Source organism: Panicum virgatum, chromosome 4N (genome assembly GCF_016808335.1).
Source record: "Panicum virgatum strain AP13 chromosome 4N, P.virgatum_v5, whole genome shotgun sequence".
NCBI lineage: Eukaryota > Viridiplantae > Streptophyta > Magnoliopsida > Poales > Poaceae > Panicum > Panicum virgatum.
The window spans coordinates 36455-107026 of NC_053148.1; the positions used below are offsets into that span (position 1 = coordinate 36455).

Consider the following 70572-nt stretch of genomic DNA (forward strand, 5'->3'; position numbering starts at 1 on the left):
CCTATTGGCTTACCGCCTCCATGAAGTCCTCCCTGAGGACCGCAACGCAGCCCGCCGGATAGCCCGACGAGCCAAAACCTTCATAGTAATCGACGACGAGCTCTACAAACGCAGCCCCTCAGAGACTGGCATTCTCAGGAAATGCATCACCATTGCCTAGGGCAAGGAGCTCCTTCTCGAGATACACGCCGGGATCTGCGGATACCACGCTGCACCACGCTCCTTGGTCGGAAAGGCCTTCCGACAAGGATTTTATTGGCCAACAGCCCTGCGCAACGCGGAAGACATTGTCTGCACATGCAAAGGCTGCCAGTTCTACGCCAAACAAACCCACCTGCCGGCCCAAGCTCTTCAGACCATTCCCATAACATGGCCATTCGCCGTATGGGGTCTAGACATGGTGGGGCCACTCAAGAAGGCACTAGGAGGGTTCACCCACCTACTTGTCGCAATTGACAAGTTCACCAAATGGATAGAGGCAAAATCAATAACCACGATTGACTCCAAGGAAGTCGTCAAGTTCTTCCTGGACATCGTGTACAGATTCGGCGTGCCCAACTCCATCATCACCGACAACGAGACCAACTTCACAGGTCACTACTTCCAAGAATTCGCGAAAGGATACGAGATCCGAATTGACTGGGCATCGGTTGGACACCCGCGCAAAAACGGGCAAGTAGAAAGAGCTAACGGCCTAATCCTCCAAGGGCTCAAACCACGCATTTTTGACATGCTCAAAAAGTTTGTGGGTTGTTGGGTGGAAGAGCTACCAGCAATGCTCTGGAGCTTGCGATCCACACCTAACCGGTCCACAGGACTAACACTCTTCTTCCTAACATACGGCTCCGAGGCCGTCTTGCCTTCCGATCTGGACTACGGTGCACCAAGAGTCAAAGCCTTTGACCCGACAACGGCAGCGGAAGCCCAGAGGGATGCCATGGAAGTCTTGGAGGAAGCAAGTCTAGCTACGCTACACCGATCGGCCCGCTACTAGCAAATTTTACGCAGGTACCACGAGAGATGCATACGGGAGAGGACGCTACAGGTCGGAGATCTGGTTCTGCGACGGGTCGTCACGACGAAGGACAAGCACAAGCTCTCACCGCCATGGGAAGGACCTTACAGTATCGCAGAGGTGATGCGACCAGGCACCTACAAGCTAAAAGACTCGAACGGTAACATTCTGACCAACTCTTGGAATATAGAACAGTTAAGGTGTTTCTTCTCGTAAGAAGCACTAGTGGCTCAGTCCAAGTGCCCCGACCCGGCCACTTCCGGCTCGGAGCACTCGGGGGGGGGGGGTGCGACACCTGTCGATTTTTTCTCCCCGCACAACACAATGCACTCACCCGGCGACCTGACCGGCCACTCCCGACCCGGAATCACACGAGGGCCGGACACCTGCATTCCTTACATGCTCACAGCACACACGAGCTATCTGGTTTCTAGCACCCCCGACCCATACACATTTGGCTCGGAGCGCTCGGGGGCCAGACCATGGTCTTCGACCATCCTACTTTCCGTTATTTCCCGCCTCTACAGCCCCTTGCCCTGAGCACTCTCAGCCCAAGGCGCTCGGGGGCCTCACTGGGACGGACTGTGCAGCATGCGCACACCGGTCCATCCTATCACAACAACACACAACTCCTTCTACTGATTCGCGTGCTTTTCATTCTACTCAAACATCTTTTCCGAACTATCCAATCGATTGGATCCATGTAACGATCTATGGCGACCAGCAAATGATGCCTCTGGGCCAGCTCCCGGCTATACGTCGCAACCCACGATCAGCACGCAATTCCAAAAGAAAGGAATGCAGAGGACCAAAAACGGACACGAGCAAGCAGAAAAGCAAACAACATAACCTTTTCAGAAAAAATATAGAAGAATACTTTGACCACAAAGCGCAGTATGTTTTTTCCTCACCAGCAATTTTACATAAGACGAAAACTAATGCGTCGTTTATTTTTGCAACAATGGGTCCACACTCGAGGAAGGAACGGCAGACCCGCGGGTCGACGATGCGTCCGCCATGGCCCCAACACTCCCGCCGCTGACATCCAGTTCCTGCTCCATACGCCGGACTCTCCTCACCGCTGCGAAGGTCAGACCCCGCGCCACCTTTTCGGCGATGGGCTCCAACCTCCTGGCCACCACAAGGACGTCTTCGTACGGCTTCCCAGCGGAGAGATCAACTTCAAGACCCGCCAGATCTAACTCCGGATGCCGCAGCACCACTCACTCAACGCGATCGAAGCCCCGTGGTAAGCCACTATGGCCGTCAATGCAGCCAATTCCTTGGGAACCCGCCGAAGTTCGTCTTGCAGAGGACTCGAAGGTGGGGAGCCATGGACGCATGAGCAAACCTCTTGGGCCGACGACCGCAGTCGGTCAAACTCACGGCGCAGATCTTGGTGTCAAGTAGTCATTTCTGAAAGAAAACATCACTACACCATGAGATCACACTACAAACACAATCAGAAGAAAGGGACGCGAGGGAAATCACCATCCAGCGCCTTTTCCATCACCTGACGACCCATCTCCTGCTTCACCAAGTCGGCCTCTGCACGGACACGACGGGTCTGTTCCTCCTCCAGCCGAGCCTCCACGCCTGCGAGGTTGTGGTGATACTCTTGAGTATCCGAGGCACGCGCGGCCTCCACGGATCGCAGCCGCTCCGCGAGATCCCGGCGCGCCGCCTCGCCTACCATCTCGCGACCATATTCCTTCCGCAAGAAAGATGACTTCCTTTTCGAGATATTCTCCAACACTTGGAAAACAAAAGGAGGTCACAAGAAGACACCTACGGGCAGAAAAGAACAGACCCGACAAAAAGACCTTACCCCAACAGCAGGATGTAGGCTAGAGGTAACAAGCTTTTCAGCTCGCTCTACTTCCTTCAACACCAGGGCAGTGCAGCCTTTAGCGGAGGCAAGCACTTCCTGAGCCTCGAGGCCCTGCCGACCCACGTGTCGCCAGACCTTGTCCTCCCGAGAGTCGTTCAGCACGAACTGTGCGTCGCCGCCCTCGTCGCAAGATGGCCACTCCAGCGATCCTTCCGGCAGGCGGTAAGGAACCAATGTGCCCTCCACCGATGGTGATCCCTCCAACACAGCGGGCGACAGGGGAGAGCTCTCGGCAGGAACACCTGTGTCGTCCGCCGGAGGTGGCACGAACGCCGTCGCCACGCCGACTGGAGGAAGGATGGGACCTGGCATCGCCACCGTCACCATCTGCGACGAGGACGTCCCCAAGGGCACGCGCCCTCCCCGACACCTGGCGAGTAGAGTCGCCAGCGCAGGATGCTCAGTCCACTCCACCGGATCGGCCATCGGCTGGAAACCGATCGAGACCCTGCATCGCAAGAACGAGAAAGTGCGTCACCAAAAGGCCGCTCCTCCGGAAACACCAGAACAGGAACAACACTTATGTTATCGCCATCATCTTCGGAAACGAGGGCGCAGGCAGTTGGATGGGATGCCCCGGTCAGGAGTCATCAAGACCAAGTCCAGCGGCTCCACGATCATTAAAAAATCGCGGAGCCTCTCGGGGGCCTCTGACGGGGTTATAAACCCGGGATCCCTAGCGGGCCAGACTCGTACGATCGGAAGCCCGGCAGGCTCGCCAGGCCATAAAACACGACGACCCACTAACCGGCGCGGGAAGCTACCTTCGCTTCTAAGGGGACGATTCCAGGAGCCCGACCTCCCGGGACACATGGAAGCCCCCCGACCTAGCGCCCCAGGTCAGAGCCGTGCCGATGACCCAGGACGTGCGCTCCAAGAACGCCGCGCCTCGTGACAGGCATGCCGGCCAAGACAGGACACGTGCAGGCCCCAAGACGCCAGCTCTCCATATCTTGCGGCAAGAGGTTAGCCAGCATGACTCCCTGACAAGGGGACAGCGCCGCTCGCGCGGGCCCTGCGACACAACGGGAGGGGGCGTCCACAGACGCTGCCCCCCCCCCTCACCATAATGATGGTTGTCTCTGCGCACCATCTCATTACGCCAACGAGTGTGACCGGACGCCTCCGGCCAGACCTCGGTAAGACACCCCTCACCAGGAGCGCCGTCCGACTGACAAGAGCTACGCAGGGGAGGCGTGAGACAGCCCCGCGGACAAGGAACATAGGCTCCGGCAGACAAGACCGAAGAAGACCCCCGAGTGACCAACCAAGCGGCCGCGCCGCCCCGACTGAGCCAAAATGGGACAGTACCGGGGAACACGTCGCCCGAGAAGACTGCCAGGATCATCCCTTGCCCCGGAAGATAGCCAGGATCAAGCCTGCCCACTACAGACCGACCGAGTGGGCCCCGACGACTGACAAGGACGAATCGCACCCCGACGGTGCCAAGACACAGCGCTAGATAAATGTAAATGGGGGCCCAACCTTGGACTATAAAAAGGAAAGCCCCCCACGTAGGAAAGGGTTGAACTCCCACGGGTTCGACACTATTTGACTAGCTTGTAAGCTCCCCTCTGAACTTTGAGCACCCGGACTCGAGAGCAATAGAGCGAGAACACCACCCCCATACTGAATGTAGGACATTTCAGGTCCGAACCAGTCTAAATCCTCGAGTCTTTGCATGCTAGACCATATCCGATCAAGCGCACAATAAACAAGCAATCGAGTAGTTTTGTAGTCGCCCATTTCCCGCAGCAACACATATCTATATACAAGCGTTTGCTTTTGTATAATGTGTTTTAAAAGAAAACCAAAAAGAAGACCGTGGAAACAATCTCTGTTATTCATTTGATAATCTCGACCAACACTGCCAACATGTTTCCCCTCGAGTATTTATCTTCAAACAAAAGCATGTATACAGCATCTTTTGATATGCAACAAGAAGACAGCGAAATTCAAGCAAGCACGTATACACACACACAGACGGTGGTGAGTACAAAGCGAACAAAAATGGCAGAGTAGCTATCTATACATCATTATACATCATCGGCCGGTCCTCTTCTAACGGAAGTAGCCGTAGAGCTCGAGGAAGCAAATGCAGAGGTTCCAAGCGTTGGAGACACTGCCGGCGGCAGGGCCCGTCAGGGCCACCCTGAAGAATCGGAAGGGCAGCAGGGCCGGCGGGCCAACGATGGGCCACGACGCAAACTGCCCGGGGTGGCAAATGGTCGCATCACCGTCGTGGACGCGGAGGCTCGTCCAGTTCCGGCCGTCCATGGATCCCTGCGATGGAGACTCATCAGCCTCACTGTGTAGTTCAGCCTCTCCCCATTCAAAGATTCGGCAAGGAATATAATTGAAAGTACTGCAGGTACCTGAAGAACCCAGGACCTCATGAAGGTTGTGGAGCCATCCTGTCTCACCGTGTACCAGTTGCACATCAGCTGCACAACAATTCATCACTTCACTACTGTATGTCTTGTATCAGCAAGCAGGCCAACTGAGGCGCCAACAGATCCCAGAAGCAAACCTGGTGGTCCTGCCCGATGTCTACCATCCACCAAGAAAGCTTCTTTCCATCTTCAATACAAGGCCCAGCAACGCATGTCCCCTAGAATCGCAACATGCGTAGTGCTTAATATTGTTCCACCACCAGAAAAATGTGATCCGTTTATCAGCCATAATTCCCCATGCTATCATCATACCTGGTAAGTCTTTGAAACCAAAGCCTTTGGATCCGTGTGTCTGGAATTCGGGCTGCTTGCCACCACAGTGATATTCTAATTGCAGAAATAGATAGATAGATGCTCATCAGTGAATAATTAAACCAGGCTTGTTAGTTACTACACTGAATAGCCTCAAGCCCCCCCACCCACCCACCCATACCTTGGCTAATACAGGATTCATCCACTGATGTTTTCCAAATGATGTTCCGGCATAGTAGATAACACCATTGCTATCACCATCAGAGATATACTGGAGCTCTTTATAGCTTGAGCGCCTGTGCTGAAATCTCTCGCTGGAAGATATAGGTTTCACGTACAAATATCAGTCAGCCCGCAATACCGTCAATCCTTACTCCAGTCAGATCCAAGTCAACACATACTCACCATTCATATGATGTAGACGTCCATTGTCCAGCATGAGAGAACTCGATGGCTTCTGCAACCTGTGTTTCCAACAAGTAATCAGGTTGTATACTTCCAGTCCAGAAACATGCACAAACTGAAAAGATTAAACTCTGGAGCAAGAAACACTAACCAGCTGTCTGAATGCTTGAATGCGGTTCGCCAGATTACTTCTCTCCATCTGCAGAGAAGCAACAAGCGCTATAAGAATCCAAACAAATTATTCGGCACAAGCTTCAGGCATACAAAAAGCAACATGTACCCTCTTTAGCATTGGCAGCTGCATCAAAGGGAACCTCACGAACGGCAGTAAAGTTCCAACGGCGGAAAGCCTCTTTCCAAAGAGTTGCTCAGGTGTTGAAGTTCTCAAGAGCTTATCTACTGAAGTCCAGTAAAAAGTTTCACAAGTCCCCATGCACCATGTTAAGATGGCATCCAGAACCCTCTCTTCCGATGTTACCGTCATATCGCGATGCTGCAAAATTACTACTAGTATGACCAATGCCAAAAGAAATGCCTCACTACTAGTTTCAGTGTTTTAGTCTATTCAACACAAATGGTGTGAGTCCTCTTTGCAAGTGCAACTTCCCACGCTTAGGCTGTACTTCAGCACAGATTTATTTTTTATGTAAAATAATAACTGAAATGATAATATATAAACCAGAAAATCTTAACCATGTCCGAACCAAAAGAACTGGGGAGCAAATTTTACTTCTATTCCTATCCAAACTCATAGTTCCTCTTTCCCTGACGTTTAATTAATGTACAGGTTCATCAACAGAGTACGCATGAAGATATATACAATTATTAATAAGGAGATATCAGCATAATTAATTGGCAAGCCTTGCAACCAGAAAAGGTTACCAAGAGCTAAATTCAAAAACTAAGAAAGTCACATTTGATTGTCAGGAAAATGCAACAACAGAACTGATAAAGTGAAGGACTTCAGCGGATACAACTATAAACCACAAGTTTCTTTTCTCATAAAATTGCCAAGCTTATGCGAAGCGGCTCCTGGCAATCTACTATAGCTTCAGGATATTACACATGCCATTTAGCATTAGACCACTAACATCTTGATTATCTGGTAAGGCTGAATCGTGATAAACATCTTCATCTATGCTCCCAAGGACACCATTTATATTTAGTGACCGCAATAGGATGATGTACTAAAAACAGTTATATTACTTGCCTGAAGAATATCCTTAAAAGTTGCCTCATCTAACAACACAAAGTCCGTGCAAGCAGTTGTGCAATAATCAAAGTGTGTTGCAAAATTCCTCTTGCATACTTCTTCAAGCAGTTTACAAGATGGGATTGATGAAACTGCCTGTAAGACTGAACATACTGTGTCCTGCAATGAACTTTCAGGGGTCAGTCTACACTGAACCAGCTACAAGTTCACCCAAATTCGCAGAAGCCATTTCCCTTAAATTTGGAATAAAACTAGAAACTAGTCTTGTTGAATGAGCTTCTTCCAGTAGGACACGGGAACCCTGCATGTATAACGCATGTGGAATGTATTAATATCTCATATCCTTTATTTCTAAGACAAATGTCCCCACTACATATTGTCACAACTACCACATGCCACTGCAAGTTTTGAATAGACAAGATATAGCTTTTAGTAATTGCAAAAACGGACAATTGAATGCGTGCAGAATGAAGTGTCACAAGTGCCTTTTTTAAGAACACAGTTATACAAACTGGTGAAATGAATTACTCATCATAAGCAGTCTTTAGCTCCACTAAGTTGTACCAGCAAGTTTTCTTGTAGTTTCTATATGGAAGAAAACATAGGTACCTCTGAAAGGCACTCCATTATTTGTTTACAGCATTCAAACTGAAGGACAGTGATGGCAAACTGATCTGATAATAGAAGCAGCTGCACCAACACTGATGTAATATCCTGGGTATCCACCTTAAGCTCCCCATGGTACATAAATTGAAGGAGGAGAAAGAATGCTTCAGGAGGAACATCTTCGAAAAAGACATCGGAGGCACTACTTTCCTTCATCCCGTTTGTGAACATCTGCATGTTTGTGCTCATACTTTATTTATGCAACTATATGCATGATGCATAACACTTAATGACACCGAGATTTGACTCTGACGCAGGATGTAAAAAAGGAAAACGAGTGTACCTTGGCAAGCGGCATGCTCCAGAGGCTAAGGATAAGCTTGTGACCCTTGGTAACAAGACCATGTCCATTAACATATATATTTATATCACTATATTTGCCATTTGCAAGGAACTGTCCAATTTTCTGTGAATTAACTGGGCTTTTGAAAGGGGATGAACCAATTTTACGATCTTGAAATCCGCTACTTGATAATGTTAAGAGTTTACCAGACGCAGAAAATTTCTTATCCGCTTCCAAAGAGACAATGACTTCTTTGCAACACTTCACCAGTGGTTCGACTTTAAAATGCGAGCTCAACTCGAGCAGAGAGCTTAGTAGCCATTCAGCAATCTGAACAGACAACAAAATGAAGGCTTTTCAGTTTCCAGACTTGGTCGATTTTGAGAAAGAGCAGACATAACAAGTCAAAGCAGCTTACTACCTGTGTAGAACCTGTGTAGATATACTCAAGAAGGGAGTGGAGAACTGGGTAGGGTACTGATGGAAGTTCAATGGTAGCTCCATCCACTACTTCAAATGGAAAATCTCCAGAAGCACACAGGACAACTCTGTGTGCAGGAACAACCTTTCTTTCAGTGCCAACCACAAATATAGCATCAGAGAAGTCCCAACTCTCCAGAAAGTCTGCAAGTAGCCTTTGGTCAGAATCAGAATCATCTCTCGTGCCTCGTTTCCCAGAGCATAACCTTTGCTCAGAATGAACGTAGGCATGCTCCATCTGGCTCCAAAGTATGCTGTTCTGAGGAGCTGATGGGAGAATGCTTATGTTCCTGTACCCTACGTGCTTGTCCCAGCTGGATAGGCCGACGTACTGAACATTTGGGTTGGGATCGGGATCGAGCCACTGGAACAGGAGATAGCTGTTGGGATGCCTTCCTCGGCCGATGCTGATTAAGCCGTCGTAGATGCTGATCCAGTAGGCCTGGAAGGAGAAGGAGCAGCACAAGCCGAGGGCAGCTACATCAACAACAGTGCTTCCATCCACCTCGATCCTGAGCCGCTTGTTCCTGTGGCTGCCCAAGATGACAGTGTAGTGGCGGCTGCTGTCCATTTTGTAGTGGTAGTGCTGGCTCCCAGGCTGTTGGCGGAACACCAGGGTGACGTCGTTCTGCGCCGATGCCTCGAAGGCGACGCAGCCCCGGCCAGGCTCCCCGAAGCGAAGCTCCTCGCCCCAGGCGCACTCAAAGGGGGCAACCGTCAGGGGTCTCTTGGACTCCTCGACAAATCCCATTGCTACTGTCCGCGGCAGCTTATGAGCTGTGTGAATGGCTCCCAAGATGCTAAAATCAAAAGGAGGGAGCAGGGATTAACAGCAACTGAATGAGTAATTGGAGGACTCCCCTGGAGTAAACAAACATGAATGGCCGATTCGGATCCGATTAAGAAGCAAGGCGATACCTTTCCAGGCAAATCACTTACCAAGAAGATGAAAAGAAGGTCCAGTGCGGATGGGAGGACTGAGGAGTGAGGAGCGGGGCGCGGTGCGGCGCGGCGCAGTGACCTCGGAAGGTCAAAGGAGCTCGATTGCCGTTTGGTTGTTGGTTTAATTTGCAGCTGGAGCTCGATTGCCGGTCTGACTATCTATCAGTCCCCCTTCACTCCCTCTCAAAGTCTCAAGTCTCACCGGTGGACTGCTCAAAAATATATATATATATATATATATATATATATATATATATATATATATATATATATATATATATATATCACTCCCTCACCCATTGGGGACTACATAACCCTCAATCTATGAAACAGTCTATATCACCCCTAAACTTTCCAAAACCGGCCAAATTACCCCTAAAGTAGATTTGAAAAATCATAGTAAATAAAAAAAATCATAAATGGAAAATCCAATTGTGTTAGACTTCAAATGAGTAGATCTACACAATGAACATATAATATGATATGCTTTAGTACATTTTTTACAGCTATGAAGAAAAGTATATATCTAAAGGTACAACAAAAAATATATTAAAGCATATCATATTATATATTCATTGTATAGATCTACTCATTTGGAGTCTAACACAATTAGAGTTTCTATTTTATGATTTTTCTGTGATTTACTATAATTTTTCAAAAATACTTTAGTGGGTAATTTGACTGGTTTTGAAAAATTCATGGGGTAATATAGACCGTTTCATAAATTGAGGGTTATGTATTCCACGCTCCATAGGTGAGGGGATGATATAGACTTTTTTTCAAAAAAAATAGTCTCACCGGTGGAAGGTCTACTGTTTTGGGGAAAAAATAATACTTTCCTTAATTTAAAGGAGTGATGCTGGAAGATAAGAGCAACGAGACCTGTCGTGCTGCTGGAAGAATCCAACAACCAACGAATGGTGCTAGCCCGTTTAGTTCCAAAAACAAAAAAAATTGGATGTCAAATCGAGACTTTGACCAGATGTCGGGAGGGTTTTTCGGACACTAATTAAAAAATTAATTTTAAAACTCACTTGGAAACCGCGAGACGAATCTTTTGAGGTCTTTGACCGCATCATTAGCACATGCGGGGTTACTGTAGCACTTATGGCTAATCATGCACTAATTATGCTCGAAAGATTCGTCTCGTCGTGTACATCCTAACTGTGTAATTAGTTTTATTATTTAATTACATTTAGTGCTTCATACATGTGTTCAAAGGGGAGTTGAAAATTTTTGGCAACTAAACGGGCTCTTACTTCGTTTCTTCCCATTGGCAGCACGGGAGCATCCAAAATATCTGCACACACTACATTTTTTTGGTTTTGAAAGGCTACCGGCTATTTGCACAACAAGATTCATAGTTCTAAAAGGTATTAGGTAAAAATTAATCCATCCTTGTTCATGAGTCATGACCCGTTTTCCATACCTTCTTTTTAATATAGCCATTGCTGGTTCATTTAAAAAAAATAATTCAATTTTTCTATATTCTGCTGTGAAAGAAATTATTACTCGTACGTTGCAAGGAAGATAGCTCACCTGGCTTCTATGCCAAACTCCAGAATCGGAGTACCGTGTTCGAATCCCAGGTGGCGTATCTCGCTGAAAGTAAGATCGTCACCGGCCAGGCATATAGCGGAGAGAACCTAGCTCCCTTTAAGGACCCAGCCTCTGGCCTCCAAAAATGTTGCAAGGAAGATTGACAAGAGAAAGGAAAACAGTGCTCTCCTTCCTTTTCTATTACTCTTCCTCTTTCCCACCTCCTTTATTTTTATTTACATATTTTATTAGTTTGTTCAAAGTTAAATTTGGCTAGTTTTGACTAAGTCTATTGAAATTATAGCAACAACTATACACCCTGCATATGCCCTATCAACATATATTTATATTTTATAGTGGATTCATTAAATAAATTTAGTATTTTGTAAATATTACTTTTTTTATAAATTTGGTCCAAATTAGATAAATTTTAACTTAGAACAAATCTAATGTTACATTTAAATAAAAACAGAGGTGTACTTATCTTCTCTTCCTCCAACCTTCTTTTCAAAAAGAGATATTTGAAATGAGATAGATTCCTCTTATTTTGTTTTTCTATCAAACTTCCTAAGCTACTTTTGTGGATCCAAACGTCTTTGTTCTTTCTAAGCTTGCATATAAGAACGGAGCTCTAACGCGTTGCTCTTTTGCATTGTTTCTTTTAATATATAACCACTACTTGTTCCATAAAAAAGTCAGAATCATAATTCATTTTTGTTCTTCTAAATTCCGACAGGGAGGGAATTTGCCTATGATTTAATTTATCTTAAAGCTTTCCGTCTGAATATCTTTTATGCCACTTCTATCTTCTTAATTATTTTTCTACTCTCACAGTTGAGCATGCATGCCTAGTCAGGCAGCCTACCCTGCCCACAAGTGCTCACCCGCCCCCTGCCTCTGCCATACCTCCAGTCGCCATTTCTTCTAGGTGAGGAACAAGAATCAGATCATTCTTGGCATCTTGCCTTTTGGGATTTGGACTAGAAATTAAGCCTTGAGTATGGTAGAACATTGAATCTTTGCGCAAACATAATCTCACAGCAGAGTTCTACTCCTAGGTCCCAGCGTGCTGCAAAATCAACATCATCGCAATTGGCCCCCGCACGCTACATACTACCCAAGCGCCATCGCCACAGCTCAGTACAACAGAATGACCTGATCCCCATGGCATACTCCTGTTTATACATAGGTCGAGAACCAAACAGAATGCAACGTTGGTCATCCATTTTTCTTTTTCTTTTTTGTCCTCCATCTGCGGCTGCCAAAAGGTAGTCATGCTCCTAACCACCCTAAGAGGAATAATAATAATAATCCCTACACCAACATCCAAAGTACCAAAATTCCACCTTTCTATTCTTTACATCCAAGTACCAATGAGAAATAAAGCAAAAGCCTTCTCTTCGTTATGGCGAACAGGCTACAGTGCCGCACCGGCCTTTTGTTTCATGATGAATGTCCCCTACCAAGCATCGTTACCTTGCCCTGAAATAGAAACCACCTGCCAGTCAGTAAGGCATCCATCTATGTAACACCCAGAAATTGCAAGTGCCCAACTGAAAACATCTATCCGCAAAAAATTAGACAGCATTGAACATCTAATGGGAAGAAATGATGGTATGCAAATTTCAAAGTTCACTACAAAAAAAAAACCCTCCATGTTCCTCCCATCCATAAAAGAACTCCTACAAGTGAATGTGACATTGAAACTAACTTGTTCTCCAAGACACTGTTCACTGATGGAATTATCCATGTTCCTCCCATCCTTAAAAGAACTCCGACAAATGAATGTGACATTGAAACTATCGTTTACTGATGGAGTTATCCATGTTCCTCCCATCCATAAATGAACTCCTACAAGTGAATGTGACATTGAAACTAGTTCCAAGGCACTGTTTACTGATGGAATTAACTGAAGCAATACAAAGTCCCATGCTTGATAAAAAGCAAAGGAACCTACAAAAAAAAAGTAACACCTACAGATGCCTACAGACTTTAATCTTAAAGGAAAATAAATGGCACAACTGCTTGGTGGTTGAACAAGCAAGCTAAGGCTTTAATTCTATAATTTCTTTCTGAAATACAGAATTCTTAATATACTCCCTCCATTTTTATTTACATGTCGTATTAAGTTTGTCCTAAGTCAAATTTGACTAAATTTGACCAAGTCCATAGAAAAATATAGCAACAACTATACTATCCAACATATGCACTATCAACATATACTTCATGGTGGATTCAATGAAACAAATTTGGTAATGTGAATGTTATTGTTTCTTTCTACAAGTTTGGTCAAAGTTTGCCAAGTTTGGCTTAGAACAAACCTAATACGACATGTAAATAAAAACGGAGGGAGTAATGATGAAATTCTAATGTTCCTAAATTATATGGCCTCTTCCAGACTCAGATGATTCATGAAAAAATAACTATTACTCTTTAAAGTTGACTATCATTTTATAAGATAGCTGCCAACTGCCATGGTAAAACTGGTGCACAAGGTGAAGCACTACAATTAAATTATAACTAGGAAAAACAAGACCATAACATGATGCTAACGTTAAAAAAAGAAGAAGAGATAAAGCATCAATCAGAGTAATGCTCCGGAAACATAACAGGGGCCACTGGGCCAGGGTAAACTCAACCTTGAGAAATACCCACTTGGCAGGGTGTACAAATGGATAATACATAAAAGCTCAAGCCATCCATGTCAATTTGAGATGTACACTTCCTAAATGCCCAAGGGTAAGCACTTGGGTTTACCAATGGATATAATACATAAAAGCTCAAGCCATCCATGTCAGTTTGAGATGTACATTTTCTAAATGACTCCCACCTTTTGGTCTGCATTTAGCTTGGTGCACAAAGGAGATTATCATTCATTTTGACCTACTCCCTCCGTCCCAAATTATTAGTCGTTTTAGCTTTTTTATAGGTGCATAGTTTTTGTTATGCATCTAGACATATGTTATGCCTAGGTGCATAGCAAAATTAAGTATCTAGAAAAGCCAAAACAACTAATAATTTGGGACAGAGGGACTAGTTACAACATCAAGCCATACAGAATTACTAGACCAAAAGGAGGATATGTCTTCAGTATCTATGACATGACATCATACAACACTAACCTATGATATAAGTATAGTTGTCAATAAATTGCAGTCTAGTGCAGCTTACAGGGTGCAACTCCTTTCAAATCAAGCACTGCAATGCACTTCTTTTTAACAAAACTATATACCTCAATTGAGTATGAACATTGAATCAAACTAATTGAGGTAAAACAGAACATCCATAAACACTGGTAAACGAAAAGGAAAAAAAATTAAGCTGTCTAACTGCTTAGTAAACCATTTTCCCGACAGAGGGTCCATCGGCAGTTGTGTACTAGCCATCGGTTACTAAAACTGGTTCCATCCCATGTGCACTGGCCATCGGTTACTCCAGACTCCGACTACCATCCATGCTGTTACTCGCCAAATATAGAATGACGGGAGCAATTACCCACGCTTAAGTTTGGTAAAAATAAGAAAACAATGGCATAGAAAAACAGAGTGCAGTTACAAGTAATCACCAGTAATAACCGCTAAACATAATGAAACACAATAGTACATGTTGCTACCTGATTCCAGGACTAGGAATGGGGTAAAACCAATCATGTTACAGGAAGCAAGCAACAGACCTAATAGTAGTTACCTAGAAATGTAGGTTTACCTCTTTGTTTCGCACAACGGCTCTTTACCAGAAGACTATGAGGCCTCAGTCTAGATCATCATATCCGCTTTGAGTTTGAGGACCACCACCACTTGCATCATGGTCGTTATTGTTGGCACCAGAAGGAGGCACATCATCATTGGTAGGATGGCTGGACTCAGCCTGGGCAGCAGCACCGAAGGCAGCCCTGAGAGGCCAAGGCAGCGATATCCTGAACCTCCTCTCGGCCACCCTGGGGGAGGAGGCAGCGGGGGCGGGGGCGGGGGCGGGGGCGGGGGCGGACGACGCGCGCTGATGGTTGTAATCCGGGTCGTCTGTGGGCAGCTCGAAGCGGCAGACGGGGCAGGAGCTGTGGAGGTCGAGCCACGGGAGGATGCAGTCCTTGTGGAAGACGTGCTTGCACGGTAGTTGCTTGGCGGCGGACCCTAGGTGGAAGTCGTCCATGCAGACGGCGCACTGCGCGCCCCCGTCGGCCTGCATCATGTCGGCGGAGACGGCGACGTCGGGGAGCGCGGCGACGGCGGACTTGGCGGCGGGCGGTGTGCCGTAGCGGTTGGGGTCGTTCTCGGCGAGCTGCTGGATGAGCTGCTCGAGGCCCGAGGGGCCCATGAAGTAGTCCGCGAAGCTGACGCCCGGGGCGAGGAGGGGCGCGGCGCTCCCGCCCTCGAGGACGATCTGGATGGTGGCGCCGCCGGAGAGGAGGCCGCCGAAGTGGTCGTGAAGGAAGTTGGAGGGGTCGAAGAGGCCCGGGGCGGGCGACTCCGGGGAGGGCGGGCCGAAAAAGGCGGAGAGGTCGCCGGAGTGGCGGAGATCGAAGGAGGGCGGCGAGGGGAGGAAGGCCGCGGGGGCGGCGGGGCTGGCATCTGGGTGAAGCTCCTCGACGAAACCGCCGCCGCAGCGGGGGCAGAGGACGTCGTCGTCCGGGGAGGCGGGCGGCGAGATGGAGACGGTGCGGTCACACTGGTGGCAGTAGTAGCGCTGCGCCGCCGGGGAGGACGACGAGGACGACATGGATTTCCTTTAGGGTTTGGTATAGGTAGGATCCGATGGAATCCGATCGACGGGAACTAATCCAATCTCTCACCTTCGCAATCCCCTCCCTCGAGCTCTCTTATTGAATTTCTACAGCTACACTACTACAGTACTAATTTGGATTGGATTGGACGAGATGCTTGGGGAAAAATTGAAGAACACCCCCACCCCTAAATCGTCTTCTTTTTATTTGCTCACCATCACCACTTCATTACCGAGTCCTCGGATATTTTTATTTCGACGTCGTGCGTGCCTGCCTGCGGGCCCCGCCGTGGACTGGGCTACTCCGTCTACTCTCAAGCAAGTCTGGGTTCATCAGGAACTCTATTGAACCAATCGAAAGGCAATTTTTTTTCTTTTTGGAACGTTTTAAATTACCAGTAAAATGTCGCAAGTGTTTTAAATAATATTTTAAAAAATACTCACCCATCCTAAAATGTATAACACTTTAAAGTTTAAATTTTGTACTCAAATATAAGATATTCTAGATTGAGAGTGGATCAAACCATCTTAATTGTACATCGTTTTCGGATATTGCCTAATAGAAAGAGTACATGCAGCTATGTAGAGGGAGATGTATGGAAAAGAACATGGTACTTTAATTAGCACATATTTAATTACTCAAACACATTCCCAATGCTTAATAATTAGGGGTTGAAGAATTTTTTCTCCATCTCCATAATCTGTTGGAAACATTCTAAAATAACCTACATTTTAAGACGGAGGGAGTATATGCGACATTTAATTGAAAACTACTAATTGATAAAGTTTATAGTCGACATGTACACACAACATTTCATGAATTATAAATTTTTTATTTATTGACAAAACTTTTTTGAACCAAATTTCTTGACAATACTTGGGGTCTGTTTGGCAGAGCTCCGAACGGCTCTTGCTGGAGCCCTACAAAACACTCTAGAAGTGGAGCGTCTCCATATTGTAGCATGTGAGAAGATGGATGTCGGGTACCACAATTAAGGACACCCTAATCGGGGTACCAATACCGCTTTTAAAAAACACAAATACCTGATAAGACGGCTAAGCCCACGAAGGCCCACAGCCTGCTTCTTATTCAGAGGAAAGGGAAGGACTCAAAGAGGCCCAGCTTGCGGCCCATTCGCATCCCCCTCGAACCCGCGGAACGATCTCCGCCTCGCTCGAGGGTCCCTCTCAGGCCCGCTGGGCAATCTCCGCCTCGCTCGAGGGTAGCGGATCTACCCTCGAGCAGGTGACCAATCTCCGCCTCGCTCGAGGGTAGCGGATCTACCCTCGAGCAGGTGACCAATCTCCGCCTCGCTCGAGGCCACCCCTTGGCACAAGGGACAAACAGCCCCGCCGCCCGACCGCTCGCCGTACGAAGGCATTAAAAGCCAGCCACTCCACCACGGCTCAAAGGATGGGCGGTGTCAGGCCGCCACTCCCACAGTAGATGTGACCGGGGTCCCATCCGCTGACTCTGGTCACCGCTCCACCAAGACTGGTCACGGCTCCGGGCAGATCTCTCTGATCTAGGACTGGTCGCTCGCTCTCGGACTTCTCTCTTCCAAGAGAACGTTCCACGACTACTAAGTACTTATCTTAACCGACTCCACTTCTAGCAGAGACTTGGGAGCTTTCCTCCATCTCTCACCTCGCTTGTATCCCCTACTACAAGCACTCCGGGTGCAAGATAATACAGTGCCCTCGCACACCCCCTTTGCTGGACGTACGGCCCCGCGGCCGGAACCAGGATAAACCGTGCGTTACTGTGTTGCCTCTTGCATCATCATCTGGGACGAGGAAACACGCAGCATTTATTAGTTGGGATCCGGACCCCCGGGTCGGGACACCGACAGTTGGCGCGCCAGGTAGGGGAGTTGCGTGACATTTTTCTCTCTTTTTTCCCATTTGATCTCCAGGGATGGCGGGCAGATCCAACCCATACCCCATGGGCGTTTCGGATCCACTTCTAGCAGGACGCGTGATCTCGTTCGGGAGTCTCGAGTTCAGAGCAACCGTCAACGGTTACCTCATGCAGCTCCTCCCGCCCGGACGCAACCCCGTCACCCCGACTTCACCAGCCCGGCGCAACGGGCGCTCGGGCCAACGTTCGCAACGGGCACGGGTGGAACGGCGTCGCGCGGCACGCCACAACTCCCCCACGTGGGTCGAGGCTGGCATGTCGCAACTCAGTATCACGGCCAACGGGACACCGGGACAACCTCCGCGGACGAGGCCGAAGCGATGGAAGTCGACGAGGCCCCCACTTCGCGAGACTGGCGCGTCCAGTACCTTGACTGGATGATTCGAGGGATCTTACCCTCGAACCGTGCTCAGGCACGGCGCCTCGCCAGGAGGGCCAAGTCCTTCATTCTAATCGACGACGCACTATATAAGCGTAGTCCCTCGGGCATCATGCAGCGATGCATCCCCATCCCCGAGGGCAAGGAGCTGATCCGCGACGTCCATGCTGGCATCTGCGGCCATCACGCCGTGCCACGCACCCTCGTGGGTAATGCGTTCCGGCAAGGCTTTTACTGGCCCACCGCGGTCGCCGACGCCACTGACGTCGTGCGGACTTGTGAGGGTTGCCAGTTCTATGCTCGGAAAACACACCTCCCGGCCCATGCTCTACAGACCATCCCCATCACGTGGCCGTTTGCCGTGTGGGAACTAGATCTCGTTGGTCCGCTAAAGAAGGCGCCCGGGGGCTACACCCACTTGCTGGTGGCGGTCGACAAATTCTCCAAGTGGATCGAGGCTCGACCCATCGGCAAGATCAAATCCGAGCAAGCAGTTCTATTCTTCACCGACATCGTCTTCAGGTTCGGGGTCCCGAACTCGATCGTCACCGACAACGGCACCCAGTTCACAGGCAAGAAATTATTGGCGTTCTGCGACAGCTTCCACATACGTGTGGACTGATCGGCTGTGGCACACCCACAGACAAACGGGCAAGTGGAGCGCACCAATGGCATGATCCTCCAAGGACTAATGCCGAGGATCTTCAACAAGCTGAACATATTTGGTCGGAGGTGGCTCACAGAGCTATCCTCGGTCATCTGGAGCCTGAGGACGACCCCAAGCAGAGCCACGGGCTTTTCTCCGTTCTTCCTCGTCTACGGTGCCGAGGCCATCCTCCCCACTGACTTGGAGTACGGATCGCCGAGGCTCAAGGCATATCAAGAGCAATGAAACCAGCGAGCTCGCGAAGACTCGCTGGACCAAGTGGACGAGGCTCGAGACGTGGCGCTCCTCCACTCTGCGCACTACCAGCAGTCCTTACGAAGGTATCAAGCGCAGAGGGTCCGGCGCCGAGACCTCAACGAAGGGGACTTGGTGCTATGGCTTCGACAGGACAACAGGGGTCGCCACAAGCTCTCACCTCCATGGGAAGGACCGTACATAATCGCCAAGGTGCTCAAACTCAGCACGTACAAGTTGGCCAACGAAAAAGGCGAAGTCCTCACCAACGCTTGGAATATACAACAGCTACGTCGTTTCTATCCCTAGAATTTCAAGTTTTTTGTGCATTTCCTCATACTCGCATCTTCAATTTCCCGAAATAATAAAGTATGCTTTACTGGTTTATTTTTGGGAATCATCTGGGCCCTCGAAGGCTAGGATGCGCGCTAACACTGAGGTACGCCCGGCTTTACCCTCGGCAAAGCCGAGCCTCCCTCGGGGGCTACTACGGGGGGAACCCCCGAACGTCCCCAAAAAGTCTCCAATATTTTTTGAAATATTTCCATCTCAATCCTAAGCTTCTCGTTTCCTTGGAAAAATGGGCGCGAGGCGTAAGCAGCTACGGTACGGGGCCGGTCGAGTCGTGGGGCCGCCTACGCTTCCGGGATACGGCACCCCCCTCACCACCCTACACCTACGTTGCTTATGAACGCGAACCCCCTCGCAGACGTTTGTCCAAGTCGTATATAAGAACACGGAAATAAAGTAAAGAAACACAGGCTCGAACACGAGGCCTCGACGGGCCACACATTCAAATTATGAAATAAAATCTCTTATATTCATAGGATGTGATTACAAAGTGCGACTATGATATAAACACTAATCTATGTACATGGGCTTCGAGGCCCAGTTTTCCTACAGGCTACCATCCCCCCCTTGCGGGCCCTTAGGGGCGTCGAACTCGGCGATGGGAGGGATGTCCGCTTCGAGCTTCTCGGCAAGGACGATGGCGAATTCCTCCGTGGCTGCGTCGGCTTCATCCATGATGGCCGATGCGGCGTCCGCGTCAGCATCATCAGGAACGACGTACCCCGATGACACCCTCTGGAGATCCATGAGGTAATGCGTCGAGGCTATGGCGAGAGCCCGCAGGACACCGAGGTGGAAGGTACTCTTGGCGTGTTCGGCAATCCGGCCGCCTAGCGCGCGCAGGCGGCTGATCACCGAACTGCCCGAGATGGCACCCTCCCCCTCGAGCTCTTGACACACGCTCACGGTGGTTTGCTCCAGCTCAGCAAACTCCATCTGTGCCGCCGTGAGCGCGGTGTGGACTGCTTCCTTCGCCACGGTCTCGTCCGCCACCTTTTGCCTCAGCTCTGAGCAAAGGAAATCAACATCAGCTACGAAAAGAAGCAAATCAACGAAAAATCGAAGGTACTCACCCGTGAGGCTCTTTTGCGCTTCCTCCCTCAGGGTCCGGGCGGCCTCTTCAAGTGAGGACAGGGAGCCTTCCTTCTCTCTAAGGGCGGCCCCCATGTTCTGAAGGGCCACCTCCTTCTCCTCGAGGGCCTCGCCCTTTTCCCGGAGGGTCCCGGTGAGAGCAACCACGGCCACCTCTTTATGGAGGAGCTCGGCCTTCTGCTGCTCAAGCGTCGTGCTGAGGCGCTGCAGCTCAGCGCTCTGCACCTCCGCCTCACGAGCTCTCTCCTCGAGCGCCGTCCGAAGGCGCTGCAGCTCGACAGCTTGCGCCTCGGTCTCCCGGGCCTTCTGCTCCGCTGCCGCCCTCTGGACGTCCCGCTCACCAGCAACCCGCGCCTGCGGACGCGCCCCCAGATCGGCCATTTTTGTGTTGGCGTCGATATTTTTGAGCACCAGCTCGGCATTGTGTTGCCCGAGCTGGCTCATCTGGGAGTACAGCCGGTTCATCTCGGCGCTCTTTTCGCGCAAGATTTCCCTCAGCTGCTGCAAAGGGGGAGGACGTGGGTGAAGACACGTAAAAACTAAAACCGAATCTGAGCAATTTTCGGGAGAGGCAGTATTTACCTGGCTAACCTGGTAGTCCGCGTTTTGGTGGAGCTGGAAGGCGCAGTCGAGGGCTTGCAAAATCTCCCGACCCACGCCCATCTGTTTGTTCCAGGCCTCCTCCTCCTCCTGCTCCTTGCGGAGGAACTCCGAGGGGACCCCGGACGGGACAATCGCCCTGAGGTGGCCCCCCTCGGATGTCCCCGCCTCGAGCGTGCCCGCGCCGGCCGACGCGAACTCGGCGATGTGCGCGGCGGCGCTTGCCGCAGCAGCGGGGTCGAAGTCCATCGAGTCCCCGTACTCCTCGCTGCTGTCCGGTAGCTCCACCACCGCCGTCACACCCTCCTGCGCCGTCGGCACGAGTACCACCGCGACAGTACCCTCGTCTCGGGCCTCGGAGGGCTCCGAGATGGGGGCTCCTTCCACCTCCGGCACCCCTTGCACCGCCGCCTCCTCCGCGATACCCTCGCCCTCGGCCCTCGGGGGCTCGAAGATGAGGGTCTCCTCCTCTGCTTGGCCGGCAGGGCGCTCCTGCGCGCCCCCGCCAGCTTCTCCTTCCGTATCCGGTCGGGCAGCGCTAGCCGCGTCGCCCTGACCGGCCTCAACTTCAATAGCTGCCTGGGCGACATCAGCCCCGCCCCGGCCAGTCTCCTCGGCGTCGTCAGCCTGAGCGACCGCTTCGGCACCGCTCTGGCCGGCGTCGCCCTCCTGTGCACGAGCCTGCTGTGCCGCCTGGGTCCCTCGAGCCATGGCCTCCCGTAGCCTCGCGGCCGCCGCCTCGAGATCCACAGCAGGCAGGGGACGTGGCGCCGTGTGCGGCGTGCTACGTGCCTTGGTCTTGTGAGCCTTGGCCAGGGCAAGCTGCACCACATCTTTGGGGACGGCCCCGGGACTAGAAATCAAGAGACACGAGTTGAAGACAACGGGATCGAGAAACCCACCAAACGCATAACAAAATCAAAACCCAAATTACTTATCCAGATCGAGCGCTCATGCTCCGCTTCCTCGAGGCGCTTCTTCGAGCCCAAGCCACCGTGCCGCCCCTCGAAGACAGCCCCGAGGGCACCCCCCTCGTGTCGGCCTGAAGGCTAGAAGCTGCCAGCACGGACGATTCCTCGTCCGCCGCAGCCTCGTCGCCGCGAACCAGCACCTGGGGCGCGGGCGTCTCCTCGCCGGCCGCAGGCGGGGATGACTCCCGCTCCGTCCCCTCAAGGGTTGGGCGCGCCGGGGCCACGGCCCTTGTCTCTTCCGCCACCACTGGCTCCCCCTCGTCCTCGTCCCACAGGTAGAACGGTGGGGGGCTCGCACGCGCACCTTCCCGGTCGCCCCTCGGAGCATGGTCCTCGGCATCCGAGGCCTCCTCCTCGTCCTCTTCCGAGGACTCGGGCGTGGCGGGCTGCGGCTTCCCCTCCGCACGAGCAAGCTTGCGCGCTTTATCGTGCTCCGCCTTCCTCTTCCTCTTCCTCTCGGCCTTGGCCTCCGCCGCGTCCTTCCGCCTTTTCATCTTCTCCGCATGAAGACGATTGATTAGGTGTTGTTCCGGGGCCGGGGGCCTCGAGATGCCGCTTCTCAACCCCTGCAAAGCACGTCCGAGAGGGAGTCAGGAGAAGAGAACTACACAACACATGCCGAATTTGCGGTCAAAACTTACCAGAGAAATGTACCCCGGCTCGGGGCGTATCTTGATCCTCCAGAGATCCTCGGAATTTTGAGGGAACTCCGCCACCGCATACCTCGCCCTCCGGGCGGCGGCGGGGCGGCAGAGCAACTTGTTCGACGTCCTCGAGCCCTCCACCTGGCTCCCGGGGGTGAGTTGGTAAATCGGCAGGGCCCTCTCCACGAGAGGGATCACCCTCTGCCGGTGGAAGTTCGCGATGATGGCCGCCGCTGTCAACCCCTTCCTCGCCAAACACGCCAGCGCGTCAGTGAGGCCCTCGAGCTTGGCTTGTTGCGCCGGGGGCGACACCCCCAGTCCCACTTCGCCGGACGCTCCCGAAGAACTTTGTTAGTAAACGCCGGGAGCGCGCCACTGAAGTTTCGAAGGTAGAACCACCCTCGACTCCACCCGGCATTGTTCGTCGTCATCTTGCTTGAGATGTACAAGTTCTTCCGGGTCGGGCGGACATGGAGCGTCAGGCCACCGGCGCGCGCGAACCGCCTCGGCTGGTTCCGCGCGTTCTCGACGAAGAGCTCGCCGCGGAACAGGTGGATCCAGAGATCCCAGTGGACGTCGATGCCAAGGTACCCCTCGCAGATGGCAACGAAGACCGCCGCCTGCGAGATGGAGTTGGGGCTGAAATTGTGCAGCTCCACTCCGTAGTACTCACACAGGGCCCTCATGAACTTGCTGACGGGGACGCCGAAGCCTCATTCGTGGAGGCGCACGAAGCTTACGACGTAGCCCTGCGGGGGCTTCGGCTCGGTCTCGTCCGGGTGCGGGGAAATCCACGCCGGCGCCCCCGCGTCGGAGTTCCGCGGCAGCAGCCGGTCGGCGACCAGCTGCTCCAGAACCGCGATGGTGGCGGAGGATTTCCCCCACGGCAAGGGCTCCTAGATGTCCGACATCTCTGCGAGTCGAGGGGGGATGCGGGATTGAAGGCTCCGAAACGGCTAAGTCTCTCTCTCTCTCTCTTCCTCTCTCTTTCTCCTTCTTCCTCCTTCTCGCTCTTGGCTACGGATTCGGGAGGCAACGGAGGCGGAGAAGGCGAAGCAAGATGGATGCAAATGGCCAGGTGAACCCAAACATCCCCTTTCTCTTCATCTTTATTCACCACCAAGGGGCGCGCCCGCAGCCACGGCCCAAATCTACCGCATTCAATGCGGTAGATTTCGCTATCACTGACGGGTGGGCCCCACGACCGTGGTGTGCACGCAGCAATAAATACGGCACGGTAACCGGCGGGTGTGACGCGACTGTTGTGTTATCCCATCCGTCAGCCGCCGCCCACGCCGCTTCGTCTGCCCGAGGCCGACGCCTGAAAAGGCGCGTCCACACCGCACCGCACGAATTGGGCCACGTCGCCCACCACCAGCGGAAGACCTGCGCGCATGACTCGCGACTCTGCGTCGTTTCAAACCGAGACGGAATATTCCTTCAGGGGTCCCTTTACCCTCAAAAAAATCGCATTCCGAGGCCTTACTGATCAGGGGTTCGAAGCCTGGCCCTTCAGGGGGTTCGACAGGCGCCTCAGATCGCCAGAGTCAGGAACTGCAGGGACGTGCCATACAAGCTACTCTCGAACGCAAAGTTCGAGACATCCTACGCAGTGTTCAAGGCCGGTCGAGGGTGCCTAGAAGGGGGATCCCATCGAGGGAGAGCATCGAGCCCACGAACCCTACCGAATGGGTTCGAGCCCCGCCTAGCGAACCCTCGCGAGCGCTTTATGAGACGTGTCCATGGACCACGAGCCGACCCCTATCGAACTGGGGCACGGACGTCCGCTTGAACAATCCGCTAATAGCTCACTGAAGCAGCCATAGCTCGCGGCCCGGGCATGGGTAGCATGGTGCGCTTCTCCCCTCCTCCCTGCGAAAGGGCGACGAGGGTCGTAATCGAAGTCGAGGGTTCCCCTGAACGCCTTCATATGGGCCTGGGCTCGGGGGCTCCTCACACACCACGGTTCAAACCGCACCCTCGAATAAGACGACAACCATCAATTGTGAAGCTCCACGTGTCTAACCAAACCCTCCGTTATTAATGAGCGCTCTCCTGATGGTTATGCGAAACGTCGGGCCGCTGTATCAGCACCGAGAACGCCGAGGCCGGCTGAAAGAGTGCCGATGCCGGCTGAAAAAGACGCTGGACGGCCACCCCGGTAAAGCTACCCAGTGGGACAATGTTTATAGCCTTTGGACGAGCACAAACTCTCCTCCAAGGCCTCGGGGGCTACACCCGCGGGTGCGCTGACGCGCCCCCATGGAGGAGACTTCACACATATTCGAGGGACGTAACTCTCTGTATGCCTCTATACCCTCGATAATCCTCCCGTAGAGGAGAAAGGGGACTTTATTGCTCAATGCAAATAAAGATTACAAACGGTTACCGGCGCGAAGCCATCAAAAGATACAAACACGTTGCCACCTAAGTGGCAATTTTCCCTGTCTTGGGGAGAAGCTAGCAGCAAAGAAAGGCACCGAGCCCCTAGCTGACGCAACAGCGAGGCTGCTAGGGATGCGAGGAGCAGCCCCCAGACCACACGGGTCCCGCAGGACGCTTTCCTCGCAAGCCTTCTTCTAGCGTCTTCTCCACCGAAGACCACGCGGGGGGTCGAGCTAGCGGACAACGCCCTCCGCACCGTCTCCCCGAAAGCAACCTTGTCACTGGGGGGGACGATGCGAAAAACGGCCGCCGGACCTGGCGCCAGCACCACGGTCAGGCGTCTCCGCCCCTCTTCAGGCTAGGGGACATCACAGGAGCAGGACCCCACGAGCCCGATGCTCTTCTGCTGATCCCACTCGACCTGAGGGATGGAGCGCACGCCCACTCCGGTCTTCCCCTACCGCTCGCAAGCATTCTTCTACCGCCAAAAGCCTAAAAAAGCCAGGCCACCCCATCTGGGGGCCGGCCACCAAAGAACAAAGAAAACATTCGAAGAGTTGGGCAATGCTGGAAGAAAGAGCTGGGGGTTTGGAGAGGAAAGGGAAACTCACGACCTCTATTTATAACTGAGCCGGGCGCCAAGCTTCAAGCTTGTCGGAAAGCGGAGGCTTGTGTCACCCGTGACGACACGGCACTCCACGGGCAAAAGATATCCTCGGTTACCGTGCCGAGACATGACCGAACGAAATAAAGCGGAGCTGAGCCCCTGGACGCTAAGCGGTGCATCATCGGCTCTAGCCGGCCGCCCGCGAACGGCGCGCCGCATAGCAACCAGGAACGCCGGGGCTAAGGCCCTACGTGTGGGACAGTGCGACGATAGCGCCAGCTGCCGAGCGGTGGGCGCCGTCGTCACCCTGGCCCCCCTAAGTGCGCGGACACGTCTTGTCCTTTAAACAAACAAACAAAGAGGTGCGCACCTCGAAGTACTCCCCCACGGGCGTACTACCCCGATCGGCGTGTTGTCACACCCGCCGGGCTGGCGCTCAGGCACGTCTGGCGGGTGCGCGACATCGTTTGGTCACGTCAAAAGGAGAAACCGCCGAATCACCCTTTGGCCGAATCCCCTGACTCGACCAAAGCCTCGGGGGCTACTGTCGGGTACAACAATTAGGGACACCCTAATCGGGGTACTAAGACCGCTTTTAAAAAACACAAATACCTGATAAGATGGCTAAGCCCAAGAAGGCCCACAGCCTGCTTCTTATTCAGAGGAAAGGGAAGGACTCAAAGAGGCCCAGCTTGCGGCCCATTCACATCCCCCTCGAACCCGCGGAACGATCTCCGCCTCGCTCAAGGGTCCCTCTCAGGCCCGCTGGGCAATCTCCGCCTCGCTCGAGGGTAGCGGATCTACCCTCGAGCAGGTGACCAATCTCCGCCTCGCTCGAGGGTAGCGGATCTACCCTCGAGTAGGTGACCAATCTCCGCCTCGCTCGAGGCCACCCCTCGGCACAAGGCACAAACAGCCCCGCCGCCCGACCGCTCGCCGTACGAAGGCATTAAAAGCCAGCCACTCCACCACGACTCAAAGGACGGGCGGCGTCAGGCCGCCACTCCCACAGTAGATGTGACCGGGGTCCCATCCGCTAACTCTGGTCACCGCTCCGCCATCCCGGACGCTGTAGCAGCACCTTGGGATCTGCGATGCGGGACAGGCTCGGCACTGCTCCCGCCGACCTTCCGGGCCCACCTCCCACTGGGAAGGGGGTCCGGCGACGTCACGTGTCCCCCGGACCTTCTAGTGTGCACGCCCGTGCTCCGACCAGGGGGACCGGGGCCGACCCGCGCCATTACTACCACCGGGACACTGCAGGATGGCCGGCGCCATCTCCGCGGGACCAACGACGAAATCCAGGATGACGGTGACGCGCGCCGCCTTCCCACAGTACACTTCATACAGTGTCCGACCACTGTGCCCCGTGATTTAAGGGAAAACGACGACTTCCGTGCTCCCACTCATGTACACCGCCCCTCCTTACAACTATAAAAGGAGGAGGTGGGCTTCCTTGGGCCGCACCGGGCAGATCTCTCTGATCTAGGACTGGTCGCTCGCTCTCTGATTTCTATCTTCCAAGAGAACGTTCCACGACTACTAAGTACTCATCTTAACCGACTCCACTTCTAGCAGAGACTTGGGAGCTTTCCTCCCTCTCTCACCTCGCTTGTATCCCCTACTACAAGCACTCCGGGTGCAAGATAATACAGTGCCCTCGCACACCCCCTTTGCTGGACGTACGGCCCCACGGCCGGAACCAGGATAAACCGTGTGTTACTGTGTTGCCTCTTGCATCATCATCTGGGACGAGGAAACACGCAGCATTTACTAGTTGGGATCCGGACCCCCGGGTCGGGACACCGACAATGGAGTAGCAGCTTTGCCTATGAAAATGTGGAACCGGTGGAATCACAAAAACCAGATCCACCTGCTCCAGCTCTGGCTCCGCCTTTTAAGGAACCGAGCCCTCCCAAACGTGGCAAGTGGCCTTGGTCTAACGTTATTAATAAATACTCTCTAGTGTGAAAATAGGCGACATCAGTAAACCTGATTTATATTAATAATGAATTCAGGAATCTATAATACCTATAAAGTTAGTCCCCACTAAAAATCTTTAATTCTATTTCTCTCAACATGCAAGCGATCCACATCATCCACTAGGACCTTCTATTTATGCCTTCACTACTACAGAAAATGACTTTGATCCAACATATTAGTACCGGCCACCATTGGACCTGGGACAAATGAACTGCCTGTTATGGCTGGGCTGGAACTGGGCTAGCTGGGCTGAGCAGCCCAGTCGAATGACTGGCCAATCAACCACAGCATCAACGCCTTCTGGCTTTCCCGTCGCGCACGGCTGCACCAGAGCGGCTGATCAGCGGCTGCACCAGCGGCTGATCAGCCCAGCCGGTTATAAGCAACCGAATAGGCTGGAAACCTTTAGTCCTAGGTCCAAAGGCTAGGGGTAGCGGGGAGCTTTAGTCCCGGTTGGAGCCACCAACCGGAACTAAAAGTAACCCTTTAATCTCGGTTGGTAGCTCCAACCGGGACCAAAGACTCTGGACGTTTAGTCCCGGGTGGTAACACCAATCGGGACTAAAGGATGACCCTTTAGTCTCGGTTGGTGGCTCCAACCCGGACTAAAAAGGTATTTTGTCCTGGTTGGTGGTTCCAACCGGAACTAAAGAGTTCTTCACGTGTTAGTTTAAGAGGAATGCATTCAATCTAAAATCACATGTGGTGTGTAGGTGGAGTGGTAAATAAACTACACGCGAGACAAGACATTTCAGATTCGAGTTCTGGGTTGCACAGAATATTTTTTTACCTTACACATGGCCTTTAGTCCCGATTATTGGACCCAGGACTAAAGGGTCCAGACCTTTTGTCTCGGACTCATGGTCCCGGTTCAAAAACTAGGATCAATAGGGATTGTGGATCGGGACAAAAGGTCGGTTGTGTACTAGTGGTTCTAGCAATTTTCTGTGCACAACTGCAAGTCACTATTGTAAGTCATCAATTATAGCGCAAATAATTCTGAAAGGATCGACACTAGGCCTAGAGGAGGAGGTGAATAGGCCTGTTTAAAAATTTCCTGAAAAACTTGGCAGAAACACGTCAGGTCCGGATGATCCGGCATAGGTTCGGATGATCCGACAAGGGAAAAGAATCTTACACGAGATTTGAAATTTACTTTGCTTTTTGATGATTCCCTTTGAATACAATGTTGACAAATAAAGTAACTAAGCCTGTGAACCAGTTTAGCATAAGAGGAATGCAACTAACGAGTAGATCAAGTGAAGATTAGCTCAAGAACAATAAATACAATAATAAATGAAATGGACACAATATTTATCCCGAAGTTCACTCCACAAAGGAGCTACGTCTCCATTGAGGTGAACACAAAGAGCAGGATTGCCCTATAACCCTTTCCCTCACTCAATCAATCACACAAGAGGATTGAGTAGCTTACTAGTAAATGTCCACGAAGGACGGGGTAATACAAACTTCCAGGGCTCAACCACAAAGGAATGGAAGCTCACCAGCACCTCTAACCATCTAGGAGCCAAACTCCAAAGTAACAAATGCGAATCGACGAATCAAAGGTTGCTTCAAGTGCTTCTTGAGATGAACAAGTGCTAGCCCACGGAGTGCTCTCAAATCACACCTCGAATCTCACTTCCTCTCAATCCCTAGGTGTTTTCTTGCAAGAATCAAGCTCTAGGATGGAGAGAAGTGAAGGAATGAATGCTTTGGAGGCGTGGTTGGTCGGAGAGTGAGAAAGAGAAGTAAATGAAGGGGGTGGAGGGGTATATATACTCCCACCCCCGAAAGTGACCGTTATGTGTTTTCTAGTGGTTCCCGAATCATCCGGAGTAACCTCGCATCATACGGGATAGGAACAGAATAGGGCAAAAACACACTTGAACTTCCAGGTCTGGATCATCCGACCCTGTGCAGAAACTTTATGCAGAGGAGTGTTTTGTGAGTGTTTTTTCTCAAGTATGTCATCTCAAATGAAGCATTTTAACAACCTAAAATTCACTCAAATGCGTCCCTCTTGATAGTACGGTGAACCTATACTCAAATTCAAACTGAAAATTAAAATTAAATCTCCAATAGAATCCACCATATTTATTTTGAAATTGGGGTCCTTCTTTTCATTTTCTTCTTGATTTTCTCATTTTATTCCTGCACACACTTTTTTGAAAGCATCATATCCCCAAATTGTGATTGAGAAAATTCACCAAAATTATTTAGGAGCCTAGATGCACTTTCAATCTCCCTCTTTTTTTGGTGATTGATGACAATACCAATTTGGGCTCAAAAAGGGAGGAATAAAATACACGAATTCTAATCAAGAGATAGAAGAGCTACCCCTAAATATGTGCATGAATATTTCAAAGTGGCCTCAAATGCCAATGCACATATTTAAGTGAGCTCCCCCTACATCATTGCATACATGTGCTTTTGTATGATGAAATAACCGTGATGCATATGACAAAATCAACACAACAATAAAGTGAGAAATAACATTACATCATCCATAAGCGTCACACATGTTGAAGCAAGCAAAAATGCCTTGAGCAATAAAATCCAACTTGTCTTTCTTGCCTTTAGAAGTCTTTCACCCACATGAGGTAGATGGTCCTGCAGGTGCTGCCCGAGAAGATGAAGGAGCCACTCCAGAAGATGATGCACGAGGAGCAAATGTAGATGGATAAGCACCAGAAAAAGGTCCAGAAGGAGGAATCCCAGTGCTGTGACTGCCAATATGAAGAGCCTGTTCAATCTTGCTTTTGCTTCATGTTGGCGCTCCTTAAGTATCCATTTTATCCCTTGTTTATCCTTGATAATGGCATGAATTTAATATCAAAATTACTAACCGTCCTAACCCCGGCCTAATTATTGGTCATTTTCACGTTTGCACATATATTTTGGAGGAACTTCGTTTTTGTAGGTTTTTGGCCTATTTTGGAGCATGAAACGACAAGGCCCGTGATCGAGCGCTAACACGGAGAAAGACGAAGGCCAAAGCCCAAAGGGAGGACCAAAGCCCATGTTAATTCGAAGCCCATTCACGCACATCCATCCTCCAAGAGAGCCCAAAGGACCGAGCCCACGAAGATGAGATCAAGATACTTTGGGATTAAGCAAAGCTAATGAAGATTTAAGGAAGGATTCCATATCCTATCCTTTACTTGAAGATATCTCCAAGATAACGACGTCCAAAGGGGTGCAATCGTGAAGGACAGAAACTCTAGAAGATGCGAGGAGTCTACACACGAAAGATGAGACCGAGGCGAGCCCGAAACAGGGTAGGCCGCTCCAAGATAACGACGTCCAAAGGGGTGCAATCGTGAAGGACAGAAACTCTAGAAGATGCGAGGAGTCTACACACGAAAGATGAGACCAAGGCGAGCCCGAAACAGGGTAGGCCGGCCGGCCTAGCCCGTTTCTGAGGCGGTTTGGCCTCCCCTTCGACCGGTGGCTTCCTCGGCTTATAAATAGCTCGCACCTTATTCAACTCGAAGCATCCATCCACCCAGAACTCGACGAAAACCTAGGGCCAAGACCGGAGGGAGACGACGGCCGCCGCAAGTCTTCGAAGTTGTCTAGGAGATGGCTTAGGCTGACCCTAGCCGTCGTGGCCTCCCTGCGTGGTTGTGCCATGGCGGAGTTCATGAGCTAGTTGGATTCATCGATGGTGTGCACGTGGCGGTGATGATCCAAACAAATCTATAATGTGAGTAATGATAATCATGTCTTCCGAATCTATTAGCAATCATGTTCTCTCTTTCGATTTCGTTCTTCTCTTTGGGTTTGCTTCATCTTAGATCTATTATCGAGATAGATCGCTTAGCATGATCTTGGAGTCATGGTGGCTAGAGGTTCATGGCGGAACTACCAAAGGGGGTTCGACTTGCTTCAGGGTACTTTTGTCAAAAGGGGTGGCGTCGTGACAGGGCGTTGCCACTAAGTAGGTGGGGTATCGAGGGATCGGATTGGAGATTTTGGGTTTAAAGATGCTTTTGATTGAGATGCATGATTTATCCGCTTGTTAGCTTGAACTACAACTAGATGACGATGGACCTAGTCATTTCTTTGGTTTTGCTATGATTAAGCCTATGTTCATGGATGAGATCAACCTTTACATATCACTCATATCTATTAAAGGTTTACCCTTTATAAGCAATCAATGCTTCATGTTAGGATAGATCCATTAGATTAGATGGAAAACCTTAGGTAGTTCTTTGTGGATCCATGGATTGATAAACCTTGGGGGAATACTCTAAGGGAAAATCTACACGAACCGTGCGCTTGCGGTATACAAATCGGGGCGCTAAGGAGCGTCAACAAGCTTTTCTGGTGCCGTTGCCGGGGATCGGCAACACGAACCCTAGGGCGATCTATCTAGTTTTTGGACTAACCCTAATTTTATTATTGCATATATCCTGTGTTTCTTGTTTGTGTCCATGAATGTAGGTAAAACCCTAGACACAAAGTGATTGAGAAGTTCTCAACGTCCGTACTTTGATAAGTTCAATCTCACTCAAGCAAGTTGATGGCTACGTGAAGACCCGCTCTTTAGTGGTAGGTGCTAACTTTTGTTAGTGGCCCAGCATCCGCTAGCGAGTCCCCACTCCCCAAAGCAAAAGATGATAAATAAGGTACGCCGCCGTGTCAATTGATTTTAAAGACTAATGTTTTTGGAAAAAAATTATTTGTTCAAGCAATATGTAGGAAGCATGCTCGCGAAGAAAATCGTGCGATCGGATCATCATCATCTCCAAAGTGTTACTGTTGTAATGAATTTTTCGTCCAAGATTAGAGAAGTATCATGAGAAAATAATAGATTATTTTTAAGCTCCATTAAGTCTACTTTCCAATGCATCAAGAATCGTGAATTTTGGAGATCGGTGTGAAGAGTTATGGTAAAATCTTTCAACGCTGCGCGTTCTAAAATGTCTCGGGACAGAGTGTAGTGCCGGAGTAAAACGACCATAACTTCTTCATCCGGAGTCCATTTGGGATCAATGACCACTCGTTAAAAAGGTAATTTCATAAGGCTTTCTATGGAGTAGAATTTTGGTACATGTTCTGTGCAGGATGATAAAGGAATTCAACGAAGAAAAGGCAGCAACAAACAATGGAGAAAGTGATGACGATGTCGCAAGATATTTGGAGAACCTTGTGCACAAAAGTTGATGATTCGAAGTTGACCAACGCTAGAGGAAACAAGATTAGAGGAACCATGATGCCGCCCATCTTCTCCATGGGATGCTCAAGAAGCTTCTAGTCGAGTGCAATCAAAGAAAGAGACCGCTCTAATCATCGACACAAAGCACGGGAGCCTCCTTCGATCCCGACACCTTAGGCAAAGCCAGAACCATGGAGATGACCATTGGAGCCATGCTACTCGCTGGTGAATCAATGGTGAAGACCTTGAAGCCAAGGATGCACAACAAGATGCTCTGAAGACCACAAGATGAAGATCATCGACATCTTCGGATTGATTCGTAAGAAGTCATTGTTATCATCAATATTCTGCTCAACCTCAGAAGCAAATAACAGCATATTTTTGAATATTCAAAAGCTCCACGAAGTTCCCGTCCCAACGAATCAAGAACCAAGTCAATCGGAGATTCCTACAAGCGGGTATGGCCAAAACATTGAAGGTTGTGCACTCTGAAAATTTCTGGACAGCACGCAGCGCCAAAAGTGAAACGGGCATAACTCCCTCGTTTGGACTCCGTTTAAAGCGAATGACCACTCGTTCGAAAGGTAATTTCATAAACTTTTCAATAGAGCTATATTTTGGTATATGTTCTGTTGAGTATATAGGAGAGATTCTATGAAGAAGAGGCAGGAGCAACACGATGAGAACAAGATAGAGAAGATGACGATGACAACAATGAAGGGGAGCTTGGGCGATGTTTTCATTAAGTGTACATGATAAAATTCAGAGGCTTGGAGCAGAGGAAGAACCCCAATGATATTGGCAAATGAAGGCACAAGTGGTCGACCTTAGACAAACAAAGATGTTACAAACAAACCACGACGGATTACAAGAGTGCAATATTCAACACATGGAGACTTGAGAAGCAAATCACGACGGACCACGAAGAGTGCATCAAGATGACATCTCGCACAAAGCACCACGACTCCAATGAGTATGAAAAAGCTCCGAGGCTAAGGTATACAGTGAATTCTCAAGATTCTATTGGTTTTGTTGATAATCTTTAAAAATCTCATGCTCGAACCGATAGTCGGAATGAAAGTTTAAATTCTATGCCTTGATCTTTTCATGATGATAGGCTAGAGTTTCTTGAGAAGGTTGATTTCATGCTTAAAGAACCTCTGCCTAATAATGAGCTCCGCGCTATGCAAGAAACACATGCTGCATTTAATTACACTATGCCTTGTTGATGAAATTTAATTGAGGATGTGATTATGTTGCATATGTTTACAAATAATTGCAAATCTCGATCTTACTTTGCGCTTGGTCAAGCCCATGACCGTAAAAGAGCACATGTCAGGAGAAGCCCCGAATTTCACTAACCATGCAGGACATGAAACTCAAATGATGAGGAGAAAAATTGTGCCCAAAATTTTGAACACCATCATTAACATCTTCAAGTTTCAAAAACGGACGTCGCTAAGTGTAACACCCTAATTTAAATTCCAGCTTTTTATAATAAATTTAATTAGCTTTATTTAATTTTCTAAGGTTTATTGTGTTAGACTTGCATTTAATCTAAAATTTTGTTCCTTAAGTAATTAAAATTTTATCATAGGTTTAAATTTTGGTGTTGCATTCATGCTGGTGCATAGTTTTAATTATTTGAGTGTGGTTTGAATTCAAATTTGTATTTGAATTCAAACTTTGTTTGATTTAGAAATAGAAAAAGAAGAGGAAATAGAATAGAAAAGAAACCCAGAGAACCCAGCCCAAAACCCCAACAACCGGCCCAACCCATTCCCTCTTTCTCCCTCTCCCAGCGGCCCACTTTCCACCACGGCCCAGCCCTTCACTCTGCTGGCCCAGCGCCATTCCAGCTCAGCCCAGCGACGCGCCGGCCCAGCAACCGCGCAGCCCAACCCGAGCTAGGCCCAGCTCCCTCTCTCCCTTTTCTGCAGGCCCACTCCCCCGCGCTCGCCCCGCACGACCCGGCGACCAGCGCCCAGGCCCGCGTCGCCCTTCCCCTCGCTGCCAGCCGGGCCCACCTGTCAGCTCCGCCTTCCTCGCCGCGCAACTGCCGCGCCGCGTCACCGTGATCCCCGGCGGCCTTCCATGCCGAGCCCGGACGCCGAGATCCCCGCGCTAGCCCCTTTAAACCGCCCCGCGACCCCCTGCACCCTCCTCCTCTCCTCAGCCGCCACCACAAACCCTAGAGCGCAGCCACGCCGAGCGCCGCCGCGCTGTAGCTCTGCGCCGCCGCCCCGGCCAAACCCCGCCACCGCTCTGCCTTGGCACCAGAAGACTCCTCGGCCCCGCTCTGCTCGACCTAGAGCCCTGCTCGCGCCGAATTTGCGCCGGAGACCACCATCGCAGGTAAGCGGGTTTCCGAGCAATCCCATGCCGCCGGCGTGATTCGGCCCTTCCTGACCCGGTTCCACCTCTGCAGCACCCTGATGCGTCGATTGGAGAGGATCCGAGGCTCGGAAGACCACTGCAGCGACCCGGAGCGCGAACTCCGTCCGTGCGCCTCCGCCCGTGCTCGCCGCCGGCTCGTCTGCGTCACGCCCCCGTCCACCTCGAGTCCCTGGTGAGCTTCGCCATGTTCCTCTCTCTCTTTTGCGCTAGAACCCGAGCCCTAGGACCACCAGACGCCCGCGCACCGGCGAGCCCTACACCGCCGAACCGCCATCCTCGGCGAGCTTCATTCTCGAAGCCTCGAACCCACCTCCTGACGCCACCAGTGGCTTACGCATACAGCGTAGGTGCCTCCCGACCCAGCCCCCATTCGAATCCGCCCCGGGAAGACCGAGTTCGGTATTCTCCGGTGCAGCGCCGCCACGGGAGCACGCCGCCGGCGCTGCCAGCGCCGCCGCCCGCGCCCCTTTCACCCTGAGCCGCCAGATCTTGGATCAACGCACACGATTAGATCCAAAGGCCATCAAACCCGAACCATCCGATCCAGAACCAAGCGCCCAGATTCAAAGATACTGGTTCAGCCTGTCACATTTGCTAAATAGCCCCTTTGCTTTCCGAGATTCAACCCGCAGTCCAGGCTTATTCAAAAGTATTTACTCTAGGTCCTGTTTTTAATGTTTTTACCCCTGAGCTTCTTTAAAATAGAACCCGCCGTCCTGCTCTGGTAGATTTGCGAGTTAGACCCCGGATCTAGCTGTTAATTATGTTTTAGTCCTCGGTTTTTGTAGAAAACCCCCTGGAACTTAGTTTTTCTCGCAGATAAGCCCCTAGAACTTGTTTTTAGCCTAGATTATGCGTTTTAGCTCCGTTTTAGACGTTCTTTATGTCCACGCGATCGTTGTAACGCGTAGAATAGTCTTAGATTAGTTTAGTGTGCTGTTTTTATGTATTGATGTACTGTTTCTTAGCTTTTGTTATTGTTTGCTTGTATGCTTATTGTTGTGCCTTGTTTTTAGCCATGTGTTCGTGAGTAGACGTTGAGCTACCGGAGAAGCCCCAGTACCAGTACCCGGAGCAGCCGTCTTCTGACCACTTTGAGCAGCAGCAGGAGCAGTACGAGGAAGGCAAGTGTAACATGAACAACCTATCACTTTTATATACAATTTCATACTGCATTTTAATATTGTATGCCTATAAGGATTTCCTAGCCACTTTATATCCTTTATATATATCCTTTGGGTTGCATTTTGGTTAGTTGTGCTAGGTGCCGCGCTATAACACACTTGGTCCTTTTTAATTAAATTGATTAATGGTTTACTTGAACTTAATTCTGAGAGTGGCCCTCTGTGTGGCTTGAGTGGCTCACATCTCGTTAAAATTGGTTTTTGTTAGAAACATGGTTTAGGGGGCCAACACGGTGCTTAGTGCTTGGTTGGCCACTCTCCATAAGGACCGGTTCATAGAGCGACAACCTGGGACAACAGCGCTACTACAAGACTGGAATGTGACGGTCTTGGCTTACTAATTAGGTCTTTTTGGTTTGGAGTAACTTACCTACGGGGCAAAGGGTGGTAAGCTTCAATGGTCCCTGCTCCTCCGGCTGGTCTGTGCTTGGTTTGTGCACCTGTGCTTGTACCCTCATGAGGTGGGCCCCATCGTCGCCGATCCAACTCTTCGCGGTTACGCCTTACCAACGAGATCCTTTGTAACGGCCTCGTAGGGAGTTTGCTAGTCATCTCACCTAAGGAAGTGTGATGAACCACTAGCGTAGCTCACGACTTGTGGGTAAAGATGTGCAACCTCTGCAGAGTGTAAAACTGGTATACTAGCCGTGCTAACGGTCATGAGCGGCCCAGATCCTCCTTTTGATTAGTGGGGTTATCTCCTTCCGACGAGGGAGGTGCCTCTCGGGGTTACCTTGGTGGTTTTGGTTTGGTTCTCAGTAGTAACATGGTTAATCTTGATTAATTACTATATAACTGGGTTAATGGTAATTCATCAACTCGTAGTAGATTGCTTTAATAAAATTTTGCCAAGACTTAAAAGCTAATGCAGTCAGTCAGCCAACCTAGAGCCTCATAGTTTGTGTTATACTTGTTGAGTACAAGTTGTGTACTCACTCTTGCCTCTTCTCTACTTTTTCCTCTTGTATACGCTACTGCTGCTCAGTTCCTGCCGACACGAGGGAGTTCGCTCAGTGCTACCAGGACTACGAGGACTTCTAGGCATTCGTCTCCCAGTCGACGTCCCTGTGGCGCCCTGCTCAGCTTCGGAGAGTTTTTATCGTATTTGAACTTCGCTTCCGCTGTATCAGACATTTTTGTCATTTATGTAATAAATACATTCGTATTCACTTTATTATATCTTTTTACGTGATATGTGCTGTGATATACTATTCATTCTATTGTATATACGTGTGACTTGATCCTGGCACGTATATGATTGCTCGGTTTATGTTCTTTTATAAACCGGGTGTTACAGAGTGGTATCAGAGCCATATCGACTGTAGGACGAAGCCTAGATAGAACTGGTCGAGTTTTAGGACTTCTTCTCTCCAATCCTTACCTGCTGAAACTATTTTACTATTATACCCCTTGAATTCTATGACTTTTACCCGCCTTGATTTCTCTCTCTAAAGAATAGTTTTCGTAGATTTTGGCCTGAATCAGTTATCTGACCACCATGAGTATAAGCTAGGTGACCCTTTTATAATAATACGATAGCACGTTCCACGACGCGTTGTGTTAGTCAAGTCGTATGTTAAACTCGGCTAACTCGTGAAAATTGTCTGCTTGTTATTATGCTACATGTTTGATTTGGATTTTTGAATGATTGCATAGCTTAGTAGTTTAAATTTGTTTAAAGAAAATCACTCTTATGTAAAGTTAACTAATTAATAAAATGAGTTAGATCGTTGGGGGTAAAATAGTCCACTCTATCCTGTCTACTTTATCATGGCTGAGTCTTTTTCCGCAAAGAGTTATCATATCCATCTAAATTTATTCCTGCAATATCCTTACTCGTGAAATCTTTTGTTCAAAATCAGATGGTGAACACCAGGCGTGGTTCTAAACAGCAGGGGCAGAACAACCAGGGTCAGAACACCCAGGGGACTGGGATCCCGATGCCTCCGCCTTTGACTCCAGAGCAGTACTTCCAGCTCCAGATGCAGATGATGGCTACCCTGAACAACATGGTTCAGGCACTTCAGTAGGCTCACACTCAGCCTCCGCCTCCTCCACCGCCGCAGCCTCGCGACAGGCGTGCTGAGTTTCTAAGGGGTCACCCGCCGACGTTTTCTCACACGTCCGACCCTCTTCAGGCTGACGACTGGCTCCGTGCAGTGGAGCGCCAGCTGGACATCGCCCAGTGCGATGATCGTGAGCGTGTCTTGTACGCAGCAGGACAGCTGCGAGGGGCAGCTTTGGACTGGTGGGAGTCCCACATAGTTCAGGACCGCGCCTTATGAATCTTGAGTTAATCTTTCGATATCTGTCTGTCTTTTTTCACTTCAGGTGACTATGTCGGTCACGGAGTATCGTGATCGCTTTCTGCAGCTTGCTCGCTACGCCCCTGCCGATGTTGCGGATGACCGCAAGAAGCAGGAGCACTTCATAGAGGGCCTTGAGGACTACCTCCAGTACGCGCTGCTCAACCTCCGCTTCGACGACTTCAACCATCTGGTTGACAGCGCGCTCAACACTGAGCGCAAGCACTTGGAGATGGAGGACAAGAAGAGGAAGATTGTCCCCGTTGCTTCCGGCAGCAACACTCGTCCTCGCCTCCAGCCGCCTCAGCAGTACCAGCAGCAGCAGTACCAGCAGAGGCCGCAGCAGTACCCGCCTCGACAGCAGCAGCAGGCAGGCCAGGGATCGAGGTTACCGGCACCTCCGGCTCGTGCTCCACCAGCTCCGCCAGCACCTCAGGCTCCACGGCAGGCAGCTCCCCCTGCCGGACAGCAGGCTCAGGGACCCCCTCGCGTCTGCTTTCACTACGGCCAGCCGGGGCACTACGCCAACGCTTGCCCCCGGAAGGCGCAGGCGGGACAGCAGGGGCGCCCAGCTCAGCCCAGGGCGCCACTTCAGGGCAGAGTGAACCACGTGACGGCCGAGTCAGCAGCCGAGGCTCCCAATGTGGTTATTGGTACGTTCATGGTTAATTCATATCTAGCTACAATGCTTTTCGATACTGGTGCTACGCATTCCTTCATTACTCAGTCTTTTGTCGAGCATCATGGTATTCATACTAGCACATTAAAGAGGTGCCTGTTAGTATCTTCACTGGGAGGACAGTTGAGGTCTCACACTTACTGCCCGAGAGTCAGTGTTTCCTTGAGGGGAGTAGAGTTCTGTACTGATCTGATGGTGCTAGACACCAAGGGCATTGATGTCATTCTGGGAATGGAGACTCTGGCCAAGTGGGGAGTCCGGATAGATTGTGCTCAGAGGACAGTCTTGCTATCAGCTTCCAGTGGCCAAGAGGTTGTTATCAGTGTAGTGGAGCCTTCGGGATTTCTTCATCAGATGAAGGCTAGACCCACGGACGGTATTCGCGTGGTGTCTGAATTCCTGGATGTCTTTCCGGATGATCTGCCAGGTATGCCGCCTGAACGCGCCATTGAGTTTTGTATTGATCTCTTGCCTGGCACAGCTCCTATTGCAAAGCGGCCCTACCGTATGACACCTATAGAGCATGAAGAAGTCAAGAAAACTATTGATGAGTTGCTAGCCAAGGGCTATATCCGTCGCAGCTTCTCTCCTTGGGCTTTTCCATTATTGCTAGTAGATAAGAAGGATGGCTCAAAGAGGATGTGTGTCGATTATCGGGAGCTGAATGCAGTTACTATCAAAAACAAGCATCCACTGCCCCGTATTGAGGATCTCTTCGATCTGCTTCGAGGTGCTCGTATATTCTCGAAGATTGATCTTCGTTCGGGTTATTTCCAGCTGAGGATCCGTCCTGGGGATATTCTGAAGACGGCATTCACCTGCAAGTACGGGCTATATGAGTACACGGTCATGTCTTTCGGCTTGACTAATGCCCCGGCTTTCTTCATGCATCTGATGAACATGGTCTTCATGGATTATCTGGATGTCTTTGTGGTGATTTTCATTGATGATATTCTGATCTTCTCCAAGACAGAGGAAGTGCATGAGGAGCATCTGAGACTCGTATTGCAGAGGCTGAGAGAGCATCAGTTGTATGCCAAGTACAGCAAGTGCGAGTTCTGGATTGACGAGGTTCCATTCCTCGGTCATGTTATCTCTCAGGGAGGCATTGCTGTTGATCCGAGCAAGGTGAAGGATGTGCTCGAGTGGGAGACACCGCAGACAGTAAAGGAAGTCAGGTCATTCTTGGGCTTAGCTGGATATTATCGGAGGTTCATTGAGAATTTCTCCAAGATTGCGAAGCCTTTGACTTCTTTGCTGGAGAAAAATGTGGCTTTCGTGTGGACTGATGAGCGTCAGAGGGCCTTTGATGAGCTGAAGAAAAGGTTGACTATGGCGCCAGTCCTGACTCTGCCAGACCAGACCAAGAGGTTCACGGTATATTGTGATGCTTCGAAGGATGGTCTTGGGTGTGTTCTGATGCAGGAAGGCAGAGTGATAGCTTATGCTTCACGGCAGCTACGCTGGCATGAGCTGAATTATCCCACTCATGATCTTGAGTTAGCCGCAGTTGTGCATGCTCTGAAAATTTGGAGGCATTACTTGTATGGGCAGCGGTGTGATATCTACACTGATCACAAGAGCCTCAAGTACATTTTCACGCAGAATGAGCTGAACATGCGGCAGAGGAGATGGTTAGAGTTGGTCAAGGACTATGACCTGGAGATTCACTATCATCCGGGTAAGGCCAATGTTGTAGCAGATGCTCTGAGCAGAAGAAGTTATGTCAACATGGCCGTGGCTTTCCAGATGCCTCCAGAGTTATGCGAGGAGTTCGAGCAGTTGAGTCTGGGCTTCTTGCATCATACCTCCAGTGCAGCGTTTGAGGCAGTACCGACTCTAGAGTCAGAGATCAGGTAGCATCAGAAGGAAGATGAGAAGCTGCAGGAGATCCGTGAGTTGCTCAAGAAGGGCAAGGCTCCTCATTTCAGAGAGGATGATCAGGGTACCTTGTGGTACAAGAACCGGATCTGTGTGCCAGATGTGAATGATCTCCGGAAGTTGATTCTGAGTGAGGCCCATGATACAGCTTACTCTATTCATCCGGGCAGCATGAAGATGTACTATGATCTGAAGGAACGTTTCTGGTGGTATGGGATGAAGCATTCAGTGGCAGAGTATGTGGCTATTTGTGACACCTGTCAGCGTGTCAAGGCTGAGCATCAGAGGCCAGCAGGTCTGTTACAGCCTTTGAAGATTCCAGAGTGGAAATGAGAGGAAATCACTATGGACTTCATTGTTGGATTGCCTCGTACTCAGAAAGGGTACAACTCCATATGGGTAGTAGTGGATCGTCTGACAAAGGTTGCTCACTTCATTCCAGTGAACAGTACTTACTCCAGTGCTAGACTTGCAGAGTTGTACATCTCTCGGATTGTCTGCTTGTATGGTGTGCCCAAGAAGATCATATCTGACAGAGGGTCTCAGTTCACTTCTCGGTTTTGGGAGCAGCTTCATGATTCATTGGATACGAAGCTGCGTTTCAGTACAGGCTTATCACCCTCAGACAGATGGGCAGACAGAGAGAACCAACCAAGTGTTGGAGGATATGCTGAGAGCTTGTGCTATTCAGTATGGTACTAGTTGGGATAAGTGCATGTCATATGCTGAGTTCTCATATAACAACAGCTATCAGGCCAGTCTGAAGAAGTCCCCCTTTGAGGCATTGTATGGCAGAAAGTGCAGGACTCCTCTCTATTGGGATCAGATTGGTGAGAAGCAGCTCTTTGGCCCTGAGATCATAGATGATGCAGAGTAGATGGTTCAGGTTGTGCGAGAAAATCTGAGGATTGCATAGAGTAGGCAAAAGAGCTATGCAGATGGCAAATGGAGAGACCTGACTTTCAGTGTTGGTGATCATGTATACCTGAAGGTGTCTCCGATGAGAGGAATCCGCAGGTTTAATGTCAAGGGGAAGTTAGCACCTCGGTATGTTGGTCCATTCAAGGTGCTAGAGAGGAAAGGCGAAGTTGCTTATCGCCTGGAGTTGCCCACCAGCCTCTCAAGAGTTCACGATGTCTTCCATATATCTCAGCTGAAGAGGTGTCTGCGAGTACCCGAGGAGCAGGCACTACTAGATGGAGTAGATGTGCAGGAAGATCTGACTTATACTGAGCATCCGGTGAAGATTCTGGAGACATCAGAAAGGGTTACTCGGAACAAGCGCATCAAGATGTGCAGAGTTCAGTGGAGTCATCACAGTGAAGCTGAGGCTACATGGGAGCGAGAAGATGAGCTAAGGAAGACATATTCAAATCTCTTTGCTAGCCAGCCCAGCTAAATCTCGGGGACGAAATTTCTTTAAGGGGGTAGGGTCTGTAACACCCTAATTTAAATTCCAGCTTTTTATAATAAATTTAATTAGCTTTATTTAATTTTCTAATGTTTATTGTGTTAGACTTGCATTTAATCTAAAATTTTGTAACCGAAGTAATTAAAATTTTATCATAGGTTTAAATTTTGGTGTTGCATTCATGCTGGTGCATAGTTTTAATTATTTGAGTGTGGTTTGAATTCAAATTTGTATTTGAATTCATACTTTGTTTGATTTAGAAATAGAAAAGGAAGAGGAAATAGAATAGAAAAGAAACCCAGAGAACCCAGCCCAAAACCCCAACAACCGGCCCAACCCGTTCCCTCTTTCTCCCTCTCCCAGCGGCCCGCTTTCCACCACGGCCCAGCCCTTCACTCCGCTGGCCCAGCGCCATTCCCGCTCAGCCCAGCGACGCGTCGGCCCAGCAACCGCGCAGCCCAACCCGAGCTAGGCCCAGCTCCCTCTCTCCCTTTTCCGCAGGCCCAATCCCCCGCGCTCGCCCCGCATGACCCGGCGACCAGCGCCCAGGCCCGCGTCGCCCTTCCCCTTGCTGCCAGCCAGGCCCACCTGTCAGCTCCGCCTTCCTCGCCGCGCAACTGCCGCGCCGCGTCACCGTGATCCCCGGCGGCCTTCCATGCCGAGCCCGGACGCCGAGATCCCCGCGCTAGCCCCTTTAAACCGCCCCGCGACCCCCTGCACCCTCCTCCCCTCCTCAGCCGCCACCACAAACCCTAGAGCGCAGCCACGCCGAGCGCCGCTGCGCCGTAGCTCTGCGCTGCCGCCCTGTCCAGACCCCGCCACCGCTCCGCCTTGGCACCAGAAGACTCCTCGGCCCCGCTCTCCTCGACCTAGAGCCCTGCTCGCGCCGAATTTGCGCCGGAGACCACCACCGCAGGTAAGCGGGTTTCCGAGCAATCCCATGCCGCCGGCATGATTCGGCCCTTCCTGACCCGGTTCCACCTCTGCAGCACCCTGGTGCGTCGATTGGAGAGGATCCGAGGCTCGGAAGACCACTGCAGCGACCCGGACCGCGAACTCCGTCCGTGCGCCTCCGCCCGTGCTCGCCGCCGGCTCGTCTGCGTCACGCCCCCGTCCACCTCGAGTCCCTGGTGAGCTTCGCCATGTTCCTCTCTCCCTTTTGCGCTAGAACCCGAGCCCCAGAACCACCAGACGCCCGCGCACCGGCGAGCCCTGCGCCGCCGAACCGCCATCCTCGGCGAGCTTCACGCTCGAAGCCTCGAACCCACCTCCTGACGCCACCAGTGGCTTATGCATACAGCGTAGGTGCCTCCCGACCCAGCCCCCGTTCGAATCCGCCCCGGGAAGACCGAGTTCGGTCTTCTCCGCTGCAGCACCGCCGCGGGAGCACGCCGCCGGCGCTGCCAGCGCCGCCGCCCGCGCCCCTTTCACCCTGAGCCGCCAGATCTTGGATCAACGCACACGATTAGATCCAAAGGCCATCAAACCCGAACCATCCGATCCAGAACCAAGCACCCAGATTCAAAGATATCGGTTCAACCTGTCACATTTGCTAAAGAGCCCCTTAGCTTTCCGAGATTCAACCCGCAGTCTAGGCTTATTCAAAAGTATTTACGTCTAGGTCCTGTTTTTAATGTTTTAACCCCTGAGCTTCTTTAAAATAGAACCCGCCGTCCTGCTCTGGTAGATTTGCGAGTTAGACCCCGGATCTAGCTGTTAATTATGTTTTAGTCCTCGGTTTTTGCAGAAAACCCCCTGGAACTTAGTTTTTCTCGCAGATAAGCCCCTAGAACTTGTTTTTAGCCTAGATTATGCGTTTTAGCTCCGTTTTAGACGTTCTTTATGTCCACGCGATCGTTGTAATGCTTAGAATAGTCTTAGACTAGTTTAGTGTTCTGTTTTTATGTATTGATGTACTGTTTCTTAGCTTTTGTTATTATTTGCTTGTATGCTTATTGTTGTGCCTTGTTTTTGGCCATGTGTTCGTGAGTAGACGTTGAGCTACCGAAGAAGCCCCTGTACCAGTACCCGGAGCAGCCGTCTTCTGACCACTTTGAGCAGCAGCAGGAGCAGTACGAGGAAGGCAAGTGTAACATGAACAACCTATCACTTTTATATACAATTTCATACTGCATTTTAATACTGTATGCCTATAAGGATTTCCTAGCCACTTTATATCCTTTATATATATCCTTTGGGTTGCATTTTGGTTAGTTGTGCTAGGTGCCGCGCTATAACACACTTGGTCCTTTTTAATTAAATTGATTAATGGTTTACTTGAACTTAATTCTGAGAGTGGCCCTCTGTGTGGCTTGAGTGGCTCACATCTCGTTAAAATTGGTTTTTGTTAGAAACATGGTTTAGGGGGCCAGCACGGTGCTTAGTGCTTGGTTGGCCACTCTCCATAAGGACCGGTTCATAGAGCGACAACCTGGGACAACAACGCTACCACAAGACTGGAATGGGACGGTCTTGGCTTACTAATTAGGTCTTTTTGGTTTGGAGTAACTTACCTGCGGGGCAAAGGGTGGTAAGCTTCAATGGTCCCTGCTCCTCCGGCTGGTCTGTGCTTGGTTTGCGCACCTGTGCTTGTACCCCCGTGAGGTGGGCCCCATCATCGCCGATCCAACTCTTTGCGGTTACGCCTTACCAACGAGATCCTTTGTAACGGCCTCCTAGTGAGTTTGCTAGTCATCTCACCTAAGGAAGTGTGATGAACCACTGGCGTAGCTCACGACTTGTGGGTAAAGAAGTGCAACCTCTGTAGAGTGTAAAACTGGTATACTAGCCGTGCTCACGGTCATGAGCGGCCCAGATCCTCCTTTTGATTAGTGGGGTTATCTCCTTCCGACGAGGGAGGTGCCTCTCGGGGTTACCTTGGTGGTTTTGGTTTGGTTCTCAGTAGTAACATGGTTAATCTTGATTAATTACTATATAACTGGGTTAATGGTAATTCATCAACTCGTAGTAGATAGCTTTAATAAAATTTTGCCAAGACTTAAAAGCTAATGCAGTCAGTCAGCCAACCTAGAGCCTCATAGTTTGTGTTATACTTGTTGAGTACAAGTTGTGTACTCACTCTTGCCTCTTCTCTACTTTTTCCTCTTGTATACGCTACTGCTGCTCAGTTCCTGCCGACACGAGGGAGTTCGCTCAGTGCTACCAGGACTACGAGGACTTCTAGGCGTTCGTCTCCCAGTCGACGTCCCTGTGGCGCCCTGCTCAGCTTGAGAGAGTTTTTATCGTATTTGTACTTCGCTTCCGATGTATCAGACATTTTTGTCATTTATGTAATAAATACATTCGTATTCGCTTTATTATATCTTTTTACGTGATATGTGCTGTGATATACTATTCATTCTGTTGTATATACGTGTGACTTGATCCTGGCACGTATATGATTGCTCGGTTTATGTTCTTTTATAAACCGGGTGTTACACTAAGCCCCATCAATTTTGTGCACAAATCCCGAGATTTACAATGCAAGAAAGTTGAATATTCAGGATCTCCATCAAGTCCTCAGTTCAATGCATCCATGATCGATACAATTGAAGACCCAAGGGAGGAGCTATGTCTCAAACATCGGAGATGCACGTGCTGAAATCTGCACGGTGCAGATTGCAGTAACGGGGAAAAAGGGGCATAACTCTCTCAATTGGAATGCGTTTTGGGCAAATGAAGACTTGTTGGAAAGAAGATTTCGTGCACCTTGCATTGGATCAATTGTTTGGAGCAATTCCCTATCTAGACAGAGAGGAAAATCCGTGAAAAGAAAGGTAGCGACGAAGGACAACAAAGAAGGAGGTGACCATGATGTGAGAGACGATTGGGCAAGTTTTCCATTAAGCGTGATTGATCATGTCCAACATGAGAAGTGGAATAAGAGCTGCATGGAACACCTTCACCTCTTGCATGAAGGACCATGGCTTCGCATCAATGAGAAGGTGTGTAAGAAAGTCGAGCTCTATGACTCTAAATGAAACGCTTTGCGGGAGGCAACCTGATCTTTTATTTTATATATATTAATATGACCGTCTACATTGCACTCTTTAATCGGAATATCAAGTAACATTGTACCATTGCTCTAATAAAAACCACAACTTCATATTGTTCATTCTAAATGTTATTGAGGGAGCACTTTGTTATTTGATCTTGGGAAACTTGTAAACCTTTTTGTGTGCCTATTAGTGTTTTGAGTCTTTTTCTTTGTGTCTTGTGGCTACATTGCACCACCCTTTGATTCTAAACTTGTGGCAAATTAACTTAGACTAACTTTTTATTTTGTTTTAGACCACCTCATCATGTCATATCATTTTATTCACCCACCCCGTGTTGCATTGCATACCATGTTGTTCGTCTCACCCTTGCATTGCAATGCATGTTGCATTTAAAAAAAACCTTTTCTAAAAACATTGACTAGCCTCGCTTTTGAGATCCTAAAACTCTTAGGAAAACCACTCATAGAGCAATCCTAAAACCATAGGTTATGTTTTTCATTAAAAAAAAAATCTAATTTTTGTTTCTCTCTAGTTTTTTTTAAAAACCACCGTATATAGAATTTCTAAACCCAACACTCTCTCTTCAAAATTTTTGTTTTAAGCCAAAAAAATATAGGAAACCCATAAACCTACTTCTAAAACCTTGTTAGCTCGGTTATTTGGTCCTTTTTGATACATACGCCCTGGCAATTCTTGGGACCTCAAGAATTACTAGCAGGAGACCGGCGAGTCCTTGCACGACTACATCCGGTGCTTCTCCAAGCAGTGTAACTCGCTCCCAGGCGTTGTTGATGCCGATGTCATCGGCGCGTTCCTCAGCGGGATGAACTGCGAGACCCTGGTCCACAAGCTGCGCACTACGCATGAGCTCCTGGAGACCGCCACCAACCACGCCTCCGACGAGGAGGCGATCGGGACCGTCTTCGAGCGCGACCAGCACATGGCAAAGGTGAAGCGACACGACCGTGACAGGCCTTACTCAAGCTGTGAGGATAGGAAGATCAAGAAGAATCGTCGACCTCCCGCCGTCGGCGAGGTTGCGGCAATCGCGTGCCAAGATAAGCGCCTCCCCAAAAAATTACCACTTCAGCCAACTCCTAGAGAAGCCATGCACCAACCATGGCTATCCGGTGAACCACAAGTTCAAGGATTGTGACATGATGAAGCGCCTCCTCCGCAGGACAGCCAAGACTGACGGCGACGGCCGCGACAAGCGGCCCGATGCCGACCAGGACAAAGGGAAGCCGGTGGAAGGAGAGTTCTCGGACGTAGATCGGTGCTTGGTGATCATCGGCGCCCTGGAGGACGAGTGTTCCAGGCGATTGTAGAACGTTCAGATTCGCGAGGTATGTGCTGCCACAAGTTCCATTCCTAGAAGGTTGAAGTGGGCATCCACGCCCATCATTTTCGATCAAGATGACCATCCGGTCAGCATTCCTCGGCCTGGAAGCTACCCTCTCGTCGTCGACCCTGTCATCAGCAACATGTGGCTGTCCAAAGTGCTAATGGACGGGGGCAGCAGCCTTAACATCCTCTACATCGACACCCTGGAAGCCATGGGAATCCCGCGAGCCTGCTTGCGGGAGTCTCTCTTCCCCTTCTATGGCATCCTGCCGGGCATGAAGGCGTACCCGATTGGCAACATCGACTTGCCGGTCACGTTCGGCAGCAAAGCCAACTTCCGCACTGAGACCCTCACGTTTGAGGTGGTGCACTGGAGGGGGCGTACCATGCCATTCTCGGGTGCCCCGCCTACGCCAAGTTCATGACGGTGCCCAACTACACCTACCTCAAGCTCAAGCTGCCAGGCCCGAACGGGGTCATCACCGTGAGCGGCTCCTTCGAGCAGGCCTACGTCAGCAGCCGCTAGTACTTCGACCTCGCCACCACTGCGGCAAACTCGGCTGAGCTTGGCCAGCTTTGCGCCACCACTCCTGAGTGCCGCCCTGACCCTGGCAAGCCCAGCCAGACACTGGCCTTCGTCTCAACCGATGAGACCAAGCCGGTCGTGGTCGATGATGCAGATCCAACCAAGACAGTGCGGGTCGGCTCCCAGCTGTCGGCCAAATAGGAACACGCGCTCGTCGACTTCCTCTGCGCCAACAAGGACACTTTTGCCTGGAAGCCGTCCGATATGCCGGGCATCCCAAGGGAGGTAGCCGAGCATGACCGCATTTTGTCGGGATCTAAGCCCAGCCAGCAACGACTATGCTACTTCGATGATGAGAGGCACAGGGCCATAGGAGTGGAAATAGCTAAGCTATTAGCTGCTGGTTTCATAAAAGAAGTCTACAACTCCGACTGGCTCTCTAACCCAGTCCTTGTAAAAAAGAAAACTGGTCAATGGAGGATGTGTGTTGATTACACCAGCCTAAACAAGGCTTGCCCCAAAGACCCTTTTCCTTTACCTAGAATAGATCAGATAATCGACTCCACCTCACGATGCGAAATCATATCCTTCACCACGTCATTCGGCTCGTACTGTTATGTTTCAATGCCGTTCGGTCTCAGGAACACAGGAGCAACATAGCAGCGATGCATGCAAGCCTGCTTCTTCGACCAGATAAACCCGCCGATCGACCACGACCGGCCAGACCCGCCTCGGGCAATGGCCGCGGTCTATGTTGATGACATCATCGTCAAGACGCCACGCGCGGACGATCTAGTCGCCACCCTGAGCACCACGTTCGCAAATCTCAAGAGGTTCAACATCAAACTAAACCCCGAGAAATGCACGTTCGGTGTGCCTAAGGGCAAACTACTCGGGTACATGGTGTCCAAGCATAGCATTGAAGCCAACCGCGACAAAATTGCGGCCATCACCAACATGGGACCCATCCGCGGCGTCAAGGGCGTCCAGAGGTTATCCGAGTGCCTAGCAGCGCTCAGCCGGTTCATTGCCCGGCTGGGAAAGCGAGGCTTGCCGCTATACAAACTCCTCAAAAAATCCGACACGTTTGTCTGGACGGAGGAGGCACAGGCAGCCCTCGGCCGCCTCAAGGCTCTCTTATCCTCTCCACCAGTGCTCGTGGCACCGGATCCCTGCGAACCCCTTTTGCTTTACCTGGCAGCCACTAACCATGTGGTCAGCGCCGCTCTGGTGGTTGAAAGGGAAGAACAGGGACACGCCCTTAAGGTCCAACGTCCCGTGTATTTCATGAGCGAGGTACTGACTGACACCAAGTTACAGTACCCGCAAACACAAAAACTCCTCTATGCCATCATCATGGCGGTCAAGAAACTGCAACACTACTTCACTGAGCATGAGGTGTCTGTCGTCACCTCATTCCCACTCGGCGAAGTGGTTCGCAACCGCGATGCCGTGGGACGGATATCCAAATGGGCAGTTGAGCTGATGGGCTACGACGTCAAGTTCGTGCCACGCACGGTGATAAAGTCTCAGGCCCTGACTGACTTCATCGCCGAGTGGACAGAAGTCCAAGCTCCGACCCCAGAAATCTCTCACGAGTACTGGACCCTCTACTTCGACGGGTCGGTCATGGGACTTGGCGCGGGGGCCGGGGTCGTCCTAGTCTCCCCAGAAGGAGACAAGTTCCAGTACGTAGTCCGCCTCCACTTCCCCGCATCCAACAACGTTGCAGAGTATGAGGCGCTCACTAGCGGCCTCCGCATAGCCATCGACATCGGGGCAACCCGCCTGTACATCTATGGCGACTCCAAGCTGGTAATCGACCAGGTCATGAAGAACTCCAATTACGAAAGCCCTCTCATGGATGCATACTACCAGGAAGTCCGCAAGCTAGAAGGAGGATTCCGGGGTCTGGAGCTCCACCACATCCCATGGAAGCAAAACCTAGATGCGGACGCTCTCGCAAAGATGGCCGCTGAGCGCAAGCCGGCGCCCAACCGCATTTTCGTCAATGACCTAAACACGCCGTCAGCGCGAGAGAAGCAACCGGCCGCGGACCAGACAAAAATAGGGAAAACAGAGCACGCTCCCTCCGACCCAGCCCACGACCAGGTACCCGGGGGCCCAACCTGTCTCGCTACGGGACAATCCGACCCAGGCCAGGCAGACAGCACAGATTGGAGAGCCGGCCTATTGGCTTATCTCCTCCACGAAGTCCTCCCTGAGGAATGCAATGCAGCCTGTCGGGTAGCCGGACGAGCCAAAACCTTCGTTGTAATCGACGCCAAACTCTACAAACGCAGCCCCTCCGAGACTGGCATTCTCATGAAGAGCATCCCTATTGCCCAGGGCAAGGAGCTCCTTCTCGAGATACACACCGGGATCTGCGGACACCACGCTGCGCCACGCTCCCTGGTCAGAAAAGCTTTCCGACAAGGATTTTACTGGCCAACAGCACTGCGCAATGCGAAAGAAATTGTCCGTAAATGCAAAGGCTACCAGTTTTACGCCAAACAAACGCACCTGCCAGCCCAAACCCTTCAGACCATTCCCATAACATGGCCATTCGTTGTATGGGGTCTAGACATGGTCGGGCCACTCAAAAAGGCACCAGGACAGTTCACCCACTTACTTGTCGCAATCGACAAGTTCACCAAATGGATAGAAGCAAAACCGACAATCACGATCGACTCCAAGGAGGTCGTCAAGTTCTTCCTAGACATCATTTACAGAATCGGCGTACCCAACTCCGTCATCACCGACAACGGGACCAACTTCGCAGGTCACTACTTCCAAGTGTTTGCGGAAGGATACGGGATCCAGATCGACTGGGCATCGGTCGGACACCCGTGCACAAACAGGCAAGTAGAAAGAGCTAATGGCCTAATCCTTCAAGGGCTCAAACTGTGCATTTTTGACATGCTCAAAAAGTTCGCAGATCGCTGGGTGGAAAAGCTACCGGCAGTGCTCTGGAGCTTGCGAACCACACCTAACCGGTCCACAGGACTAACACCTTTCTTCCTAACATACGGCTCCGAGGCCGTGTTGCCTTCTAATCTCGACTACGGCGTGCCAAGAGTCAAAGCCTTTGACCCAGAAATGGCAGCCGAAGCCCAGAGGCGTGCCAAGAGTCAAAGCAAGGCCGGCAACGCTACACCTATCGGCTCGCTACCGACAAACTTTACGCAGGTACCACGAGAGGCACATACGGGAGAGGACTCTGCAGGTCGGAGATCTGGTCTTGCAACGAGCCATGTCGAAGAAGGACAAGAACAAGCTATCGCCGCCATGGGAAGGCCCCTACAGCATCGCAGAGGTCATACGCCCAGGCACCTACAAGCTAAAAGACTCCGACGGTAACATTCTGACCAACTCTTGGAATGTAGAATAGTTACGGCATTTCTTCCCGTAAGAAGCACTAGTGGCTCAGTCCAAGTGCCCCGACCCGGCCACTTCTGGCTCGGAGCACTCGGGGGCCCGACACCTGTCGATTTTTTCTCCCCGCACAACACAGTGCACTCACCCGGCATCCCGAACCGGCCACTCCCGGCTCGGAATCACTCGGGGGCCGGACACTTGCATTTTTACATGCTCACACACACACGCACGCACACACACACACACACATGAGTCTTCTGGTTTCTAGCACCCCGACCCAACCACATTTGGCTGGGTGCGCTCGGGGGCCAGACCATGGTCTTCGACCATCCCACTTTCTGTTGTTTCTCGCCTCTACAGCCCCTTGCTCTGAGCACTCTCAGGCCAAGGCACTCAGGGTCCTCACAAGGACTGACTGTGCAGCACGCGCACACCGGTCTCTCCTGCCACACAATACACAGAAACTCCCATAACCAAATCAAAAAGCAAATGCCAGAAAGTTTCCAAGAAAAACAAACCCGAGCGAGATGGAAAATGGAGCAAAAACACGAAATTAAACATAGTTAGGGGCGCCTCACACATGGTGAACACCCCAGATGTTCACCCAAGCCGCACGAACGGCTTGGGGCACAACACTTACACACATTTCAAAATTAAACAAAATAAAAAGTCGGCCGCCGACCGGCACCACGCTCCGTCGCTGTCACACCGGGTCCCTACAGGTCGTCCAGCTCCGGGTCCATGCCGCGTCGCAGGAGGTCATCGATGTCCATCTCCGCCGCGACGACCCGCCCGAACCCGGCAAAGTCTAGCATGGTCCGCCGACGAACCGTCGCGCTGGAGCTCTCTGGGAACCCGGGGTCGATTCCCCCGAGGTGCATCCTAGTGCGCAGCCGGACGGAGGCCAACGCAGCGGCGGCGCCACGACAGATCCCCAGCCTCACTGATGAGCGGATGATCTCGGGGAGGGCATGGAGCTGATCCACCCGCATGGGCGCCTACGGCTCCACCACACGGAAGACAGCGAGCGAGCCGTCCACCAGGGCCTTGCGCTAGTCCTCCACCTCGCCGAGGTGGTGCTGCGAGTCCGTCACATCATGGAGGACGACCTCCAACTCTTCTTCCGAAAACAGGGGACGGAAGGCACGATCAAGAACAGAACTCACCAAAGGCACGGGCCTGGGCGTCCACGGTAGCATCCCTCGCCGCGCGCAACTCCTCCTTGGCAGAATCGCGAGCCACCTCGACCACCCGCAGGCTATCCCGCAGATGCTCGATCTCGACCGAGGCGGTCGAGTAGCGCCCACACGCCAAATCACAAACCACTGCAGCACTGGTATGTCTGGGTGGACTTCTGCAGGGTTGGACTTGGAGGATGCGGCAGACGCTACAGGCGAACCCGGCGTGGGCAAGCCTGGCGCGGGTAGGCCCGGCCGGACGGCGGCAACGACCGACGGCGCCGCAACGACCGGCACCAGGGGCACGACGGAGGATGACGCCGAACCACCAGCAACAGTAGCAGACATTCCAGTGCTGCCCTGCACCGGAGGTCCGCCAGACGAAGAGGAGCCGGAGGCAACGGGGCCGCCCGATGGCCCAACTGCACCCTACCCAGCGATCCACGCTCCGGGACCCGTCAACGGTACACTACCACCGCGCAGGAATCATCACAAACATAGCAAAGTAAAATGCAAGGACAGATGAGCGAGGACGGCGTCAAAAAATACCTTCCTCGGAAGATCTCGCGGCATACCCATGGCAGACCGCACGGCGGAGCACTGGACCCCTCATCGCGGGGACGCTTGCCGTCGGCCATCAGGAGAAGATCAACGATGACGATGATGGCGGTTAGCACTCCTCCCCCTTCTCCTTTGCTTGCGCCTTTCCTCTCCCTCTCTCTCTCTCTCTCTCTCTCTCTCTGTTTTCCTCTGAGAACTAGCAGGCGACGATGTCGATGGAGATGAGGCGACAGGAGGCAGGGGGTTAAATAGGCCATCATCATCATCACTCCGCGGCGATTCCCGAGTGAAGTGACGCTTTGAGACACGAACTGATACAAACGGACCTCTCTACGGCAACTGGCATGACGCATCGGCTCCACGGGTGCGTATTCCACAGTTTCAATTAAATCCATGTCGTCAATTCGTTTCCAATTGCAGGGAAGACGGCGAACCGTTTCCATGCCTCAAACGAATCACAACCGCATGATTCGATCTCAAGATTCGAAGGCCAGTCCGCCAAGGGCTCCATGCTGCCTTGACTCAAAGAGCCAGGGAAGAAAAACCGAGACGAGCACCAGGCGGCCCAAGCCCGACCTGCCCCGGCTGCAGTAGGGTCGTCTCAAATTTTCTTGTCCGATCCAGCCTCTACCGTCCCACGGAATCCCCTCCAGGGGGAGGCCAACTAGGCCCTCCAAGCTGGCTGACGGCTCGGGTATCTGACTGGGATGCGGGCTGTAGAGCAGTGGAGTGCTCCCAATGGGGCTCCGTCAACCCGGTCGTCCGCGGCAGGGTCAGACTTCACTCGAATTGTCCTTAAATGGGCTTACCCGCTATCGAGCTCACTGAACCCACCATTCCGGGCCATCTAGGTCAAGTGATAGGGTTCACCTCCTCCGATCGCCACCGGTCACAGTGGAGTCATTCATCGTTGAGGCACGAAAACAGAGAGACAGTGCGGTAAAATAAACAAACAAGAACGCCCCAGGGCTAACTTTATTTCATCAATCATCTCCTTACAACAATCGGCTGGAAGCAGTTACAACAAACGAAAGCTGACCATTCTCGAGCCAGAGAAACAGCGGATACAATGGATCAAATCCATTTACACCCACTAAGGGAGTAACAAAAAGGGGCTAAGGCAACGGCTGCTACCTGGCAAGCTGGAGGACATGGCCAAAGAACGTCGCAAGACTTCTTGTAGCACCTCGCAAGCCTTCTTCCAGCACCGGCCACGCCAAGAGCCCCCCCGGCGGAGGTAGAGGCAGATGATGCCAACGAAGGGGAGTTTAATGGAGCTGAGGTTAGCCCGAACTCCCCGTCGGCGCCGCTTCTGGGTATCCTCCTCGGGCACTGGAAGACGGGCCATGATCTCCTTCCGTTGGCCACGGCACCTTCCAGTTGCACCACACTAACCGCTCGCCTCCGAAAGGAGGCGCGGAGACCCATCATGGCTGCAAGACCACCCTGCCTGATGAGAGAGGAGCCCGTGACTGTCCCCTGCTGCCACGAAGCACAGCACCAAGCTGTGCTACCTTCCAGCCGTAGCTAGAAGATGAGGCAGCAGATTTACGGTTCCGCGTCGACGACGCGTGATGTGCCCACCCGAGATCTCGGGGGAGCAGCAACCGCAAGAAGGACGCAGAGGGGCGACCCTCGTCACAGGGAAGGTCCACACCACCACCAAGTCTCCAGACCGGTACCGAGGGGAGTCCAAGCAGGCCACCAGAAGCCAGGAGCCCCCCTCATCGAAAGGCAAGAGAGCTGGTGGACCAGTGGCCTGGCTTGCCTAACTCTGGCAGCAAGCCCTCGAACTCCTCGGCGCTGGGCAACGGTTGGCAGGATGAACTCGTCATGCCTGAGGAGGATCCCCCATCGTTCGCAAGTATTCTTCTAGCACCAGAAACATAAGCCATGCCCACTCTCATCTGGAGGACGGGTGTGGGGTGTGGGGAAGATAACTACCAAAGGGATTTCCATGATCCGTTTTCTCGAGTGGAACCATGTGTCCACAATACCCCTATTTGTATACAAACACGGGCATGAACGGCCCCAGCAGTCAGCAGGCCAGCCAAATAGGGCACACCAAGAGCCCTTGCCTAATCGAACCCCCTCTTAAATGCCGATAGGACGGCGCCAGTTCGCCACGCAACCACCGCGCCACTCGGGGCACGATCACCGCACGACCCACCAATGGGAGGCGGCCCCGAACGGGAGAAAACAAGGCGTCCGTGGAACAATGATAAGACGTGATGACCGGCCTCAAGATTCCACGGCACCTCAGCCAGCCATCAAGATAGGCCAGACCCCGTCACGCCATCACTGGTGCAAGCCAAACACTGAGAGCGCAGGCAGTTGGATGGGACGCCCCGATCAGGGGTCATCCAGACCGAGTCCATCGGCTCCGTGATTATTAAAATCGCCAAGCCGCTCGGGGGCCTCTGACGGGGGTTATAAACCCGGGACCCCTGTCGGGCCCGACTTGTGCAAAGGGAAGCCTAGCGAGTTCGCTGGGTCGAGAACGGGACGGCCCACTAACTGGCGTGGGGAGCTGCCTTCGTTTCTAAGCCAACGAGTCTGGAAGCCCGACCTCTCGGGACACGTGGCAGCCTCCCGACCTAGCACCCCAGGTCAGAGCCATGCCGGACGACCCGGGATGTGCGCTCCAAGAATGCCGTGCCTCAAGATAGGCGTGCCGGCCAAGACAGACCCTGTGCAGGCTCCAGGACGCCAGCTCTCCTTATCTTGCGGCGAGGGCTTAGGCAGCAGGACTCTCTGACAAGGGGACAGCGCCGCTCGCGCGGGCCCCGTGACGCAACGGGAGGGGGTGTCGACAGACGCTGCCTCCCCCTGCCGTAATGATGGTTGCCCCTGCGCGCCATCTCATTACTCCAGCGAGCGTGGCCGGACGCCCCCAGCCAGGCCTCAGTAAGGCACTCCTCGCCGAGTGCTCTGTCCAGCTGACAGGGGCTACACGGGAGAGGTGCAAGATAGCCCTGCAGGCAAGGAACGTAGGCTCAGGCGGACAAGACCGGAGGTGACCCCCGAGCGACCACCCGAGTGGTCGCCCCCCCCCCCCCCCGACTGAGCAGGATGAGACAAGACTGGGGCAACGCACTATCCAAGAAGATCGCCAGGATCATCCCTTGCCCAAGAAGATCGCCAGGATCAAGCATGCCCACTCCCGACCGACCGAGTGGGCCCCGACAACTGACAAGAACGAAGGACACCCCAGTGGTGCCAAGACACAGTGCTAGATATATGTAAATGGGGGGTTCCACCTTGGACTATAAAAGGAAAAGCCCCCCACGTAGGAAAGGGTTGGACTTCCAGAGGTTCAACACTGCTTGACCAACTTGTAACCTCCCCTCTGAACTTTGAGCACCTGGGCTCGAGGGCAATAGAGTAAGAACACCCCCCCCATACTGGATGTAGGGCACATTCGGCCCGAACCAATCTAAATCTTCGAGTCTTTGTATGCTAAACCATATCCGATCAAGCGCACAACAAACGATCAATCGAGTAGTTTAGTAGTCGCCCATTTCCCGCAGCGACAGTTTGGCGCCGTCCGTGGGGAGCGCTTTGTGCGTTCACTGCTTCGGCGATCGGATGGTTTCGATCACCCCATTCACCGCCCCGGCGGCGAGCCGCGGCGAGACGACCCACTTCGGCTCCCTTGAGTTCCCCGCGATCCCCCGCGACGGGATGTGGGCGCCTCCGCCATTCCCACCTTCCCAGACATGCACTAGAGGAATCCGATGAGCAAGAGATGATTTCATTACAAATGAACTCCATAACTGCAAACTTGCGCTTTCTAGGAGCCATCTGTACTAACAAGTTCTTGGCCCTATGTGAGATGTTATCCGAGTCACCCCCTCTAGGAGTGAGAGTGAAACGAAACAAAGTGTTGAGCAATCTATAAAATGGAGTGAGGCCCTTGACTTGCCCAAGCATAATCTCACCATAAGCCCGATCATACATGAAGTGCATCTTGGAGGGGTCAAGTTCCTTACCTTAATGCAGATCCACTTTGGATTCATCACGATTCACAATATCCACCACCATAACTAACTTGGTCTCCAGTGTGACCAAACAATGTACTAAACTGAGCCATGGTGTATGTGAACCTTTTTCCTCCAATAAGAAACTGAAAGATCCTTCCATATTCACTAATATGAAGTGTGGCATAGAATTGGGCCACAATTTCATCATTCCAGTGGCAAGTGAAACTCATAATATCAATCAAATCCATCTCTTAACACCAGTCATGAACAGCATCAACTACCTCCTTGAATGGTGAAGCTAGTCCCTTCAAATAGTTCCAATCAATCCACTTCATCTCTGTGGTGACATGCTTCTTGGTCATGGTGACTGACTCATACCAATCAGCCTGATGTGGGAACCAAAAGCGAGAATCACCATGAAAGCTATGCTCAACAATGGTTGGATCTTCACTGTATCTCAAATGATCAACAGAGTTTCCACCCTTCTTATAATTAACCATAGGAGGATCACGACGGTCACGAGATGGGCGAGCAATAGTAGCCATGATATTCTCAAGATATGAAAGATCAATATCATTATCAAGCTCAATTCTAGGATTACTAGGATCAGCTAAAGCAGAGCTAGATTGCCCACTTGAAGTTCTCCTAGTACATCTGCCTTGTCCTGGAGGATTTGCTGCACCACGACCTCTCACATTTCGCTTGGTCGCGCCCTTCTTGGTGCTTTGCTTGGGCCTAGTGAAGACTTCCTCATCAGAGCTCCCCATATAATCATCATCACTGTCGGAATCAGTGGGAGGACCCTTCTTCTTTCTCACTTTAGTTTTCACCATCTAGAACACAAGAGAAGTAGCCAAGATTTAGGATATGATGGAGAAGGAATTAAAAAATTCAATGAGCAAGTGATTCTTTCTGGGCATAGCCGGATCATCCGGGTATGGTCCGGATTATCCAGACCTGTCTAGGTCCGGATCATCCGGGCATACGCCGGATCATCCGGCTCTGCTCGGGAAGAACTCCAAATTCATGAGTCCGAGGATTTAGCCAATGAAATCTAATGAAACTCTAGGTATAACATCTAGACAGATAAAGGAGATGATTCACCAGAGGAAATCGCCTAGAACTTCATACAATGAGAGATCGGGGCGAGAGGATTTTGAATGAAATACCTTTGAGATTCCCGCGTGATTCGAAGGAGTTCCGGAGGGGTCCGGATCTTCCGAGACAAGGAGAATCAAAGGAGCAAGAGAGCTCAACAAATCCTTGGTCCAAAAACAAGATCGCCATGCGGAGCTCTTAGGGAGAAAAAGGTGGCGGCGGTGAAAAAGAAAGAGGGGTTAGGGCAACCCAGCCGCCGGCCCTATTTATACTGGAACTGCCAGGGCCGGATGATCTGGGGTTAGGCCGGATCATCCGGACATGACCAGAGAGGTGTGGGCGCATGGGCCGGATGATCCGAAGTTGGGCCGGATCATCCGGGTTCTACCAGAGAGATTTGCCAATTTAGATAAATTTGATGAGAGACATTTGATCCGAAGTGATAGAGAATAATGTATGGACATATAAAATCTTTAACTCAAAAATAATCAGGCACAAACAACAATACATAACAATGATCATTTGAGGCAAGGGATGATCCAATGATCACAACATCAAAATTTTTGGAAAAACTCACACAAATAACATTTTTCTCTAGTCTAGGCATCAATACAAGATATGTGCAACATGTCAAGCCAAGTTACAAGAATCCAAGATATTTAGCTCACTCCTAAGAAAACAAAACCATTGCTCATCGAGGGGCTTTGTGAAGATATTGGCTAGTTGCTTATCGGTACTCACATGACTTAAAGCGATATCTCCTTTGGTGTTGTGGTCTCTTAGGAAGTGATGTCTTATGTCAATGTGCTTGGTTCTTGAGTGTTGGACGGGATTGTTTGCTAGTTTGGTGGCACTCTCATTGTCACACAAGAGAGGTATCTTTTTATACTCACAACAAAAAAGGTTTGCCTCATCCAAAGTAGTTGAGCACATCAAGCACCGGCTGCAACATACTCGGCCTCGGCGGTGGATAGTGCAATAGAATTTTGTTTCTTAGAGCTCCAAGACACCAAGGACCGACCAAGAAATTGGCAAGTCCCTGTTGTACTCTTTTGATCAACTTTGCAACCGGCGTAATCCGAATCGGAATAGCCAAGTAAATCAAAAGTGGAGCCCTTGGGATACCACAAGCCAAGGTTTGGAGTTAACACTAAATATCTTAAGATTCTTTTAACAGCTACCAAATGGCATTCCTTAGGATTAGCTTGAAATCTTGCACACATGCACACACTAAGCATAATATCCGGCCTAGATGCACAAAGGTAAAGCAAAGAACCAATCATGGAGCGATATACCTTTTGATCCACGGATTTTCCATTTTCATTTAGATCAAGATGTCGATTCACGGCCGTGGGAGTATTGATGGGTTTAGCATCAGCCATGTCAAACTTCTTGAGCATATCATTTGTATATTACGTCCCTTCCTTCATTTGCTTGATATGAAAACCAAGGAAGAACTTCAATTAATCCATCAAGGACATCTCGAATCTCTTGGTCATGATCCTACTAAACTCTTCACAAAACTTTTCATTAGTAGAACCAAAGATAATGTCATCAATATAGATTCTACAAACAAAGAGATATTTATCTACTTTTTGAGTAAAGAGAGTAGAATCGACTTTACCCATTACAAAACCGTTCTTGAGAAAAAATTCCCTAAGGCATTCATACCATGATCTAGGAGCTTCCTTAAGCCCATAGAGCGCCTTATGGAGATTGAAGACATGGTTTGGAAACTTGAGATCTTCAAAGCCCGATGGTTGCTCAACATATACCAATTCGGAGATTGGTCCATTTAGAAATACACTTTTCATATCCATTTGATATAGCTTGAAATCATGATGAGTAGCATAGGCAAGTAAAATACGAATTGACTCAAGCCTAGCTATGGGAGCATAAGTCTCACCAAAATCCAAACCTTCGATTTGCGTGAATCCTTGAGCAACCAACCTTGCCTTGTTTCTTGTTACCACGCCATTTTCATCTTGCTTGTTTCGAAAGACCCACTTGTTTCCTATGACATTTTGCTTGGGTCTTTCTACTAAGGACCAGACTTCATTCTGTGTGAAGTTGTTCAACTCCTCTTCCATGGTCATCATCCAATCCGGATCATCCAAGGCTTCCTCTACCATTAATGGCTCCAAGGAAGAAACAAACGAGTAATGTTCACAAAAGGTAGCCAAACGAGAACGAGTGGTTACCCCTTTAGTTATGCTTCCAAGGATGTTGTCCACCGGATAATCCTTTTGGATACTTTGATGTACTCTTGGATGAGGAACTTGTGTTTGTTGTTGAACTTGTTGAGTCTCTTCTTCACCTTGAGGTTGATCTTGATGATCGGATGATGGTTCTTGATCCATGTCCCGGATACTCCGGTCCTCTTTCCGGGTAGACCGGACTTGAGACCCGAAGTCTCCGGCTTGATTTTTAGAGTTTCTGGAATGCGCTGCGGAATGTGTTCTTGATGGACTTGGAAACACCATCCCATCCTCATCTTGATCCTCTTGTTCTTGAGGCTTTATCTCTCCAATGGCTTGCTTCTTGATTGCCTTGCTTGACAGTTCCTCCAATCCTACAACATCATCAACTTGTTCTCATTGAGAGCCATTAGATTCATCAAATGTCACGCCACACGCAATCTCAACGCAACCGGAGGTTTTGTTAAAGACGCGATAGCCGTGAGCATTTGAGGCATAACTAAGAAGAAACCCTTCATCTATTTTAGGAGCAAACTTAGAAGTTTTGTTATTCTTGTTTAGAATGAAACGCTTACTCCCGAAGACCCTAAAGTATGATATATTTGGCTTTTTACCAAGAAGTAGCTCATATGCCGTCTTGTTCAAGATCTTGTGAAGATATAGGCGGTTGATTGCATGACATGCCGTATTGATTGCTTCCCCCCAAAATTGATCCGGGACCTTGTATTCATCAAGCATTGTTCTTGCGATTTCTATGAGAGTTCTAATCTTTCTCTCAACAATTCCATTTTATTGAGGTATGTACGGTATGGAGAACTCATGACCAATCCACTCTTCATCAAGATACTCTTCTATGTTGGTGTTCTTGAACTCGGTGTCATTGTCGATTCTTACTTTCTTGATCTTGGTTTCAAACTCATTTTGGGCTCTTTTTGCAAATCTCTTGAAGGTTTCTTGTACTACACTTTTGTCATGCAAAAAGAATACTTAAGTGAAACGAGAATAATTATCAATAATGATAAAACCATATTTGTCACCACCAATGCTAATGTAAGCCACCGGCCCAAAGAGATCCATGTGGAGAAGCTCGAATGGCTTGATGGTGGTGACGATGCTCTTTGAAGGATGAGGAACACCAACTTGTTTTCCCGCTTGGCATGCACTATACACATGATCATTTTCAAAGGAAACATTTGTTAGTCCTAGGATGTGATCCCCCTTTAGAAGCTTGTTGAGATTTCTCATCCCAACGTGAGCTAGTCAATGATGCCATAACCAACCCAAGCTAGACTTTGCCACCAAACATGTGTCAAGTTGAGTTTTTTCTTGTGAAAAGTCCACAAGATATAGCTTTCCCTTTAGCACACCCTTGAAAGCAACGGATTCATCGCTTCTTCTAATGACGGATACACCCTCATTAGTAAAAAGACAATTGAAGCCCGAGTCACAAAATTGTGAAATGGACAACTGTAACACCCGGTTTATAAAAGGACATAAACCGAGCAATCATATACGTGCCAGGATCAAGTCACACATATATACAGCAGAATGAACAGTATATCACAGCATATATCACGTAAAAAGATATAATAAAGTGAGTACGAATGTTATTTATTACAATAATAACAAAATATCTGATACAGAGTATGCGGAAGCGTAAAACATATACGATAACTCTCGTCGGAAGCTGAGCAGGGCGCCACAGGGATGTCGACTGGGAGACGAACACCTAGAAGTCCTCGTACTCCTGGTAGCTCTAGGTGAACTCCCTCACGTCGGCAAGAACTGAGCAGCAGTAGAGTATCCCCAAGAGGAAAAAGAGTAGAGTAGTCAAGAGTGAGTACACAACTTGTACTCAACAAGTATAACACAAACTATGAGGCTCTAAGGTTGGCTGACTCAATTGCATTAGCTTTTAAGTCCTGGCAAAGTTTTTTTACAGCTATTTACTACAAGTTGATGATTTACCATAACCCAGTTATATAGTAATTAATCAAAATTAAATTATGATACTACTGAGAACCAAACCGAAACCACCAAGGTAACCCCACAAGTCGTGGGCTATGCTAGTTGTTCATCACACTTCCTTAGGTGAGATGGCTAGCAAGCACACTACGAGGCCTTTACAAAGAATCTCGTTGGTAAGGAGTAACCGCGAGGGTGGATCGGTGACTATGGAGCAGATCTAGTGGGCGTCAAGACACAGGTGCACAGACCAAGCACAGACGAGGCCACTCAGTATGAGGGCCACAGAAGGTTACCTCACCTGCCCCACAGGTAAGTTACTTCAAACCAAAAAGACCTAATTATTACGCCAAGAATGTCCCATTCCAGTCTTGTAGTTGCGCGGTTGTCCCAGGTTGTCGCTCTAATGATGTACGGTCCTTATGGAGAGTAGCTAGCACAAAACACAGTGCGAGCCCCCTAAACCAAGTTTTTAGAAAAACCAATTTTTAACGAGATGTGAGCCACTCAAACGGGCCACTCCCAGAATTAAGTTGCATATACCATTAATCAAATTAATTAAAAAGGACCAAGTGTGTTATAGCGTGGCACCTAGCACAACTAACCAAAATACAACCCAAGGGATATTTATAAAGGATATAAAGTGGCTAGGAAAGTCCTTATAGGCATACACTATTAAAATGCAATATGAAAATGTATTTACAAGTGATAGGTGTTGTTCATGTTATACTTGCCTTCCTCAAACTGTTCCTGCTGCTCAAACTGCTCAAAAGGTGGTGGCTGCTCCGGGTACTGATACTGGGCTCCTTCGGTAGCTCAATGTCTACTCACGAACACATGGCCAAAAACAAGGCAACAATATAAACATACATGCAAACAAGAGCAAACACTAAGAAACAGTACAACAATAACAAAACTAAGCTAGAACTATACTACGCGTTACAACGATCGCATGAACATAAAGAACGCCTAAAATGGAGCTAAAACGCAAAAACTAGGCCTAAAACAAGATCTAGGGGCTTAACTGCAAGAAAAACAGAGTTCCTGGGGGTTTTCTGCAAAAACCGAAGGCCAAAACGTAATTAAAGGATAGACACGGGGTCTAACTCGCAAAAGGATAGGGGCTGGATGGCGGGTTCAAAAAGGGAAAAGATCAGGGGTATAAGTGCTAAAAACTGGGCCTTAGTTAAATACTTTTGCACTATATAGGAGCGCGGGTTGATTTCAAATAAGACCAAGGGCTTTTGTGCAAGAGCGGTGGCGCAGAAAGTTTTTTTGGTCTGGTTGACCTCGGGTCGAACAGATCTGGGCCGCAGATCTGGGATTGGACGGCCTCGGGAGTTTGGGCGCGCGGGGCGGCGGCGCGAGTCGCCGGAGACGCGTTCCCGCGGCGGAGCAGCACCGGAGCTGGCCGAACTCGGCCCTCCGGGCTGGGATTTGAGCGAGCTTTGGGTCAGGAAGGATCTACGCGTCATGCGTGATCCACCCGTGGCGTTAGCTAGGCTTGGGGTGGCCCAAGGGTATGGATGCGACGGCGATGGCGGGTTTGCGCAGCGGGACATTGCCGGCGTGCGATGTTCCAAGGGTTCCAGAGGCTACGATCTACGGAAACATGCGCAAAAGGTACAGGAGATCAGACAGTTGCTCACCGAGGGTCTGTTCCGGGCGGAGCTGCAGCGTAGGTGCGTCGACGGCGAGGTCGGGCGGCGGCGCTCGGCGCTGAGCTCGGAGGCGGGTTGATGCAGGGGTCCTCTGGGTCTCTGGGCGGCACGGCTCGACTCATGGCTTCGCTGCGAAGGTACAGAGGGGTTTAAGGGGGTCCGGCGTTCAATGGCGGCGAGGAATCGCGCTGGCGGAGGTGCTCACCGGCGGCGGGTCTCGGGTGCGATTCCGGCGCTGCAGAGGTCGGAGCAGAGGAAGGCCGGATTGGGAAACTTCCTGGCGGCACGGCGGATCTTCTGCGGGGGGTTCGCAGGGGCAGCGGGGTGGCGTGGCCGCGGCGGCGTACGAGCTCTGCGCGGTGGAGTAGAGGCGGGGCATGGCGAGTTTGGGTTTGTGGCGGCGCTGGCGTGTAGGATGGGGAGCAGGGGGTCCGCGGGGGCCAATTAAAGGCCGGGCGGTGATCCTGGGCAGGTGTGCCCAAGGAAAGTCGCGCGCGGGGAGCACGGAGGGATTGGCGTTGGTTGTTGCACGGCGCGGGGGAAACGGAGGAGATGGATCTGCCAGGTGGGGTCGCGGTGTCAGCGACGGGGGAGTGAGCGACGCGGGGTCTGCGCGGGCTGCCTGGGTCGGGAGCGTGGGAGAGGGTGGGCCGTGGCGCTGGGCCTTGCGTAGAGGGGTGAGGGAGGGAGTGGAGTGCGGGTTGGGCCGGACGCGGGATGAGGAAGCGGGCCGGCTGGGGAGAAGAGAGAAAGAGGGAGCACGTTGGGCTGCCGGGTTGGGGAAGTGGGTCGGACGCGGGAGAGAGGAAAAGGGAAAACTGGGCCGACCGGGTTTGGGGTTTTGGGCTGGATTGGGTTTCCTATTTTCCTGGTTTTCTCCTCCTTTTCTATTTCCTTTGCTTTTCTATTTCTAATACAACCCAAACTAAACCTATTTGAATTCAAATTTGAATTTGAATTTGAATTCAAACCATACTCAAACAAATAAAATTATGCACCAGCATGAATGCACAAACATATTTATCCTAGAAAAATTTTATTTACTTGTGACCCAACATTAGATTAAATGCAAGTCTAAGCATATAAAACCTTAGAAAATTAAATAAAGCCAATTAAATTTATTACTAAATAGGAAAATTAAATTAGGGTGTTACAAATCCTACCCCCTTACAGGAATCTCATCCCGAGATTCCGGGCTGGCTAGCAAAGAGAAACAAGGATGGGATTAAGTTCTACTCACTCCTGAGTCGGGATCTCATACCCACATGTCTTAGAGTTGGCAGTATGTTGAATCTCATGCTCAATTTGCTCTCCTGACAAGGTCTGGACCTTTACCACTCTTTTGGTAGGCTGCATCACAAGTTTGTTTCGAACTGACCAATTTTGACCAAGAATGATGTCGATTCCTGTTGACTCCATTACATTTTGCACGTCTTGATCTTCTTGTCCCAAGTAACTCTCTCAGATGTCTCCAAAATCTTCACCGGATGCTCGGTGTAGGTCAGATCTCCTGCACATTCAACCCTTCCAACGGTGCTTATTCTTCTGGCACTCTCAGGCACTTCTTCAACTTAGATCTGCATAAAAGAATACATGTGAAGACGATTCTTGTGTTTGTGACTTGCTTGAGGTCTCGAGTTTGTTTTGCTTTGATGAGGATGCAACAATCTTCGCACCCTCATCACATATAGTTCCTCACTTGATGAACTTAACATGACTTGATGCTTGATTCTTCTTTTCTCCCTTGCGGAGGGGAGTAATCATGTTCATAAGACCCCCATTTGCTCCCAAAGCGGCGGTCTTGTTGTTCTTGACATATGGAATGGATTGTGGAATGCCTTGCTCATTCTTCCCAAGGCTTTTGGCTTTCTCAAATCCAAACTTGCTCATGTACCTTGAGCCAAATCCCTTGGTATGCTTCTCAAACTCACCTACCATTGAATCTGGATTTGTTTTGGATGATTGCTCATTTGGAGATATTTCTTCTTGCAACAATTGAGTGAGCCTACTAATTTCCTTCTTCATGGCATTCATCTCAATATGGTTAGTAGCACAAGTTTGAATATCAACGTTATAACAACGTACACAACCATTACTTGTTGATGGAATGGATGAACTAGATTTCTCACTAGCTTTTGAGTTGCTTTCTCGAGTAGTGTTGTGCTCAACCTCAAGTGCCTTGTGAATGGCTTGCAAGCTTGTGAAGCTTTCTTGGAGTTTAGCATTTTCACTTCTCAAATTAGCATTTGTGTCCTCTACCAGGGAGTATTTCTTGGTTAAGTCATTCACCTTTTCATTTTCACTAGTGAGCAACTCTCTTATCTCAAGAAGTATGTTATCATTGGTTTTGAGAGAGTCCTTAATCCTCTTGTTCTCCTTCCTTTCATAGGCAAGATCCTTGTCAAGAGTTTTAGAGGTTTCTCTCTCAAGCCTAAGCAATTCCTTTTGAGATTCAAGAGTTTCTTCTAACTCATCCATTTTCATCATTAGTTTTATTATTTTAGTTGTACCCTTTTTACCATATTAGCTAATTAGACTAGCAACTTCATCTTCCGCATCTAGTTCATCATCCGATGAGTTTAGAGAGTTTACCTTCACATTCTTGGTCATAAGACATATGATTTGATCTTGATCCTCATCATCGGTGAGATCTTCAAATAATGTAGTGGAATGATGAGGAGAAGTCTTAAATGCCATGGTGGCAACATCTTCATTCTCGGATTCACTTTCTTCTTGAGAATCTCATTCTTGACCAAGGTGAGCTTCACCGGCTTGTTTCTTTTATCTTGGTCTTTCTTTCTTGGAAGAACCTTACTTGTTATCTTTGTTCTTTTTCTTCCCTTCTAGACAATCCGCAATAAAATGTCTAAGTTTCTTGCACCCAAAACAAGGCTTGTTGGATCTTCTTTTTAGTTCATACTTGCCCTTGTTCTTGCCATAATTCCGGAAGTTGCCCTTTCTAAAGACTCTTCTAAAATTCTTGATAAACAGGGCCATTTGCTCATCATCAAGCCCATCATCATCATCATGACAAGATTCTTCATTCTTGGATGATTAATTTTCTTTTTTTTTTGCCCTTAGAGCTAGCTTGTAGTGCTATGCCATTGTTCATTGCCACTTGCTCTTGAAGCTCGGCCAAATTTTGATTTATTTTGACTCTTCTTAATTGATCATGATGAGCCTCAATTCTTCCAAGAATATTTTTGGCGGTGAAGTGCTTGAATCCTCTTTCGGCTCTAATCAGCTAGGTAAAGTGATATCCCTAGCCATATACACGGTCAAGAGCTTGTCCACAATCTCACGATCACCCCATTTATCACCTCCAAGTGATTTGATTTGATTGGTGATCTTCTTTATCCTATTATACATTTCCTTGACACTCTCATCCTTTTTCATAGAGAAAAGGCTTAGCTCATCTTCCAATGTCTTGATTCTTGACTCACGAACTTTTCTTGAGCCTTGGTGGTTGACTTGGAGAGTGTCCCAAGCATCCTTGGCGGTTGGTGCATCCTCTATCTTGTCAAACTCTTCCGGGCTCACGGATGTGTGAAGGATGTTCAAGGCTTGAAAGTTTCTTTGTAGCACATATTGTTGCAATGTTGTTGGAGTCTCATCTTCATCCAAAATTTCACATCCAACTTCTACAACTTTCCATAAATCCTTGTGAATTGCATTCAAATACCCAAACATCTTGGTTTTCCATTGATTGTATCTAGTTCCATCAAAGAACGGTGGTTTTTCCATATGAATAGATGCGCCATGGTCACTAGAAAGTTGAAATGTGTAGTCATGAGACACACGGTGATACTCAAGTTCTTCTTGCCTTTTGATGACTCACTCTTACTAGAGTTTTGAAATGATCTTCGTTTGTGGTCGGAGTCCGAGTCATCACTTGAGTAAATCAAGATCTTGGAGCTACCTTTCTTCTTCTTTTTGCTCTTCAACTTTTGCTACTTCTTCCATGCCTTCCATTCTCTATATGACATCTCGTCATCACTTGATTCCGAGTCGTCGTCATCATTCTTGTTTTTCTTTTCCTTGCCTTTTGAGCTACTTGACTCATCTTGTTTCTCATTTTCAGGTTTTTCATCATCATTCTTGTTCGTGTCCTTGTCCTCTTCACCCGTCGGATTAACGAGACTCTTGGGAGAGTGTTCGCCCGACATCTTCTTTTGTTCTCCAAGCGGTTAAGCTCAACACGGAGATCCAAGCTCTGATACCAATTGAAAGGATCGACACTAGGCCTAGAGGGGGGTGAATAGACCTGCTTAAAAATTTCCTGAAAAACTTGGCAGAAACACGTCAGGTCCGGATGATCCGGCCCTATGTCGGATGATCCGGTCCTTGTCAGGCCCAGATGATCCGGCATAGGTTCGGATGATCCGACAAGGGAAAAGAATCTTGCACGAGATTTGAAATTTACTTTGCTTTTGACGATTCCCTTTGAATACAATGTTGACAAATAAAGTAACTAAGCCTGTGAACCAATTTAGCACAAGAGGAATGCAACTGACGAGTAGATCAAGTGAAGATTAGCTCAAGAACAATAAATACAACAATAAATGAAATGGACACAAGATTTATCCCGAAGTTCACTCCACAAAGGAAGTACGTCTCCGTTGAAGTGCACACAAAGAGCAGGGTTGCCCTATAACCCTTTCCCTCACTCAATCAACCACACAAGAGGATTGAATAGCTTACCAGTAAATGTCCACGAAGGACGGGATAATACAAACTTCCAGGGCTCAACCACAAAGGAATGGAAGCTCACCGGCACCTCTAACCATCTAGGAGCCAAACACCAAGAGTAACAAATGCGAATCGATGAATCAAAGGTTGTTTCAAGTGCTTCTTGAGATGAATAAGTGCTAGCCCACGGAGTGCTCTCAAATCACACATCGAATCTCACTTCTTCTCAATCCCTAGGTGTTTCCTTGCAAGAATCAAGCTCTAAGATGGAGAGAAGTGAAGGAATGAATGTTTTGGAGGCGTGGTTGGTCGGAGAGTCAGAGAGAGAAGTAAATGAAGGGGGTGAAGGGGTATGTATACACACTATGTTTGACTAGTTTGCAGAAAAAAAATTTCTCGCACAAACTTAAAAATTTTTCCAGAGGCTAATTATGAAAATTAGTAATCGAACGAGAAGGCGTTGACCAAATTTCACACTATGTTTGACTAGTTTGCAGAAAAAAATTTTCCCGCACAAACTTAAGAATAGTAGCGAGAAAAGTAATGCAGGCGAGAGAGGGGGGACCACCAAGTAAAAAAATAGAAAGAAATAATTAAAAAGGAAAAAGGTGCAGTAATTACCTCGACGCGATTAATTGGTTTGCCTCATCGTCTTCTTCTCCGATCCCTCCCCTCCCCTGCCCCGTGCTCCAAACCCTAGCAAGCAGCCTCCCAGACATGGAATTGTAATCGTCTCTCTGGCCACAATCCCCTCTCTGATCTCATCCGATGCCCGCGTCCTCCTCCCCAAGTGGCAACACCTGTGCATCATCCCCGCCGCCGCCGCCGCCGCCGCCGCGGGCCATGAAGCGCGAGCTCGCGTTCGCGCTTCGGTCCCTCTCCGAGATCTCCGCCTCCCCCGGCCGCACGCGCTCCGGCCGCCCCATCTCTTCCCTACCTGACCCATCAGCATCAGCATCTCTCAAGCGGCGCAAGAGATCCGATCCACCACCCGCCGCCGCCGCCGCCGATCTCGTCTCCCCGCCCACGCCGCCCATAGACGCCGAGCCGCCCACCCAGCCCCTTCGCGACATCATCGAACCGGTCGATGGATCCAATCCTCCCACCGCCGCTCATCAATCCAATTCCAATGCCGCCCAAGAGGTCATTGCACAAAAGATGCTAGAAGCCCCACAACCATCGCACGCTCAGGCTGAGGACTCGCTGATTGCAAAGCCGAATGTGCCCATGGAGGAATGTGCTGCTGCGCTGAATGCAGCACCAACTCTGCTGGAATCCA

General features: G+C 50.1%; 4 protein-coding genes across 8 annotated transcripts in view; 2 read left to right on the forward strand and 2 right to left on the reverse strand.

Moving 5' to 3' along the window:
- Positions 1–4726: 4726 nt before the first annotated feature.
- Positions 4727–9815, reverse strand: LOC120669906 (BTB/POZ domain-containing protein At2g30600-like). 3 transcript variants are annotated; one of them, XM_039949804.1, is made up of 13 exons: positions 9598–9815; positions 8600–9458; positions 8179–8508; positions 7839–8066; positions 7227–7388; positions 6297–6509; positions 6168–6215; positions 6017–6075; positions 5793–5925; positions 5612–5686; positions 5437–5517; positions 5282–5350; positions 4727–5189 (listed from the first exon to the last, which is right to left on the reverse strand). In XM_039949804.1, exons 2-13 carry the CDS (start codon positions 9407–9409, stop codon positions 4968–4970), a joined length of 2430 nt encoding a protein of 809 aa, XP_039805738.1. In that variant the 5' UTR covers positions 9410–9458; positions 9598–9815; the 3' UTR covers positions 4727–4967. The 3 variants fall into 3 exon arrangements, with proteins under 3 accessions (XP_039805738.1, XP_039805739.1, XP_039805740.1); XM_039949805.1 differs by having other exon boundaries at positions 9577–9796; XM_039949806.1 differs by lacking the exon at positions 7227–7388 and having other exon boundaries at positions 9598–9796.
- A 2475-nt stretch (positions 9816–12290) lies between these two features.
- LOC120670143 (E3 ubiquitin-protein ligase RING1-like) lies at positions 12291–16097 on the reverse strand. 2 transcript variants are annotated; one of them, XR_005673067.1, is made up of 2 exons: positions 14827–16097; positions 12291–12621 (listed from the first exon to the last, which is right to left on the reverse strand). XR_005673067.1 is itself a non-coding variant. In XM_039950193.1 (2 exons), exon 1 carries the CDS (start codon positions 15853–15855, stop codon positions 14890–14892), a length of 966 nt encoding a protein of 321 aa, XP_039806127.1. In that variant the 5' UTR covers positions 15856–16094; the 3' UTR covers positions 12291–12621; positions 14845–14889. The 2 variants fall into 2 exon arrangements, 1 of the variants encoding a protein (XP_039806127.1); XM_039950193.1 differs by having other exon boundaries at positions 14845–16094.
- A 33223-nt stretch (positions 16098–49320) lies between these two features.
- Positions 49321–51575, forward strand: LOC120670314. The gene is made up of 3 exons (XM_039950401.1): positions 49321–50694; positions 51232–51443; positions 51521–51575. The coding sequence occupies exons 1-3, from the start codon at positions 49321–49323 to the stop codon at positions 51573–51575; spliced, it is 1641 nt and encodes a 546-aa protein (XP_039806335.1).
- Positions 51576–69931: 18356 nt separating this feature from the next.
- The window catches only part of LOC120670195, a 6504-nt gene continuing 5863 nt past the window's right edge, over positions 69932–70572 (forward strand). Inside the window, exon 1 of one of the 2 annotated variants that reach the window (XR_005673097.1) lies at positions 69932–70572. This exon is cut by the window's right edge and continues 512 nt beyond it. Coding sequence is in view for 1 of the 2 variants with exons in the window: in XM_039950255.1 (XP_039806189.1) it covers positions 70062–70572 (511 nt within the window). In the remaining variant the exon portion in view is untranslated. The other variant, XM_039950255.1, reaches the window with a different exon arrangement.

Bases quoted from the DNA above. Each gene is read 5' to 3' on its own strand.
- LOC120669906 (XM_039949804.1), bottom strand. From the start codon at position 9,409: ATGGGATTTGTCGAGGAGTCCAAGAGACCCCTGACGGTTGCCCCCTTT. The intron at 8,067-8,178 runs GTACACTCGTTT...ACAAACATGCAG, and splicing joins GGAGCATGCCGCTTGCCAAG to ATGTTCACAAACGGGATGAA. The intron at 5,190-5,281 runs GTACCTGCAGTA...TCTCCATCGCAG, and splicing joins TGAGGTCCTGGGTTCTTCAG to GGATCCATGGACGGCCGGAA.
- LOC120670143 (XM_039950193.1), bottom strand. From the start codon at position 15,855: ATGTCGTCCTCGTCGTCCTCCCCGGCGGCGCAGCGCTACTACTGCCAC.
- LOC120670314 (XM_039950401.1), top strand. From the start codon at position 49,321: ATGGCCGCGGTCTATGTTGATGACATCATCGTCAAGACGCCACGCGCG. The intron at 50,695-51,231 runs GTACCCGGGGGC...GCAATCGACAAG, and splicing joins CCGACCCAGCCCACGACCAG to TTCACCAAATGGATAGAAGC. The intron at 51,444-51,520 runs GCAAGTAGAAAG...AAAAGTTCGCAG, and splicing joins GGACACCCGTGCACAAACAG to ATCGCTGGGTGGAAAAGCTA.